We start from the raw sequence: 70,917 nt of genomic DNA, 5'->3' as shown, positions 1-70,917 counted from the left end.
TGCCTTCTGCCCCCCCGGGTCCAAATATGCCCAAGGGGAAGTCCTGTGGCATGCAGGGATGCCAGTTTCTATTCCCCAGCCCCCATCCAGTGCCTCTGCTGCTCAGCAAAATGAACTGCCCTTGGGGTGTCAAGATTTCCACCCTCCCGCGGTTGCACTCCAGGAGGTGCCAGGCCAGCCTGCCCTTTGAATTGAGGAGGGAGGGGCGGTAGCTCTTCCAAAGTGAATCCACATTGCTCCTAGATCAGGGTATCTGCTAGCAATGGGGGTGCTCAGTCTCCCTAAAGGGAGGGATGGGGAAGTGTGTAGCTTCTACCATGCAAGAGATCAATCCAGAGCCTGGACATAGGACAGCTGAGGTCCCCTTTGGAGCGTCTGCCCTCATCCGAGCCTGGCAAAGAACCAACAGTGATGAAAGTCTCGTCCCTCCCCAGAGGCAACCACAGCTGACAACAGAGGAGTGCCCCGCCCAAATGACCACTCCATACTGGGAGGGGGGTGGCTGAACTCTCTCACTCCCTATCAACTCGTGGGGTCAAGAAGTTCAGATGGCTCAGGGCTGCTGCAGAGAGAGCGAGGACTCTGTGCCCATTCACCCAAATACACTGGAGAGAGTCCTGGAGGGAAATTCAGCCCTGGCGGAGACCCAGCATGGGCAGATCCTCAGCTGGTACAAATCAGTATAGCACCGCGGACTCTAGAGGAGTTACGCTGCTTGCCACCGGCTGAGAATCTGGCCTACTGACTTCAGCACCAGGGCTGCACTTGGCCGGAAGTCTAGACCAACAGGTGACCATGCAGCACAATCCCAGTGAGATAGGTGCCTGGACAGTAGAAGAGGGTTTCAGCATTTTTGGTTTAGTTTGCGAACAACTGTATTATTATTATGATACTTCCTGCCATATAAACTTCCCTCTGAGGTTATCAAAGCAGCTCCCAAACATTAATGCATGAATTCTCATCGCCCACCCACCAAGTACAATTATCCCCATTTTACAGGTGGGCAAACTGAGGCAGAGATTTGCCCCCAGGTCACCCTGTGAATCAATGGGAGACCCAGGAATAGAACTCAGGATTCCTGATGCCCAATCCCCTGCTCTGACTGCTAGACCACACACCCTCTTTTCCCCACTGAAATACAACCACCTCTGGAGTGGAGCGATGCAGCAGTGCCTCACCTCAGTTTAGGACAAGGAGGATGCTGTTATCCTATTGGAACAGGGGGGTGGGAGGGTAGGGAAACAGAATAATGAAATCACTCAGATGGGAATAAAATCAGGGCAGGATAAAGGGTCATGGGATCTTTCACGGCCATAACCCATCAGGACCTTAGTTTTGGATCTCAACGGACAGAGGGCACATCCAGCAGCACAAGGTCTCCCTGTCCAGTGGTGACTCAGAAGGAACAGCACCCTCTGCTGAATCATCAGCACAACTTCCTGCACAAGCACACGCCGCATGGAGAACTCCCAAGGAGAAATCAACCAAGCCCAATGCTGCTGAGCTCACAGGCCCAGCGTTCAGGAGACTACTGTAGGGCCCCATGGCATGACCTGCTGAGGAGTTAGGGTTTGTGCAGGGTCTCTTTGCTCCTGATTAAAGGATCCCTGTTCAGCCATCCCCACTTCAGTACTGTCCTGATCTTGGTTATTACTGGCACTACGACAGCACCCAAAGGCCCTAACTGAGATCAGGACCTCATTGTGCAGGGTGCTATCCAAACAGAGAGAGATGAGAGAGCCACCCTTGCCCCCCAGGAGCGTATGGACTAAGTAGACAGGACAGACAGAGGGTGGGGAAACCTAAGTACAGAGCCCAAGTAACTTCCGCAAGGTCACATTACAAAGCTGGGAAGAGAATCCAGATCTCCGGACTCCCACACCAGCATTCTACCCACTAGACAACACAGCCTCTGATTTAACACTCCCCCATTTCTCTCTTCGGGGCGCAATCCTGCTCCTACTGAAATCAATGGGTAGTTTGGCAATAGGAGCAGGATTGAGAAGGTGATGTTTCCCCGTGCACTATCCAAGCCTCGCCTTTCCCTCTCCATCTGGGGTGGCCTGGAGCTGTCTTGTCTGCTCAGCCTATCTAGTCTCCGTCTGTCAGCCTGGGCAGGACACAAGCTCTGCCTGTTTACGTGCACCGTCTGGCAGGCTCAGAGCTCTCCCTAGTTCTGTCTCCTATAATGCCTACAGAACTGTCTCTGTCCTTCGCTCATCTTAGGAGAGCAGCTTGCTGCTGCCGCCACTGCCACAAGCAGCCTGGCAAGACTGACCACTGAAGTCAATGGGAGTTTTGCCACTGGCTTCCATGAAACCAGCATTTCCTCTCTTGTCTCTTGCTCCAGCCACTGGGAAAACCTCCCCCTCTAAGTGGGAGAGTTACCAAGTTCCTGAGAAATGATAAGAGAGAGCAGAGAGGAATGCTGAGGCCACAGGCTGGGTGTGAACAGAGATGCAGCCTGGGTGAAGGCTGGAACCACAAATAATAGGAAGGCTGAAAATTCAGAATCCCTCCTGATCTGGGTCAAATTAGCCACTCACGCCAGTGGCTGCATGAGGGGAGACATTCACACTGTGCAGAGGGCCAACACTAGGCCTAAGAGTGGGAATGAGGTGGTTGTGTTGGGCCTCTCCGATCTGGGGGTTAGAGTGGATCATTAATTGAGTCTGAGTCAACAACATGATGCAGCTGTGATGCGAAAAAGGCGAATATATTCTGGGGTGTATTAACAGGAGTGTTGTATGTAAGACACGGGAGGTCATTGTCCTGCTCTATTCAGCACCGGTGAGGCCTCAGCTGCAGTACTGTGTCCTCTGGGCCCCGCACTTTAAGAAAGATGTGGACAGACTGGACAGAGTCCAGAGGAGAGCAACAACAATGATCAAAGGGTTAGAAAACCTGACCTGTGAGGAAAGGGTAAAAAAACGGGGCATGTTTAATCTTGAGAAAAGACAACTGAGGACGGACCTGATAGTCTGCAAACTTGTTATAAAGAGATCAGTGATCAATTGTTCTCCATGTCCAGGAAAAGAAGCAATGGGCTTAATCTGCAGCAAGGGAGATTTAGGTTAGAACAGGTTGGACAAACCCCTGTCAGGGATGGTCTAGGTTTCCTTGGCCCTTTCTCAGTGCTGGGGGCTGGACCTGATGACTTCTCAAGGTTCCTTGCATTTTTCGGATTCTGTGTGTTTCCGTTTCACTGATGATGAATGACCTCTGCTCCCTTCTGTTCCTCTTACCCCCTTGCTGTCCAGGCTGACTCCAGTTTATCCCTGAGCTGGAATTCACTGCCTTTACCCCTCAGCGCAAGCCCTGGCACGTACCACAGCCCTGCCTCTTACTCCAGGTCCTGCCCTCTGCCCTGGTTGGGGTTTCCCTTGAAGAAGATGAGCTTGGAGACGGTCACCTCTGGTGAGGCCTCCAGGGGCTTATTCTCTGGGTTAGCATCTAATACCTAGCAGGACCTGAACCATCCCTGTCCAGATGGGAGCAGTCGCCTCTATTGAAGCAGGGAGACTCTTAGGCCTGATGTTGGATTCTCCTCTAAGTCAGCCTTACTGCTCTGCTTCCCCAGTCTCTCCCAGGTGTGGCGGTGTCTGCAGAAGGTGCTAGTCCTGACTATATTTTACAGGAAGCTTTGCCACCTATTAGCCAGCGTAGGGCACCAGGTTGGGATTCAAGAAACCTGAATGCGATTCCTGGTTCTGCCACCGATGTGCTGTGACACCTTGGGCAAGTCACGTTCCCTCCCACCCTGTGACTATCTTATCCATTCAGACTGTAAGCCTTTGGGGCAGAGTCTGTGTCTGCCCAGCACAATGGAGCCAGAATCTTAGGCAGAGCTTCTGGGTGCCACCATAAAGCACACAACATAATAATTAGCCAAACCAGGCCCTAAACTCAGCTCCATGGCGTTTCTCGATCTGCAGCGTGATGACTTTTGAACGCCGCAGCCTATCAATTCCAAAACACCAGGGAATGTCCTAAGCATCAGTGGGCAGAACCCAGATTTGGGTGAAAATCGGAACACCAGAGAAGCCTGATTTCCACTACTCAGGCCCACACAGGCTGCCCATTTGGCACTGCAGGGCAGGGGACCCTCTGTGATGCCTCCTGCCGCCGCCTATACATATCGCAGGCAGCAGCTTAGGCGGCTCTCACGGGGCATGCAGCTTGGCAGACATAAGCTCTTTGGGGCAGGGATTTTTTGGTGCCGAGCACAATGGGGGTGTGGTCCATGACTGGGGCTCCTAGGTGCTATGGTAATACAAATAACAAAGCAGCAGCAGCACTTCCCCCGTGATCTGGGTCATCGGTGGTGCCAGCAGCCAAGGGGTTAAAGCTCCATTAGTCATGTGCTGGGCAGGGTGATGCAGCAAAGCACCTCGAGGGAGCACAGCCAACAGTGGAGGCCTAGCGCCATCTAAAGGCCACATCCTGCCTTGGCTGCTCTCTGTGCTCAGGCAGGGACGGGCTTTTGGACTCCAGGGAGCGTTGCTGAGTTTACGCCATCTGAGTGAGCGCAGGAAAGGCCCATGACTCGCTGGGGCAGGCAGCCAAGCCAGGCAGAAGGACCCAGCTAACTGCGGAGGCTCTGCCTTCACCCGCAGCCACCGGAGGGGGCAGGGAGAGCGAGCCACCAGCAGCCTCTCCCTGCAGCAGAGCCCAGTGGGACTGGGTGGCACCTGGTTTGTTTGCAGCTGAAAAGCCTGAGACAGCGCGAAAGCCAGAGCAGAACTCTTAGAACAGCCTGCAGCTGGGTGCACATCAACAATCCCTTCCCAGAGAAGTACTGGGGTGTCAGGCACCTTCCCGCCACCTCACACACACATATAATGCTTTCACCACCAAGCTTCCAGACACTCTGCAATGCTGGGTCTCTGCTGGGTTCTGAGAGCAGAAAGCTTAAAGGGCTCAGATATTTGCCAAGAACCCAGCTCCGCCCTCTCCACCAAAAATCCCAATTTCTTTATTAATCCTGCCACAAACGAGGACTTGGTGGGGAAAAGGAATGGATGTGCTCAAAAGGACACTCCAATTATTGTGATAGCAGCTAGGCGCCCCAGCCATGGAACAGGCGCCCATGGTGCCAGGTGATGTGCAAACACAGAACAAAAGACAGTCCCTGCCCCCAAAGAGTTTAAAATATAATACCACCTGATTCTTACCGAGCTCTTTCCATGACTAAGGAGGTCAGTGTCATTATCCCCACTTTACAGATGGGGAAACTGTGGCACAGAGCAAAGTGACTTGCCCAAGGCCACCCAGCAGGCCAGTGGCTGAGCCAGGAATAGGACCCAGGGATCCTGAGTCTCAGACCCATGCTCCATCCACTAGGCATATACATAAACGTTCCAAAGCACCAACCAGGCAGTGATGTACATCCTCCAGAGCACACGTGTCAAACGCAGACACGTCTGCCCTAAAGGAGGCACACGCCCCAACACAGGGATAGCTGCCCTCAAAATGTCATGCTTGGCAAACATCCTCTTCCCCTGAACTTGGACACACAGCTGTTTTCACTTTAAAAAAGAACACAGTAAAAGCACACTTGTTTGCAGAGAGAGGGAAAGAGAAAGGAAGGCAGACTTTGCTCGCCCACACCCACAACAGCCAGTGGATTAACTTCCAAAGGACACTCAATCAGCAACTGTTCAGCAGATTTCCCTGAAGCTAGAGAGGAATCGCCCTCTGCCGGCTGCTGAGAGCAAAGCAGATCCAGCCGTAAAACGTCTTGGAGTGACATTTCAAAGAAGATTTCCAGGGTCTTTTGAGCACCTGCTTGTGGGCAGGTTAGACACCAAAACACATGTGAGCTGCCTGTTGAATTAGCCAAGACTAGCAAACCATATGATTGTACTGACAAAGACAGCAATGAGTGTATAAGACCCCAGACCTGGCTAGAGGCCGGGGCGGTGTGTGATCAAAGGGGACCTTACTGCAGGCTAAAGGTCTCCTGCCATTAGGTAAATGCTCAGTGTTGGATCTTTGCTCTCTAAACAACATTCAGAATATGATGAAACCACATGGAGACAGCTGGGCTTCACATAACTGTGTATACTTCCTATATTCCAGCATGCAAGGCCTAGCTACATAAACAAAGGATGCTGCTCTGTTGGGTTCTGGTGATTTCTGCAGTAAAAGAGAGGGAGGTCCACAAACTAGTTAAAGGGGTATTATCCAGTTCCTATACACTCCATTCAGGTAAAGCCAGAAGACTTGGGGAGCTAAATATTCCAAAGGGCACCCAGCAGCTCCCATTGTGACACTTAGAGACAGATTTTCCAAAGAGTGCCGAGCGCTTTAGAAAACCTGGCCACTTTATTTTCCAAGTGGCACAGAAAAGGAGCCAGTGTATCTCAAGATGCTCGTGATTAACAAATAGATAAACGCTTCCTGGACGCATCATGAGACAGCAACACAGCTTGCGTGGTACAGAGCCCAAGAAGGGAAGTCAGAAGTTAACAATCATTCATTATACGTAGTTGCTAAGGCTTAGATAACTTACATGGTGCTTTTCATCTTCAAAGCCCTGTACGGAATCAGCACATGAGGGATGCAGGAGACACATACCTGTCTCTGTTCTGCATGCTCTGATTTATGTTCAGGTCAGCCGCGCCCATCACAGGGGTGCAGCAGACCCTCATTCCAGGTGTAACGCAAATTCTATCCTGCCCCAAGTGTATCATCACAGTCCTGCCCATTTAGAAGTCCCTATTCCCCTGAGCACTGACACTGGAACTGGAACTGTGGGGACCACCCAGACCCAAGCTGATCCTGCTGTTTGCCTTAAGAAATCAATAAAAGCTGCTGCACAGATGCTAAAGCTGATGGGTCAGAGGGAAACACTTTCCATCCTGCAACAACAAAGGGACTCCTGGCAGCTTTCTGAGCTGTAGAAACCTATGAAGACAAGCCGGTATCCTACTGCTCATGGGAAGGATGCATTAAAGCTATGCCGCTGAAATACTACACTGCAGCTTGTATGTTAGCACTGTTTTATTCTGAAAACATTAAACCTGTGTGAACTATATTTGCTGGGCCAGATTCTGATCTCAGTTATGCCACTGCAAGTGTGGCGTAAGGACCAATTTCAGATCTTGGTAAGGCTGGCGTAAGTCCAGAGGAATTTCAGTGGAGTTACTCTGTATTTATCTTGGTGTCACTGAGGACAGACTGTCTCCTGGGTGGTAAAGTGGTTACAGCTCAAGATGCCAGTGCTCTCTCATCAGTGTTTCCTTTGATAAAGGCATTTCGCTGAAAGGAATCCATGGCTGGTTGCTGCATTTGAAACTACTCTTACGGCCCAAATCATGCCAAACGTAGGAGTCAAGCTGCGGCTCATCTTGATACACCTTGGCTGATTGCCACGACATGTTCCGCTTTCTTGCGGAAAGATATAGGCGCTGCCACTGCAAAAGAAAAACTCCTGCAGCCTGTATTCATGAATGCTCTGGAGCTGTGCCTGATCTCAGGGCAGTTTCACGCTGCTCTGAACTCTATTGACTTTGGTGGAATTGCCCCGGATCTATCTACCCCAAAATGGCTTTGTTTGGATTAGGAAAGGAGGTCATGGTAGCTCCCTCCAACTTCACCTGGGCCTTGTTTACTAACCTAGACAAATCCATTCTGACTTTCCACCGGTCTGGCCTGCGCCTCGTGGAGTCATTATCACCACTGCAAGTGAGAGCAAAGTGCTGCCATCCAACATTCTGCCCACACTTGGCACTGGTGTCGATGACTGCACATGGTGCAGGGCAATGAGTAACCTGGCCTGGCTTTGTCTTTGAAAAGTCCCCAACTTTAGCGTAGAGTTGGCTAAGTCCAACCTAACCTTGGTCTTTTCCCTAGTCTGGGAAGAGCCCCTGGGAACCTAATTAAAAGGAAAGCAAACCTGAGCCAGACACTAATCTGTTACCCATCTGGCTTTGAGCTGCACGTATTGAATGTATCTGTGGCAGCAAAGCAACGTGTGAAAGAGCCCTCATCAATAGCAGAAGCTCCCAGTGAGTGACCCTATACTCCAGTGTTCCTGCTATGTCTGGGCTATCACTGGGTCATACCATGATCAATCATTTATAATAGGGGTGGAGGGAATTCAGAAAAGGAACAATCTGGGGCGGGATTAAATTTTCCACCTTAGTCGCTAGGTTTTGTTTCTCTGTCCCAGGTGATTTCTGTGGTTCTCCGATGCAGCAGCGTTTGGAGGGTGGGGGTGGCAGGAAAGGAGGTCCAGAAAGCCATCCCCCATATACCTCCTCCCTCAAATGCCCCACCTGCTCCTTCCAGCCGTGCCTAGCAGAAGAGCGGGGCATCAGCTGGGAGGAGGATCCTGGAGAGGCAGCTCCATGAAAGGAAGGGGTGGGAAAGTCGAAGCATTTCACTCTGCATAGCAGTTTCCAACGTCCCTCTGGAGTTCAGAATATCGCTGGGGGCACAGACTTCCAGGGTTTGTGGGGATTCACTGGGCTGATCTGGTCCCGAGGCACCTATCATAAAACTAACGCCCGGGAGTGAGGCTGTGAGACTGCTCTAATGTCCTGGGTCCAGGCACATGGCATGAGTCAGGGGTACAGAAGGTTAACACCATTGTTAAGTGGCAGAGGTCAGTCTCCACTGACTTCCCCAATTGTTGAAATTACAGTCCCTTCTTCCCCACCACCCCATAGCCCTCTATGCTCTGGCATTACCCGTGCGTTAGCATCATCCTCTCTCTTGATCTCCCTCCACTCTTCTCTAATTTGTCATAGCTAGCCCTGGCCTGCTGAGAAAGGCTGGGATCCTCACTGCCTTTCCATCACCTGTCTCAAGGGACAGCATTAAGTGACAAAATGAGGCAGTTAAAGCAGCGGGTGATTTATTTCATCGGAAGGAGCAGCAACAGATCTGCTCAGCAGCCTCGCGGGGGGGACGGGGAGCGCAGCTGAGCCTCTTGCTCCGAAGCATCAGCTCATCAGACGCAGATGGAAGTTGCCACCTGATGTGCCCTGTACCTCTCTCTTTTTGCTGCAGGAGAGCAAGCAATAGATGCAGAAATGGCAGGCCAGAATAGAAGCTTCCTGTTTCCGCTGGCGTACCTGAGCTCGACTCAGAAAGGCCTGGGGAAGCACAGCTGCCCAAGCCAGCTTACAAGCCCATATATCTCCCTGCAGAAGATCCAGAGACACCCCTCTGTCTCACGGCACATGACCCATAGATACACATATCTCCCTACAGAAGGTCCCATAAGGTGTCGAGAAGGCCCACGGAGACCTTAATGACCTACCCTAGATAACAATGTACATCAATGGCAGAACTGGGAGTAGAACTCAAGAGTCCTGGGGTGAATTCCTGACCCCTTGAAGTCAGTGGGAGTTTTCCCAATGGCTTCAATGAAGGTGGGGTTTCACTCCGACTTGCCAGTTCATCGCTTTTGCCATAGCCAGACAGTGTCCCAGACACAGATTAACCTTGCGTTGACTCTTATACAGCAGTGTTAGTGAATGTACCAGCCATGCTCCTTTAGAAAGTTATGCTACCTAAAGTGTGAGCTGTGTCACGGAACGTGGGGTGAGGCATCACTAGCCAGGAGCTCCGGAGGACGGCCCAGCACTGATAGACACTGGCTTTTCTCAGTCCTTGCAAAATACGAACAGACTGAAAACAAACAGCCACAATTAAACCTTTCGTACTTGATAAGTGCAAAGTGATGGACATTGGAAGGATCGATTTGAACTGCTCATCCACACTGATGGGTTCTAAATTAACTTGCAATTGCTCATCAAAGCGGTCTAGGTGCTTATGAAGTCAGGTCCACAAAAACCTCAGTTCACTGAGACCTGATGGTAAGAAAGAAAGCAAACAAGACGGCTGGCTTACGAAAGGGGTAAGGAACAACACTTAAACACATCATGCTGAGATATACAGATGGCAGCGCATCAGCTTGAACTCAGTGGTCATCCCACCTCCTAAGGGGTATACCAGAAATTGAAGCAATCCAGACAAGGACAATGAAAATAGAGAGAGACCTGGACAAGTTTCCATGCAAGCGCAGAATATCTAACATTTTCAAAAGTGCCTAAGGCCCAGCTGCAGGAAGGTATTGAGGCACCTAATTCCCGCTCAACTCAATGAACTTAAATACCTTTCAGGGTCTGAGCCTAAGTGGCTTAAGAGCCTAACCCCCATTTTCAGAAGAGACACTTAGACTCCTAAGGCCCAAGTCCTCAAAGTTATGTAGGTACCTAACTCCTATTGATTTAGGAGCCTAAATCCTAGTGACTTTCAATGGCCTCTACATGCCTAAGTCAAGTTTGAAAATGGGACTTGGGCTCCTAAGTCACTTAGGCTCAGTCTATGCTTAAAAGTTTTGCTGGTATAGCTAGATTGGCAAAACCCTCCTAGCAGTAGACGGTGCAACAGTCCAACCTAGTAAGGCAATTGCTATGTAAGTAAATAGGTAACAAACGCCTCTGCCAGCCCCAAACTGTGCGGTAACAGACTGCAACCTTTCTAGCTGCGATAACGCGTACAATTCAAATCCACGCTTCCAGCCCAGTAGCAACAGCGAATGGAACTTTTCAAACTATGAGCAGACACATACAATACTGAGGGAATAACACAAATCATATCAAACCACTAGTGCACCAGTTCTGAATCCTGCAGCTGGTAACGGGCAATACCTGATGTTTCAGTGGAAAACAAAACATAAAGGCACAATATACCTAGGAAATTGCTCAATGCTGCCCACTTCAGAAATATTCCTTCCTGGTGACCCTTGCGTTATGCCTTGTTTCTATGCTCAGTGTGCAAGAAACACATGCTCGCTACACCACTGCAGACTGGGAACCTGCTGCTTCATTGGGGGGACACCCACTAATGATGACCATTTCACTACATCTCTCCCCTCTTAATTTACAGCCCAGATATATTCTTTTAAATAACCAGGGTCTCCCCTCTCTTTCATGGGTAGCATCTCCCCTGAGCAGCCAGGGGAGCCTCTGAAGGCAGAGAAACACTTACCCAGTCTCAGGCATTCCTGGCAAACAGGTGTCCTCTCCTGGCCGTGGCTCCTTAGGTGGTCATCACCCAAGGGCACAGGCTCTGGTGCTTGCATGTTACTCCACAAGCAGACAAGATCCTGATGTCACCTTATGACTCGACCGTCACTTAATTGGACTTCAAAAGACAAGGGTCCAGTTTGTCATAGGATAGCACCTTCTCCAGCGTGTATAGACATTCAGCATCACTTCTGTCTGCGACGAGGATATCGTCAGCCTTTCATACCTTTCAACACATTTTCCAGGGCTCTCCGGAAAAGCCAGCCATTGGCTGTGGACAATATTCCACATGGCGGTCTATTGTATAGTATAAGCCCTTGTGTTTATAGAGTCCACCTCCAGTCTTATATGCTGGTATGACTGCAATATGTCCAGCTTGCTATGTTTTTTACCACCACCTAGCACCACCAGCAGGTCCTCGTCCATGCAATGAGGTAGTTGTCTAACTTGGAGACTCTTGGCTGGTTTCACCAGCACATTAGGTGTTGGCCATTCAGAAAACTGCACTGATGAAATACTCCCTGCATTTTCCAGCCTAACTCAGTTTGTCTTTTCTCTGAGGGCATAAGGACCTGGTCTTGAGCTAAAGTATTTTGGCTTGACTCCATCCTGGATATAAATCCTCCATCCAAGGTCCCTAACTCTTTTTTGTAAATGGTTGGATAAGCATCCAGGACTTCCTTGAGTGCTGGTGTTTGCTAGGCTCAAATATGAAAATTTCCTTCCAATTCAGTTTTAGTTCCTACAACCAATCTCTGCCTTAACAGTTTTTTTGCTGTTGCCCCCAGATCACTAGGACTCATAGCTTTTCCTTCTGGCTTTTACATCTTAGAAGGATAAATGCAGAACCTACCACCTAGATGAGTTATCTGGCGTAGGTTTGCAGGGTAACTCCTGTATTTGCTAATAAGCCCAATCCTGCTTTGCATTGCTGACATGTATAGTCCTTGATCACAGCAGCTGAAACCCCATTAGTATTGACTGATTGTTTAATTACTGTTACTTCCTAAGGTTCCACTTTCTTCCCTTTTTAAGCAATACACAGTGTAAACCTCCCCTCATGTCTTCCTCCCACTCAAGGTAAAAAGTCATCTGCTTTGTCTTTTCTTCTAGTCTTTTAGCATCTACCCTCCTGGGCTTCCCATACTGTTTGAGAGTCACCTTTGCATTTTCTGGCTAGGTATCCAATCTCGAGGCATTTATGACACTGGGCCATTTTAAATTTATAAACTGATGCAAAATAAGTTCCTCCGTGCTGGAAATGAACCCCTGGGAGTCTGAGTCCCTTGCAGCTGGCTTTGGATTTTGTTTACTGAATCAGTTTAATTGTCCCTGCAGTTGAAAAGTGCAAATTTTGCACTGCTGCTTCCATTGAGGTTGCTAAATTCTGCTACTTTGGGCCAGGTTAAGTTCCTGTCTGCCAGCAATCATCTTTGAAATGTCTCATTATTAACAAATTTACATTTTTTATTAAAGCTAATGTTAAAAAATTATATAATACACACATTTTAGGGGGAAGGGATAGCTCAGTGGTTTGCGCATTGGCCTGCTAAACCCAGGGCTGTGAGTTCAATCCTTGGGGGGGGCTACTTAGGGATCTGGGGCAAAAATTGGTCCTGCTAGTGAAGGCAGGGGGCTGGACTTAATGACCTTTCAAGGTCCCTTCCAGTTCTAGGAAGAGGTATATCTCCAATTATTATTTTTATTTATTATAGGTTGCAAAAAGAGTCTCTGTACATCTGGTTATAGTGCTTAGATTAGCCACAAATACAAAGTTTGTTTTAGAAGTCATAAGATACATATAGTGCAATAACCCAAATTAAGGTGAATAAATTTAGCAATACAGTTTGGATATTAGCATCCAAGTATTTGGGTATATCACTCATGAAAAGTTATAGAGAGTTGGTTTGTGGAAAACAAATATATTAATGAATGAAGATTGTCAGTAAAGGAGAATTTAGGTTAGGTTGTCCTTTAGAAAATACAGTCCATCAGTATTTCAGTTACTTTCCCGACCGCGCTTCTCTTCAGCACCTACACACCTATCTGTCCTGCAGCAAATCCTCTAGGACATTTCCAAATGAGCATTTATCTTTGCCACATACACAGCTCCGGTCTTCCTTGCTTCCTCATACGGCTAAGGGTATGTCTACACTGGCAGAGTGACAGCACTGGCAGTTACAGCGTCGCTCAGAGAGCATTGAAGGGAAACCACTGTTGTGTATTCACACGGTCAGTTGCCTGCGCAATAGCGTGTTCACACTTGCAGCAGTATTCGGAATGGTGCACTCTGGGCAGCTATCCCACAGAGCATCTCTTTCTCTTCTGCCACTAAGAGCTGTGAGAAGGCAGAGGGGGTCGCAGGGCACCCTGGGTCCTGTCCCAGTGCCCCGTGATACATTGCTTCGCATCCCAGCAGTCCCTGTGCTTCCGTCTGCTCCGACGAGGCATGCGGTGGGAGACAAGCCTGCTTTCTGCAACCTTCTTGCCCCCAACAACTCACTTCAGCCATTCCCAAAATCAAATCCATTACCAGGGGCCTCCTCTCCTGTTTGCGCTTTGCCAGCATCTGACAGCTGTGACTGGTTAGCCTCCTCTGGGGTAGAAAAGAGCTCCTGGTAGCATCCATCTCTGACCTCTGAGTCATCCTCTGCCTCTGGGTCCCCCTTCCCCCTGCCCCTCCAAGATTTCCTCCTGGTTCGGTCTACTTTCAACTGGCACACGAGTCACCAAAGTATCCACAGTGTTCTTCACAGTGGAGGTGGGGTTGCTGCCGAGTATTGCGTCCAGATCTTTGTAGAACCAGCAGCTCATGGGCGCAGCACCGGAGCAGTGGTTTACCTCCAATGCCTTGTGGTAGGCGTTCTGCAGCTCCTTCTCTTTGACACTGCACTGCAGTGTGTCCCGGTCATGGCCCTTTTCTGTCATGCATCGTTAAATCTGTCTGTATCATAATTCCTACGGCTGGAGCGCAGCTGGGACTGGACAAATGCTGATGAGATCCAGCATCTCAGCATTGTTCCAAGTGGGGGATCGCCTGGTGCGTGGAGCAGGCATGACCACTTAGAAAGATGAGCTGAGACCACTGCACGCATCACCGAGCAAACAGGAAGGGGACTTTCAAAATTCCAAGGAATTTACATGGTTGGTCACCTGAGGGCAGGGCAGTAGAGTTCAAACCGAAGATCAGAAAGGCAAGAACAGGCATTGTGGGACACATCCCGGAGGCCAATCGCAGCACTGTAATCGACCACGGTGTCTACACTGGCACCGCGGTGCTGTAGCCCCGGTGCAGAAAGCTCTACGCCTCTTGTTGGGGTGGCTTTTTTAAAGCGCTACCACTGCGCAGTTTCTGCGCACTAAGTGGCTTGGCAGCGTGTACACCTTGGGAGTTACAGCACAGAAAGCTGCTTACTGCACAGAAACTTGCCAGTGTAGACAGGGCCTTCCATCCTTGTATTTTCCTCATCCCCCAGTTTTGTAAAGGGGCTGCTCAGTGCACAAGAAACATACTCAATTTACAGGACTGCAGGCTGGGAACTTGCTGCTTAATTCACAATCACTACATATCAAACAGACCGGGTCCAAGAGGGAAACACCCGTTAACTAAACAGAAAGTAGGAGAGGGGTGGAATGTGGCTCCAACCAATAATCCTCTGAGCCAGTTAACAATTTGATTACCATTGTCCTACACCCTGAATCTTATCTTACCATGTTCAGTGCTTGATGTTTTTGTGGGATGTGTGGTTTAAATACTGGAGCAGCAATCATGAAGGACTGACACTGAGTTAGTGGCGAAGACACCAGCTTAGGAGTCGGAGGGCGTGTGTCTCATCCTTGCTGTGCCAGTGACCTGCCAGACAGAAGAAGGATGTCCTAGTGGTTAGGACACTAGCTTACGTGACACAAAAGTCTAAGTCCTGTTGATTTTCAATGTGACTTAGGCTCCCAAGTCATTTGGAACAAGGGACCACACTCCTAAGTCACCTAGGTACTTTTGAAAATTACACCCTTAGGTTCCAAAGGCCCAGATTCTCAAAGGCATTTAGGCGCCTCACTCCCATTGATTTCAATGGGCCCTAAGTCACCTAGGCACTTTTGGAAATGTGACCTCATGTCTACAAATCACTCCAAACATGAAAACCTATTGGCATGATATTAATGATCATACGTTTATCTGGAATTCTGCCTCCCTCTGCTTCTGTAGGTTACATAACAATTCCTTGTTCCCAGCCTCTCCTGGGCTCTGTAAAGATTCTTGTTCTATGGTTGTTATGAGCAATCAAAGGTTTCCTGGACAAATAATAAAACTCAGAGGAAAATTACAGCCTCTCTACTGCAAGACCTAGCATCTGATGCATCTCTCCCTTGGGGCAGTGTTGCGGTCAAGTTCTCCATGTCATTTAAGAGGCTGGAAGCAACATGCAATCCATCAAAAATGATTAAAAGGCATCCAACCCTGTAGGTGTTGATCAGGAGCCTTCTTCTACTCCTCAGCCGAGCGGGCTTTACAGCAAGGGAAGAGAATATCCTTTCAATGGGCAAGTGCTGGTGTCAGCTGAATAAATCATCCCATTTGGCGCTGGGGCTTTGCGTTTCTGTGTCTAATTCCAACATGAAAATGCTTTCAGCCGAGCAGCATCAAGGTGACTTTGCTTCACATGTAAGAGACTCTGTTTGAGTCTGGGCACTGGAAAGAAATAGACAAAGTGGAGTGGGTTCAGAGAAGGGCAAGTGTAACCCACTGGTGAGTGTGTGTTGCAGGTCCCCCGTCTGTGCCGATCCACAGAGACTATGAGTTGTCATGGCTCTTTGCCAGGGACCTGGGCTCTTCACCTGGAACAGATCAATCTTTTCACTCTAGCAGTCCCCAGTTCAGGCCCTGTTGTATTGGCAAAGATGGCAGCCATCACACAAGGAACATGATTTGAGACTGGAAGTGTTGATTGATGACTAGAGAATTAAAGAGTTAAATGTATCTAGGTTGGCTAAGCAGCAACCAGAACAGGACTATGTTATGCCGTATTGTTCATAAGTTAGTGGGTACAATAAAGCTGTTGTTGTCATGCCCTGCAAATGGCCTTCCTGAATAAGCAAAGTCTCACAGTTTTATCAGAGTCTCATGATATCTGATGTTCTTCTTAAAGCCCCAGCTCCCGGAGTCAGGTGATGGCATGAAACTCTCAGCTTTCGTTAAAGACATTTCTAGCCCTCATGGTCGCAGAAAACAGCTTGAAAGTATGTGACCCAAGTGCACTCTAGATGCTCTGGAATCAGAAGTCAAACAAAAAGAACACTAAATATATTATTTTTTTCTAAATCTCATGATTTTAAGCCAGTCTCATGATTTTTGGGGCCTGACACAATTTTTGAATACCTGGAATTGGCAACACTGCAAGGAACTCTTAATAAGGGAATGAAATGCAGAAATGGCAAATTTAGGCTGAGTAATAAACAAAACTACCTGGCATGAAATCTGCTAAACTCTGGACCAGTCTCTCATCGCTTGGGACACCACGAACTAGAGACAGCACTGTTGACTATGCTGTAGCGAACAACTGTGCCTGATGCTGTAATAGTTTAGCATTTTTTCTGTTCCATATGCCACTTAGTAAAATCCTCATGGATGAAGGAAGAAACCTGCATCAGGCGAGAGCGTTCTCCATCCCCATGGCCTGATATTCTCATTTTCTTCCCCCTGAGCTTGTGAATTCACATTGGCCCTCAGCTACGGTCATCCCAGAACCTCTGCTTTAGGGTGATGTGCTACTGTGGCAGATTCCCCCAGGAGCCCTCTAGCTCCCTGTGCTGGTCACAATACACTGGTGACTGACACGCTGGACCCAGCTGAGATCAGGATGGTTCTTGCCCAAACTTGAATACTTCTTTTGAAAGAGATCCCAGGGCTCATCGGGATGCACTGAGCATCTCGCAGACAATGGCACTGTTTCCTCCTTCGCTTTAGCTTGAAGCCTGTTCTCTCTCTCTTCCTCTGGCTCATTACAAGACAGAGGGACAAGCCATAGGTTTCTAAAGGACGGCCTGATACAGCCCATTAGGCTGGTCAGTGAAAGCCTTCCCAGTGTGGTATGAATCTCTAACCTGCTGCTAGGAGGAGAGCAGCAGCAGGAGAGATGTGGGGGATGAGGTTAATTAGCTGTGAAGGAATCAAGGACTCTACCTGCAGCGTTAATAAGCCAAGAGAGATCTGTAAGTACAACAATCACCCACGCTAGCAATACCAGCAGAGGATGCAGAGCTTTTGTTTCGCTGAAGGGCTTATGGTCCCAGAGGAGAGGCCACAGCTTGTCAGGATTTAGGGCCCACTGAAGTCAATGGAAAGTCAGTGGCCCTTGGGTTTTGCTCTGAGCTGGAATCTGCCCCCACCCTTAATCCCTGAATTGGCTGTGGGGTGCAGTGATGGGCCAGTCAGTTAATCTAGTGTGGAGAGCTGCAAAAACTGATCTGAAGAGATGTTTCCCTCCCATTCACGTGCTGCAATCAATCATATCCTGGAGCATGGAGCCAGGGAGGGATTGGCACTCAGCATTACAGCGACAAATCTCTTCCCTGGCCTGTAGCCTCCAGACAAGCGAGAGCTCCCATTGACTTCAGTGGATTTGCCATCTTGCTCCTCTGTTGATGTTTACTGAACATACAATAGCTGTGTTAAATCTAAATCAAGGGGGCAAACGTAACCCCCACTCTCTCCTGTGTGTGTCTAGAGGGCCCTGAGCTGGTTCCCAGGAATCCACGGAACACAGATCTACAGGGGTTCTCCCGGGTTCTAACATACATGGGGCAGGCGGGGATGAGCCAATGGATCTGCCGTTCCAGCTCCCACGGAGTGGACAGCACTGGGGCAACAGCCATGGAGCAGCTCCAGTGGTGTGGGAGGAATCCCTGTGCTTCACGCACACCCCTGCCCCTCTTTCAGTTCTACCCTGTGTGCAGCCTGTCACTATGGCTGCGTACGGGGACTAGGATCGCCCCTCGCCCCCTGGTGCGAGTCACCCCTGTGCAGAGGGGCCAGCACAAAGTCTAGGCACCGCTGAAACCTTGAGAGGGCTTCAGTGGAGGTTCAGGACTAGGCCTCATGCTGGCCCTCTGCCCAGGGAGGACTGTCACCCCCAGTGCAACCTTAGAGACACTGTCAAGGATTTGTAGGCTCCAATTTGAGGCTGAGGAGCTGACTCTGGCCCCTGTCCCAATATGCCTCTCTGGCAGCCGTAGGGGCTGCTGAGAAGCTGACAGGGACCATGGGAGAATCCTGCCCCCCACGTAAGTGGCTGTCTGCTGTCCTACTCACAGCCCCAAGGGTAGCGCGTGTGCCGGGGTGACTAGCTACCTTAAGGCAGAGCAGCCCCGTGACTCTGCAGCTCCCCTGCCCTACTCTGCAGCAACCCCATAGCAGGAAAAAGCCAGGCTTAAAGGCAGCTTTGCTTCTCTCCCTTCCCCTGTGCTGCCTCCCTCAGAAGATGCAGCAAGCGGCCTTGGAGCGTTTCTTTAAAACGTTAATACAAACATTCTCACGATGTTTCCTTTCAATAGAACCTGGAGCGAGGGGTGAGTGTCTTCTGCGTTGGTTAAACAATCCCCTGCCCCAACAGAACTGCCACGTGCTCCCCCAGCAGCTTGGTATTTGTGTGTTCGCAAGCCAGGGAAGGGAAGAGCCCTGGGCAGTGTCCCCTCTCCAAGCAGCATGCAGAGCAAGAGGCAAAGAGAAAGGCAATGCCACCACAACTCAGTTCTGTTCAAACCAAGCCATTGTAAACATCTCAGGTGGTTTTAGTAGCACATTGAGGGACACTCAGATATAGGGGCTGATTCTCCACTGCCTGACTCTTCCTTAGGGAGGCAAGGAGACCCATTCATTAGGGGCATTAGCCTGGACATGAGAAGATACATGTTCAGTTCCCTACTCCGCTACAGGCTTCTTGGCCATTCACTAGTCTCTCTGTGCCTCAGTTTCCCCACTGATGCAACATGTGGTTTGTCCTCTCCAAAGTAGGGTTGCCAATTTTGATTGGACGTACTCCTGGAGGTTTCATCACATGACATAATCATTAGTTCCTGGAGACTCCTGGCCGGGCTGGCAACCCTACTTCAAAGGGCTAGCTAGTGCATGTATGAATCTCCTACTGCTAGCAGCTAGCAGAATAACTCCTCTGGCTCCAGAAGCAAAGGCCTGTCCTTTTACTCCTGAGTTCAGATCCCACTGATGAGATGACACACGGGGGAAGATTACTGTTGCTTTAGCACCTTGAATAGCCATTCACACCTGTGCGAAGCGGACACTAATCAGAATTAGGGCCCACTTCATATTCTGTGTGCACAGGTGTTAATGGTGAACCATGGAGCCAGGCAGAATTCGGCTCATGATTCTTAACAGCATTCCTTAAATTCTCTTTCTTTTCAGCTCCTCTGCTCTCATCCCAGATTCGGGCTGGGTGTTTTCTTGTGGTGCGTGGGCAGGAGCACAGGATGGGGGTGGGAGGGGGAAGCAGATTTAATTATAGGGGACGCTTTTAAAAATAGAACTGAGTTTGCCCTCCCCTGTTTGAGCTGGTGGGAGATGCGGCTGTTCTCGTTCTTTCCATGGTATCGGAATAACACGGAGGAGGGATGGAGTCACTGGCAGATGGACTGTCCTACGTGGGTTAAAACTGAGCTCTGCCTTAAACTGCAATCACAATAGAAATGACCAAAATAATGTCACTTATTTAGCTTTCCTTCCTTCCTGCTTCTCGCTCCCTCCCTCCCTTTTTCCTCTCCCATGCTTGATCGGAATATTAGCCACCTCGCAGAGCCTCACGTGCGGATGCATCATCACCACATCCTGCCCCCCACGATTACATCCAAAAAGCAAAGCCAGCAGGAATTTCAGTGCTCAGTGGGAGAAAAGAAACGGCAGCAGCAGCAGCCAAGGGCTGGATGGATTCCTGGGTCTGCCTGCTGAGGAGTGTGTGGCTGAAAAAAAAGGAACATAAGAGCGGCCACACTGGGCGAGACCAAAGGTCCATCTAGCTCAGTATCCTGTCTTCTGACTGTGGCCAATGCCAGGTGCTTCAGAGGGAATGAACAGAACAGGAAATCAAGTGATCCATCCCATCGCCCCTTCCCAGTTCCTGGCAAACAGAGGCTAGGGACATTTCAGAGTTTGGTTTTGCATCCCTGCCTGTCCTGGCTAATAGCTATTGATGGACTTATCTTCCGTTAATATATTTAGTTCTTTTTTTAACCCTGTTATAGTCTTGGCCTTCCCAACATCCTCTGGCAAGGAGTTCCACAAGTTGACTGTGTGTTGTGTGACGAAATACTCCCCTATATTTGTTTCAAACCTGCTGCCTATTAATTTTATTGGGTGCCCCCTAGTTCTTGTGTTATGAGGAGTAAATAATATTTCCTTTTTTACTTTCTCCACACCAGTCATGATTTTATAGACCTCTATCAAAGACCCGCCCCCCCTTAGTTGTATTTTGCTGTGCAAAATATACCAATCCAGGTGCTCCAACTCTGTGGGTGCTCTGGGGCTGGAACACCCACGGGGAAAAAATGGTGGGTGCTGAACACCCACCAGGAGCATCCCCATCAGCTTCCCCACCCGCTCAGTGCCTGGGCTCAGCACAGTGACAGGCCCGGCCAATCAGTGCCTCCCAGCGCCTCCTGCCTGCCATCAGTTGTTTCACAGTGTGCAGGAGGCGCTGGGGGGGAAGGGGAGGAGCGAAGGAGCGGTGCGCTCAGGGGAGGGGATGGAGCAAGGCGAGAAGAGGCAGGGTAGGTGTGGAGCAAGGGCAGGAAAAGGCGGTGTGGGGCAGAAAGAAGTGGGGAGGGAGTGGGGCCTGGCGCAGAGCCAGGGATCAAGCACCCCCCGGCCCATTGGAAAGTCAACACCTGTGTACCAAACTGCTCCACTTCTGGTGAGACACAAACTCTGAGTGTGCAACTATTATAGGGGGTCCAGAATAGATGAGAACCAGGAGGCCTGGGGCAGTAGTGGTATTTCAAAATGATACTGGGGAAAGAAAGAAAGAAAGAAAGAAAGAAAGAAAGAAAGAAAGAAAGAAAGAAAGAAAGAAAGAAAGAAAGAAAAGAACAACCTTAGACATGGTCCATTCTCTCCAGTTCAAGATGGCACCAACACTTTCTGACCTTAGGACACAGCCCTTCAAGGTGCTCAGCACTCCTCCATCCCCACTGGCTTCAGTGGGAGAGGAGGGTGCAGCACATTGCAGAATCAGGCCCTTACCTGGCTTGCTGCTGATCCACCCTTAACCCCCATGTGCCCAGTGCTATGGCTGTCAGCTGGAAGGGCTGCTCTCTCTGTCTGCTGCCCTCGCAAACCCCACTGTTATCCCCTAAACAGCCCAGGGGCCGTATTACAAACAAAGTTATTGTTGTGGTTCTGATGATGATGAAAGTGCCAGTTGGAAGCTACAAAGGGAATGGTGCTTCCCCGCCTGTTTACTCGCCCACATTGAGCTGAGCAGCCATCTGGCATGGAGCATGGTTGCTACCCAGTGTTTTGTCCCTTGCGTTCCCCACATATGCTCCCCTGGCCTCCTCATTAACCTTCCCTCAAGAGTCAAGTGTCTCCATTGTTTCTGGCCTGCTCCCCCTGAGAGCAAGCGGGGCTGGATTTGCATGACAAGGCTGAAGCACCCAGCTGTCCTGTGGGATTTCATGATCACTGCTTCCAGCAGCACCTGCCATCTCATTACCACCCCATTGATCCATGCCCCACTCGCATCAGGACTGCACCCGGTTCACTGTGCTCTGGGGATGGGATAGGCTGTGTTTTGGAATGGCCATGTCTCAGAGTGGAGGATCTCTGGGGATGTCTTCACTGCAGTTGGAGGTGTGATCTGCAGCTCAGGTAGACATACTCACATTAGCTTTAATCTAGCTAGCACGGCTAAAAATAGCAGTGGAGACATGGCGGCCCAGACCCTAGTGCAGGCTAGCAACATGAATAAGTACAGTCCACGCTGCTGCATCTTCTCTGCTATTTTTCGCTGCACTAACTAGATTAAAGCTAACGCGAGAGTGCCTACCTAAGCTGCAATCACACCTCCCATTGCAGTGTAGACATGTCTTCTGGGCTCGGGAAACTCTGCTTGCCAGGCCATTCCATCCCCCTCTAAATCTTAGGCTACTTAAATGGACAGTCCATTCCCAAATAACTGAACTACTCCTATATCCTCGCATTCAATTGTCATTCTGCACCTGCTGAGCCAGTAGCTGAATCTTTCCTGGGTGCTGCCAAGATGTCTGATGTACAGCTTCATGAGCCAGGGGAGCAAAGGATCCCCTAGGATCACTATTGGCATTTTAATATCGCTGCTGGTAATCTGCCGGTCGGGAAAGAAATTCCCTGCTCATAGCCTTCTGTGTACAGTCCTGTTTTCTTATAGATATGAGGGTCATGCACCTTCCCTGAGCAGCCAACACTGATGACAGTGAAGTGTCCCCAGTGATCCACCAATGCTTGCATAGCCACAGAAACGTAGCCCTTTCTGTTGATGTGCTCTGTAGCAAGGTAGTCTGGTGCCAAAACAGGAATATGCACACCATCTACCATCCCACTGCAGTTCAGGAACCCCATTGCTGCAAATCCATCCACTATGTCCTGCACATTGCCCAGAGTCACAGTCCTGCACAGCAAGAGACAATCAATGGCCCTGCACACTTGTGTGACATTGGCCTCTGCAATGGGGTTTCCAACCCCAAAATGATTTCCCCCTGACCAGTTGCAACCTGGCGTTGCAAGTTTCCACAGTGTGGTTACCACTCACTTCTCCGCTGTTGATGCAGGTTTCATTTTGGTGTCCTTGCACTGGAGGGCTGGGGCAAGCTTGGCACACAGATCTAGAAATGTGGCCTCACGTATCTGAAAGATCTGCAGCCACTGCTTGTCCTCCAAAGCCTGCATTACAGTGCGCTCCTACCTGTCAGTGCTCGTTTCTTGGGCCAGAAGTGGCGCTCCACCACCTGCAGCTGCTCCGCATACACCTTGAATTGGTTCTTGCTGTGTCCCACAGCAATCTGACCTGAAGAAGAGCTCAAAAGCTTCTCTCCAACAGAAGTTGGTCCAATAAAAGATATTACCTGACCCCCTTGTCGCTCTAATATCCTGGGACCAACAGGGCTTCAACAACACTGCATAGTCCAAGAAATCATCACGTTCCCGCTGATTCGGTTCTTCTTACGGCTTTGCAAATATCGGAGGATCACGTGTCCTGCCCTTGCAATGCTTATGTCAATAGTGCAGAGCTGTGCAGGCTCAATGCTTCTGTCAGAGATGGCAGACAGTGAGGAGGGCCATGAGGGTTTGTGGGATACAGATGGTGACATTATGGGGTGGAGACAGTTGCACGCTGGGCAACCGACCCTTTGCTCTCAGTTAATTCTGTGTGAGTCATTGCCAAAACTTCCCAAAAGAGAGTGTGCTGGATGGTGGCGGGTTGCACTCTGGGATACCAATCTATGGTGCACCATACTGTGCACTGACACAAGCACTCCTGGTGAGTACATACAGCGCCAATGCAAGGAACCGAGTATGCAGGCACACATGCAATATACGAACTGCAGCGGCTTTAGGGCAACATAAATTGTGTCTACAGAAGTTTGTCATTTAGACATGGCTTTGCTGTGAATTGCCCCCCTCAGGAAGAAACTATTCCAGGGATACAGACTTGGGAAAGATTCCAGAAATATCTTCTTTTTATTATTTGTATTTTAGTAGTGACTGGGTCTTCCAGTGCTGAACCAGGACACCCATGGGGCTAGGTGCAAGCACAGAACAAAAGATGGTCCCTGTCCCAAAGAGGTTCTAATGTAAGTATAAGAGAAAAGACAACTGGTGGAGACAGACAGACAGATGTGGGAGAAGAAAGAAATAAAGAGTGCATACTTGTCAGCATGATGGGCAGCACGGCCATTCCAAAACACAGCCTACCCCATCCCCAGAGCACAGTGAAACGGGTGCAGTCCTGATGCGAGTGGGGCATGGATCAATGAGGTGGTAATGAGATGGCAGGTGCTGCTGGAAGCAGTGATCATGAAATCCCACAGCACACCAGCTGCCTTGTGGTTGTTAATTTTTTTGTAGGCATCATGGCAAAGGAGAGCTTTTAAAAAGGGATCCCTTCATCTCTCCCAAAAAAGCCCTCTTTAAAATCTTTCCTCCTCTGTTCCTTTTTCTAGGAGGACCTTAACTTTTCATTTCCTAATTTATTTAGTGTTTAAATTCATAACCTTGATTTTGTATTATCTAATCTAATCTAACCTACTTTAACCTATTTTCACCATACACACCCCAATCTCTCTTTGCCCACACACATAATCATCATTTATCTCCACAAATAAGCATCTATTTAATCTGCCTAAACACATCAGGCTAAATTCTTATCTCATTACACCAGTGTGATATCGGAGTAAGCAGGGTTACTTTGGATTTGCACCAGGGTCATTAAAATCAGAGTCTGTACTACCGCCACAAAAATATTCATTGCATCAGAATGACTGGGAATAGAGTCACACGCTGCCCTGTAATAGTGGGATTGCCCCTGCCACTAAGGGAAAGGGAGAATGTACGTTACATGCTGATCTGTTAAGCACTATATAGCCACGCTAGGGGAAAATGTAGATGACTCCCCTAAGCATTCCTGATGGGATTAACTCCCCCCCCGGCCTGTATGATGCCCAGATTTCTTTTTCCTTCTGGGGAATTAGGCCCAATGTGGAGGTCCCTGACATTTTTTCCTTTGAGATTCCCAAACTACTAGTACTCTGATTTTCCACAAACATCTTTGCATTCATATACCAGAATCCTTTGCAATTTACGCCACTGCAATAATCATCATCAATCATCATCTTTTTCTCTAGAGGTTACAGCACAGGGCTCGAAGCCAAGACTTCCGATGTCAATTTTGCTCTGCCACTGGGTTGCTATGTGAACTTGGGTAATTCACGTCATCTCTCTGTGCCTCAGTTTCCCCATCTGCAAAATGGGGGTTAATAATATGTAACCTACGTACCTGTGAGGTTTAATTCAAGCTACTAGAGAAATACAAAGGATGGTTACGGAGTGCGGCAGCAGGGTATCTTGATTCCAGTGACCTATGCAGAGTTTAGCGACCCTACTTCACAAATCCCCACCTGCACCGGGACCCAGCAGCACTGACTCATTGAGGCACGATGGTTCATTACGGAGCACTCTACGAGAATCATAGAATATCAGGGTTGGAAGGGACCTCAGGAGGTCATCTAGTCCAACCCCCTGCTCAAAGCAGGACCAATCCCGCGGATGAAGAATAAAGTCAGAACTAAAAGCACAACATCCTATGTCAGGGAACAGAATCAAAGCCAGCTCTCTCCTCAGTTCCAAGCCCCTGTAGACCTGACAGGACCTGGCATGAATAAATTAGGCTCTGGCTAGTCTGATCATTGACTAAGGCTGGATCTCAGAGGCACAGACAGGGAGGTAATTATATGAAGCTGCTTTCTGTGCAATGCTGGAGTTAACGGCCTGTCCTCATGTCTATTTGAAATCTCTTTTTTCAAGGTTTTCAGCTGTGAAAACTTACCCTGGGCCGAAGCGCAGCCAGAATGCTCTCTGTCCAGGAACAGCATTTATTTCCTTCCATTTTTTACTAAATTCAGGGGGGGGAAATTAATTCAATCGTGTCCAAGTTCAAAGGGGCAAAATAATTGGCATTTGCCAGTCTGAGATTTGCTTTAAAAATCCTGGGTATGATTCTTAGTTACACTCTGGCAAAAAGTGGCCTTAAAGTGGGTGGAAAGTGCTCCATGAGAATGCCCCGTCTACTGTAAAGTCTCTAAATCCACCCTGCTCCCAGCCTCTGGGGTTGGGAACATATTGGGGGTGTGGCTGGAATACTGCGTGCTGTGACTATCCTCTGTTTCCCTGGGCCAATGGAGGCCATGGGAAGCAGGGCATATGCTAGAGCAGCCACAAGGCTGCTCTGACATACATGGGGGCTGAACAGGGCCCTGCATGGCTCCAGAATACAGGGAGCCCAAACATGGCCTAACGCCCTCTTTGCCCCCAAGTCCATCCCCATTGCTGCCCCAAACAGTATAAAAAAGCATTTCCTTTGATCAGTTTTGAATTTGCCACCTTTTAATTTAATCAGATGTCCTCTATGCTCATGTTATGAGACAGACAGAACAGACGTTCCAGTCTACCTTCTCTAGACCATTCATTATTTTACATAATTTTATCAGGTCCCCTCTTATTCATCTCCTTTCTAAAAGGTAAATTACGCCCATTTTTTCACTCTCTTCATGTGAGTTTTTCCATATCCCTCTGCCTGTGAGAAGATTAAATATCTAATGCCGGGCGGAATCTGTGTTGCCTTTAATCGCTAATACATGCTAAAGGCTGCAATTTCAATATTAATAATACTTTGAACTTCTCTAGCATCTTTCATCTGAGGGCTTGTCTACATGGGAAAGTTTTACCAGTAATACTGGTATAATAATACTGGTATAGTTACGCCAATATAACTCCCCATATGCACATTCTTATTACAGGGACTTTTTTTGGTTAAGCTTAAACTGCTTTCCAAGTAACATAAGCTAAACTGAAAAAAAGGCCCCCTTATACCAGAACATAGATGCAGGGAGCTCTACTGGTATAAGTACACTGCTTTAAATTTGCCCCTTAGCTTATATTGGTAAAACTTGCTCATGTAGACAAGTCCTGAGAATCTCAAAGATCTCTATAAGCAGTCATTAATTAAGCCTGTTTTTCAGATGGGCAAACTGAGGTACCATGAATTGTCTAAGGTTACACAGCAAAGCGGTGAATCAAACCCAGGAGTCCTGGCTTTCAGATCCTCAACTAGACAGGCTCTTTTCTGCAGTAGAGGAGCTCTGCTAGAGTGTTTTACACAACAGGTCACCAAGCGAAGTTGTGAGGAAGAAGAAATTTTAACTGAATATCAATCTAATTTTTCCTAATCTAAACTTCATTTCAAAGTGTCATTATTTCAAATGAGGGTTTAAAAAAATCCCTCCTACACAGTGTAAGAAGTCAGTCAAGGAGAATGCTGGGTAAAGATCTGGCTTCTGCTGGCAAGGTATTTAGCAGCAGCGGGAGTATACAGCTAGCAAGGCAGAAGGATTGTGATGAGATTCCTGCAAACTAGAGTAAGATGGGGACGTTTTTATGAAGTCCTTGTTCCATTAGTAACTGTCTGTTCTAGGGTTTAACTATGACAAGATGCTCTCAGAGTGGGTGCACAGAATGTACAGGCTGAGTCAGACTCAGATGAAATGTAGAAGTTATTCAATGGGTGAAAATGTACTGTTGATGTCGTAGACAGAACATGCACAGTCAAATAAACTGATAAGGAAATACAGGATGAAAAGAAGTGGATCAGAAAAGAGGTCCACTTCGTCCACTTCCCTGCCTTCAGCAGTGGCCAGTGCCTGATGCTTCAGCGGAAGCTGAATCCTTTCCCCCAGCATACACACATTTGCCTGGCCAGATATGTAATGCTGTATATGGGGTGGATGAGTATTCCTTTTGGAGCCCTTCAGCAATCAGCTCATGTCTGCTTGGTTACCCCTGTATTTGTGAGCAGCTTTGAAAAAGCTTGTTGGGTTATGTTTTTAGAGGTGGTATAGCTGGAAGATCAATACTGTGTTATGGAGGTGAGGGAAGAGGGAGGAAATTACTGGCTGGAAACGATGTTTGACAGGTTCAATTGGATGCTTCTTTGCAGTTGAGCTGTGGAGTCAAATTGACTCTCAACACTGTGGCTGATTGTGTTGTGTGTGATTTCAGAGCAGTGAGACCCAACGTATCATTTCCTGGCTCAAAGGAGGGAGCTGTCCCTTCTGATGAGCATGAAATGGATGGCAGAAAGAGGGATAAAATGACACTTGGCAGTGGAAGATGAAGCCCAAAACTTCTGACTTCCTCAGGGTCAGAGGATCTGGCAGCCCCCCTGAGCAGAGCACTCATTGGAATGAGTGTGTGTTTTTGTGTGCAAAAGGAATGCTGCAAACATCGGGGAAAAGGAGAGCACCCCTCGGAATAAGTGTGTGTGTGTTATCAGAAGCCTTTACAAAGGCATACACAGTCAACCTGCCTTGGGGTTTGAGTGATGGAGAGAGGGAATAAATGACAGGAGGACAGGGGAGCACAGAGCATCCCTCCCTCTCCTGTACAGAGCCCACCTCCTCAGAGATTACCCTAGAATCATTGGGTACTTCTTTAGGTCATAAGAGTAGCTGCTCATTGATTGGACTGGGGAAGGTAAATTCCTTTGAGAAATCTGGATAAATAGAGGCAACAGAGCTCAGATTTGCAGACAGGTAAAAGGCGACTCTAGGACTTTGACAAGACAGAGGAAGAATAGAAAGAAACAGGCATTGAATTCGGGAATTGATGTCTTATTAAACTGATGTGCATAGCTCTGGCTCTTACCAACTTACAGTGCAGCTGTAAGACAGAAATAAACAAAAACGAGAAAGGGAAAAAAACCAAGATCTCGCTTCTAAACTCCTTCAGCAGAACGTGAAAGAGCCCCAACCTTCTCACTGAGGTCTTTAAAACCCAACTATTTCAACATTTGCCAGTAGAGGTTTAGACGAGGATCTTTGTCAAGAGCTATGGAGAGCTTTAGAGTTTTTTTCCTGCTGATTTTTCTTTGTTCACAGGTTTTCTGTTTTGAAGAAGATGTGCCCAGTTTGGAGGAAGACCCTTGGATGGCCCCATCTCTGAAGGTAAATGGCTTATTCTTCCTTTCTTTGTGGATTTTTGAAGGCTGGGAGGGTGTTTTGAAGCCATTTATGGCTTGGGGAATTTATTCTCTCAGTATCTTAGCACAGTCTGATTTAACTGCAAAGGAGGACCACTAAGAGCTAGTAGTGATGCTTTGCACTGATGTAGGACTTGCTCTCTTCAAAGTCCTTTCCAAACAACAATACTCACAACACCCCAGGAAGGTGTGGTGGGTAGGGAGGTATTTATTATCTCCACTTTACAAATCAGAAAACTGAGACCTAGACAGGTTAAGTGACTTCACCTCAAGCTTCTCTGGTTAAAAAGGAAAAGTGTGTAACATATTTTTAAAGGAATGATTTCTAAGAAGTGAAAAACATCCATCAGTAATCTCACTGGTGCTAGACACCACAGCAATGGGTGCATTAGAAATAAGGTACTTTGAAGGGTTACTACATATGGTACGTTTCTAGACAGCGTTATCTGCTTTGAAGTGCAGTTGCATACAGAAAAGGGGCTACGTTAAATATAGCACCTTCTTCAAGTCCTATCTGCTCAGATCTCTATCACTAGTAAGTGTTAGCCAATGCAGCTAAGGGACAGGAAGCTAAAATATATTCTGCCCCATGTATCAGCAGCTAAATTGTCATGCAAGCTTCCACTGAGTACTGTAATCTTTTCTACTGGCAATAAAGGGAAAAAATAACAACCATACTTAGCTTGTACACAGTGCTTTTCATTTGTAGTTCTCAAAGCACTTTATAGAAGAAGGTAATGATATTCATCCCTACTTTACATGTGGGGAAACTGAGTCACAGAGCGAGGCCATGATGTGCCCCAGGTCATATAGCGAGTCAGTGGCAGAGCTGAGAACAGAATGCAGGAATCCTGACTCTCAGTCTAATGCCCTTGCCACTGGACCACACTACTGTCCCAGTATGGCTTGGAGTTTCAGATCTCATAGTGAGTTGGCAGGCCTGGTAGTCTGAAAACTCCTCTTATGATTTGTAAGCTACAAGCAAAGTTGCCTGGAAAATTGCTGAAAGCAAAAGGTGGAACCCTATAATGTCTTAATGATACATAGGAAGGGCCAGACTGGATCAGATAAGTTTGCTGTCCTGTCCCTGACAGTGGCCAGTACCAGCTGCTTCAGAGGAAAATGCAAGAACCCTACAGCAGGTAGTTATGGGATAACCTGTCCATCAGAAAATTTTCCTTCTGACTCCCATCCATTAGAGGTTGGCTCATGCCCTGAAGCAGGAAGGCTCATGGATCTTCAAAAATTCTGTGATTTTTCAATTTGAAACATTCTTTTTACTAACAGCAGGGTATATTAAACAGGAACTAACTCCTACCCTTTATAAGAGTTCCAGCCTTCCAGGACATGAGGTTAGAGTTAAAAAAATCCACATTCGTGACATATATTAATGCATCTGAGAATCTCTACATTACAAGTGGCAGAAATCACTTATAGGCTATATCTCAGTAATAAGGAACAAAAGAAAAAGTGGAATTGTGAGTTTGTTTAAAACCAAACACTGAAACACACTCGTCCCCCACAGCGCACACAATGAGCCCAATTCTCTATTGCAATGGAGAGCTGGGCCCACACACACTGGGGTTTGTTTTACCTCTTCATTTGCAAAGTAAATACAGCAAGGCTCCTGCTTTGCCTCCTGAGGCTTTACGAGAGCCATGATGAAAATCACTCTTTGCCATTGCATGTTGTATTATCATTAATGTTCAGTAGTGGTTAAAATTATCTGAGCTCTGAGTGGAAATTTCATAGCCTGGACTATCTAGCTACAGGGATTGGATCTCCCAGAGTCATTTCAGTGGAGGGATGACCTGAGGCAATGGCCCAAGCTAAGTAGCACTATGGCAATTAATGTCAAGCTGTGTTATTGAAGTCCTATCAACTCTCTGTAGATATCAGTATCTGCATGTGTAGGAAGCTAACGCAGTAGCATGACCAATTTGGCATCTCTTAACTATTTCACCCTCAAGGCTCCAAGCTGCTGCTTGAAGGGAAGTTTTCGCTCCCAGACTCTCAGCTCCTTGTTCGTTACTAACAACGGGGATGGGATTTCAGCTTCTGTCCTTGGCTCTCCCTTTTGCTTTCTAGGATGAGGGCTTGCAGAGCGGCTCACTCCAGCGCTTTGCACAGCTGGTGAAAAGGGGGAAATTCCAGCAGTTCTACAGCCTGATGGGAAAACGGGCTAGTGGTAAGTTCAGTGCTTATCAGAAATGAAAGCAACAAGCGTCCACCCTTGCTTAGTCCATCAGACCAGTGCATGCAAATTGCCACTGAATGCAAGGACCCAGTACTTTCCCTTGTTCAACAAGAGAACTGTTGGGCTTTTCTTTTGGTGAAGGGAAGGTCAGCTGCTTTCACACTGCAGCCCTAACGGCCTTCTATTTTCCCCTCACTTCTGTGATCCTTTGTGACAACCACTATTGTTCTGCCTGAAGAGATTTCATTCAGAATTTATCCGTGGCACCCTGATAATCAAAGGGTCGATATTTTCACAACAATACCACTTATCAGAGGAGCCAAAGGTTACCAACATTATCTCCATTTTAGAGATGGGGAAACTGAGGCTCAGAGAGGCAAAGTGACTTGACTAAGGTCACAGAGTGAGTTAGTAGCAGAGCTAGGAGCAGAACTTAAGTCACTCTTCTCCCACTCCCTTGCTCAAATTGGCCTCTCTGAGGAACAAGCCCTCCCTTGGCTCAGAGTGCTTCCTGCACAGCAAAACTGGTCCTTGCTCGTCTCCACTGCACAAGAATGAGACTAGATCTGAGCACCTGGCAACACAGTCTTAATCCGCCACCTCTTCTTCGCCTACATTAAATATCCACCCAAGAGGGAATCCCATTGCAATTATAGCACGTGACCTTGTACATCTCTCTAGAATGTGGGCAGTGTAATAAGCAAAATGCATATCTGACGTTACACAGATCACTTGGGAGAGATTCAGGGGAAAAGAACGAGGTGTTCACGCCCAACCTTCATTTCTCTCTTTCTTTTTAAAAAGGGGTGCCACATACTTCACCAGTGGAGCATAAGAGTGAGTGTTTCTTTTACCCTCATCTTTCTGTTTGTAAAGCTAGTGATGCAGGTTCACCCCTACCCACAGCCCAGAGAGGCAGACACAATAATTTTGCTTTGTCACCTGCCTCTGTGTCCCTAAAAATGACAGATGAGCTTTTTCCACCACCAAATCCTAACGAGAGCCTAAGTGGTACCTTGATCTGTTGCTAAGGGGAGGAAAAATGTTACTAATGAGATTGCTGTAACATGCTGATGTGCTCCAATCTGTATGAAAGGAGAGATGAGCACAAAAACAATCTTGAAACATACTCATGCTGCTTACCCCCCCCCCCCCCGCCCTCCGTAAAGGCAGATAAATACCATTCCTATTTTACAGCTACAGAAACTAAGGCAGGAGGTGAAGTGACTTGTCGATGGCCACTGGAGGAGTCAGTGGGATTAGGAGTTGGGTGGCCCTGGGTCTCAGTCTCATACTCACACCCTCAGAATACACCTCTCTTTCCAAACAATGAGGGGCAGTGGAAAGCGTCAATCCTCCATCCTGCCCTCAAAGGATTCTTATTTGCACAGGTCAACACTTAACACCTAGTTCCGGGCTTTCCTGGGGTCAGGTCGATCCAGACAGACTAACTTTGTCCGAGCTTTTTTTTCTTCCTAGCTTTAAACCACAAAATTTTTTTGAACCAAAGTCCCTTCTTAGGAACAATACTGTCCTCCCTGCTCAGCTCCGGAGTAGCTCTGGGCCTGCAGCAGAGGAAGAGACACAAGGCTCTTCACACTTCTAGAGTATGGCCGTTCGGCAATGGACAGTGGCTCACAGTAATATTGCAGGGGAATCTGTGACAAAGCCAGAGTAAGGGCTTGTCTACACCCTGTCTGTGTATTGCTTTAGCTAATATCTGTTTGAAATCCATATAGTTAAAGCTGTACAACCCTCCCCTAGTGTGGATGCAATAATGCCAGCATAAAGCTGCCTTATTTCAGTAAACTGCAGCCAGACTATGCTTGAAACTATTTTGGTAGAAAAATAGTTTTACTGGTACAAAAACTGTGTAAACCAGGCCTAAGGGAGGCCAAAATGACCAATTCTCATGTCCACTGTTGACATACTATAGGTATGGGTCCCCCTCTAGTTTTCCTGCCTGTAATAGGCTGCATTTCACTTTTATACGTCTCCTTGCCAACCTCTGCCTCTCTTTTCCGTGCTAGGGCACCAAGGAGAGACGTTCATTGGACTCATGGGACGAAGATCCTCCAGTGGAGGTGGGTGAGCTCCCATGCCTGATGCTCCTTAGATCAGTCTCTCTCCCCTGTCAGCTATTCTGACGGAGCTCTCAGCTCATTATTCACCTGTCCTCCTCCTCCGCCCACTTATTTATAGGAATCCTCTATAGCTGCTGGAGTTTGCAAGAACTTTGCTTGATGCAGACAGACCCTCATTGGTTCAAGTCTCTCTGGTGGCATTTGTGTGTGTACAGTTGCGTCTTAGTCATGCAGCACAGGGTTTTTATCACCACCTCCCCCAATCCCTTTCAATAAGGAACTGCCCTCTTGGCAATTTACCATCATATATACTAGATGCTGCTGATTTACTATTCCAGCTCCAACTCTTGAGAAGCAGCTGGTATTAACTAATTGGGAATCGACAACTTTCCTACCCAAATTAGTTCGAGCACAATTTAAAAAGAAAGATACTGATTCCCAAATATTGGGGTGTGAGGATAGGGCATTTCTCACCTTTAAGTCCACACGAGAGCACAGCCTAAAAGCTAGGCATAACTACTGCACACGATAGCATGACTTTATCCCTTCTGTGCAAAGTTTTTCCAAGTTGTCATTTTTCTCTTCCATAGAATATTTTGTAGCTGCAGTTTATATGATTTTGAAGGAAGCTAAAACTTAGTGGAATGCAAGTCTCTTCTTACACCCGCCCCCACTTGCATATATTTTCTGCTCCAGAATTATTATTTGTATTAGGGTAGCACCTAGAGGCCCCAATCAAGATCTGGGCCCCAGTGTGCTAGGTTCTGTGCGGACACATAGTATGAAACATTCCTTGACCCGAAGAGCTTACATTTTCAACAGGCAAGATCAACAAGGGCAGGGAGAAATGATCCCCAGTTTGCAGGTGGGAAACTGAGCCCCAGAGAGATTGAGTGACTTGCCCAAGGTCACACGGGAACTCTGTGGCAGAGCCAAGAAAAGAAATCTGGGTTCAGAAGTCCCAGCCTTGTGCCTTAACCATAAGACTACCCCTCCTATCAGGACTGAAGGTCTTCTCCACTGCAGAAACTGGATCTCAGACCTGGTCCATATTAAAAAGTTAGGTGGACCCAGCTATGTGAAAAACCCACCCCCCTGGGCGACACAGTTAAGCCAACCTAACACCTGGTGTAGACAGCACTAGGTTGACAGAATAATTTTTCTGTTGACCTAGCTACTGGCTCTGAGGGAGGTGGATTACTTACACCAATGGGAGAACCCCCTCACATTGGCACTGGTAGCATCTACATACACTGAAGTGCTTCAGCGGTGCAGCTGCAGCGCTACAACTGTGCTGCTGTAGCGTTTCAAGTGTAGACAAGCCCTTGATACTATAGAAACCAATCCAAATAGACTTCCCTCATGCAGATATTTTTCTCTCCTCCTACAGAGTCAACACAGGACTGGGACAACAGCCAGGCACTTCCTGCATGGGAGCCATAGCACGACACTCCATCAGTGACCAACGTCTGCTCCTTTCCTTCACAAGCACTAGATTACGATAGCTATGTCGTCTGCTCATCTATTCACACCCCATGAACGGAGTAACACAGTGCTTTCTCGTACCAGATAAGCACTTAAGGATCTTTTCTTTTACTACTGTCTCCTTTTGTCAAACTGCTATCATGTATAAATGTATTGCTGTTGCAGGGAAGAGCTGGTGCTTTCTTTACATCACATTCGATGAGCAGGGCACAGGGTTAGTACATCCCATCCTTACTCCTGTAGCCAGACAGATACACACTGTGGTTTCCTTATTGCATTATTTCTGCTGAGGTGATAAAGCCTGAAATGTAAGTTCTTAAAAATCAAAAGAGGAAGGAAATGCTTATCTAGTATCTTTTCTTCAGTTTTTTTTAAAGTTAATAACCTAACTGCAGGGAGCTACTGGGGACATAAAAGTTGTGTAACTAAAGTACACAACGTATATGGCAAGAAAGCTTTATTTTCTCTCCTTCAGCTCCCATTTCAATTCAATAAGCACCCATTGTGGGGCAAGCACAAAAAATAGCACCTGAAAAGCTTTCAGGCATCTCGTTGTGGGCGGGAATGGAGATTTGTTTTGTTCTGTATTTGTACCCAGAACAATTGCTCAGCAGTGTTATAATGGGGTGCATCGCTCTGGTAGGTTAGGCCACAGTGCTCTGTAATCTAAGGTGCAGAGTGTAATTAGGAGGCTACTGCATTCAGTAAACTTTTAGCCATTAAGAGTATGAAGAATTTCCTAGTAATCAATGGCAGCCTCAGCTAAAAGAGAATACAGTGTCTCTCAGCACCATCTTCCTCTTGAGAGATACATACAGCTGCTGGCTGAGAGCGACGCTCCCCTCTACATCCCCACAAACACTGTGTGATCCTCACAGAAACCTTGAGCATCACATTAATATTTCCTCTTGTCCCTGTAGTCTAATAAATGGGGCAGTGATCTACTGGTACAGCTACCAAGATCAATGGTTCTCTGTCAAATTCTCCACGAGTTGTTTTCTACGGCAAGAGTATCAGACTTCACCAGGGTGAGACATTCCCTTATTTCTAATGTCCAACCCTTCTGCTATAGGAGAAGGGTGGGGGAATGATGCCAGCAGAGCTATTTGGCAATGTTCTCCTCATCAAGGTTTCATATATTCTCCTTGCTGATCAAAGGCTCTTCCTCTTCATGGAGGAACAGAAGCAGATGGCAACACAGGGTAGGTGCACGGATGCTCATCCCAAGCAGAGAGTAAGAGAGGAGAGCAGAAAAAAGGGGAACCCAGGATGATTTGCTTCCCACAGTGAATCTCTGGAGAGAGATGGAACCAGAGCAGTTTGATTAGCTTCCAATTTAAATCAGACATTGTAGCAAAGGCTCAAAATCTTTGAGGTCTGCCTTGAACTTCAAACTTTTGATCTTCAAAAGACAGAGACTTAGCTCTTCAAAATTCTCCTGGAGGGGGGGAAGAAATAGGTCTCATTTCAAAGAGTTTAAGGCCAGAAGGGACTATTAGATCACCCAATCTTACCTCTATAGCACAGCCCATTAATTATCAGCCAGATACCCCTCTATTAAGCCTGAAGACTTCCATTTGACTAAAGCATTTCAGTCCTCAGGAGACTAAACTGTGTGCCACAGGCAGAGAACAGGAGACTAAAAGGTGCCATGGTCATGGAAGAACAGCCAGGGTAAACAACTAGGACCATCAGTCCTAGGAAGCTCCTCCCTTCTTACAACAACTTTGGGTGGCCACTACAGTCAGCTTGGTATGAAGTATGGACGTTGGAGGTATGTTCTTAGGGCTATTGTACCTGCGAGAGTTACACATTCCCAACAGCACCATCCACCGCAGAGAGTCATTTTTAAACAAAGCTAATACAGGATCTAGGACATTTTTAACGCAGCCAACCTGAAGGCTGCTTCAGTCACTCTCCCCATTACAATGACAGCATAAAGGCAGGTTCAAAATTAAAGTATCTTACACGTTAGGAACAGAAAAGCAGTTTCACTCGACAGAAGAGCCACCTTAAATCCCCACTGCTCAGGAAAACTAAAAGGAAAGAATTGACGACTTGAGCAGAGAACATGCTTTATTGAGAAGTAGATACAGGAATAGCACATTCTACCACATCAGGGGAACAGGGGTTTAGCTTGTGTACATGACTGGCCTTCTTCCCCACTCCCCAGAGTTCCACCCTGCCAGATGTCTTCAGCTACAACGTACGATCCAAGGGCACTTGACAGCAATCCTCAGTAATGCCCACAAGGATATAAATCCTGTGCCGAGATCTATTTATTTAGGGAGGCAAAGAAAAAGGCACAGCCCACCACGAAAGGGCCCGTAGAGAACTTCTCCACACTGGGAATGGTCCGTGATTAACAAGAAATGGCCCTTACTTACCAGCACAGGGTAAGAGCTTCATTTCAGACACCACACAAGAAGAGATCATCGGAAGGGTCTAAATGCAGCTATCACTCACCTCACACCTGTCCCTCGCAGGAGACAGATAGGAAACACATGGCACAAGGACAGTGGTTATACTTGAAAGCCATTTTACGGAGGTTTCTTTTGGTGGTGCGGAGGGGTGGGTGTGTGTGTGTGGGGGGGTGTCACTGTTGTTCTATAAGAACAGACAGGATGCACTGTCAACAGAAAAGCAACCATCCACACAGCTAGCCAGAGCCGCTGTTGATGCACAGAATGTATGCTTTAGACAATCCAACAACTGAGGATATTGCTTTGTAGACTTTCTGTGGCTGTTTGGACAAGGTTATCAACAATTCACCTGAAATTAATATTGTATTCCTTTAATATAGAGTCTTTTCAAAAAGCTACAATTCAAAGACTGTTTTAGGAGAACGACTAAGTTGAAATACACTAAACTTGTTTCTATACGTGTAAAGGAAACCACCAACTCCAGCAACAGGAAATCAGTGATATCTGACCTAAGAGGCCTGTACTGCCACGATACTGTACTGCCATGATACTGTACTAACCTCAGGAGAGCCTGCCACACCCAAAAGGGCTACTCTGTAACAGTATGGCACATCACAGTGCTTTCACACTATTAAACTGGACTCTTCCAGGGTAACACCAATGATCACACCACTCACTGACAGGTGCAAGTTGTGCAAGCTTCAGAGTGTACAATATTAGCAGTCAGTTTTTGTTACACGAAGACCTGGTATATTATGTGGGGAAGCTCTCTTTAAAGAGGTGTCATGCTGTCTTAATGAAACTAATTGATACATGGGGTAAGGAAGTTCATCAGACAGGGTTAGTTGTAACAATGCTAAAGTCAGTAAACTGGCAACATGTTGGGAACCTGCTTGGATGCAGATTTACAACCCCTTTTCCCAAACAAAACGTTGATAGAATAATTTGGAGAACAGATTTGTAGACCTTGTTCAAAGGCCACAGAAGCTGTCCTGTCCATTACTTAGAAAGCAGAGTGCCTGCAGGAAGGAACACAAACAGATTATAGGACACGACACAACCTCATTGGAATAAGAACATGAGGGTAGGACCAGTGACTGGACAGGTACAGTACCAGATATCAGAACTCCTTGGGCCAGTGCTTGGGTCCTATACAGATCCAATCCTTGCAACCTCATTGAGGCCGAAACATAAAAGTTCCTCAGAACCAGCGTCTGTGGTGTGCACAAAAGATCTGGGCCAGAACAGTACCAAGGGGAACTGATCTTCCTGGAGGGTACTGTACCAGCCAATCACAACAGCAACAGATACAACAGAGATCCCTAGGGTACTTCCTACTGCTGGGGTTCTTCACTGGCTTCTGGAGTGATGGCCAGTTAAGTTCCCTTGGGAGGGGTCCATTTCAAACAACTGGGATCCATTGTCTTATTGGTGTTTGATCTTTTTGCCTCTTTGGCTATCCATTCGTCAATCAGATCCTGAGAAAGAGAGCATGAAAGGGCAGGTTAAACCAAAGAGAATAATCAATGTGAATTATCCATTGGACAATCCACATGTGAGTCCAACACTTTGGAGATGACCTGCGCTCCATCTGCTTGGTACCACAGAGATGACACATTGTGAATGGAGCAGCCCATATTACTTTTTAGGAACTCCACTAACAACATAGGTCAGGCTGCCTTCACCTACAGGTAAGAGCCCCAGGACGGGGAAATTAAAAAAAACAGTGAAGAGGGGAGCTGTGTTTGAGGATTTACTTGCTTAAGACTAGCAGTGGAATTTCCCTATGTCAAAAAACAGCACAGAAGGTGGTTAAAAAGTAGAGGATTTCTAAACTAGTGGGGGAGGAGGGAAAAATCAGACTGGGGACCCACCTGAAACTTTATCAGATATTTTGTTTTGCGTTAAGATTAAAAAGTTCCCTCACCAGAATCAAAGCTCAAGAAAACCCAACACAATGCACAGGGAATGTAGATTAAGATAGGATATTATCCTATGGCCCTAACACACAAAGCTGAACTGTAAGCAACGAAAAGTGCAGGCACAGCCACCGGAAGTCTCACCTGTCTCTTTAACACCAGGTGTTTTCCTTTCCAGTACTTGAGCATCTGAAGTGCCTGCAGAGTACTAACGATGTCAACAGGGTTCACTGCAGTCTCCTGGCTGATTTCTGAAAAACAAGGTCACAGTCCACAAGACGATAGGAGGCAGCAGGCCAGACCACCAAAGAATTCCCTCAAGACTGCAGCTGTCGTACTTGTTTAGTTCTCAAATACAACTTCATGTTCTGCTGTACCCACCCTTCATAATTACATCTACAAGATGCCTTGCGAATACTGAGATCTTTTAAGTTTAATGCCAATACTCATTCCTCTGCTTCAGCTTGGTCAATGATTAGGGAAGCAGTGTTATCTAGTGGTCAGAGCCCACAGTTCATTCCCAGTTGTTTCACTGACTTGCTATGTGATCATAAGCAAGTCATCACCTCTGTGCTTCACTTTCCTCACCTGCGAAATGGGAATAATTGTTATCGCCCAAGGGGTGACTGTGAGGCTTAATTGTTTGTAAAGAACTTTGGAGAACCTTAGATTCTATACAAATTGCTAGTAATGAAGTCTACGTATCTATCACTGCATAGATTCGAAGTATTTTTAGAAATTTTCGGAAATCTCTCTTTAGCCAAAGAGGTTTTCCTTTTTGAAATTAATATTCTAAATTAGCAATGCATTTCGTCCTCTAAAGAAAGCCACAACACAAATCATCCTCCACCTCCTGGTACTCTCTGTAGCCAGTCGGGATATGCAGGGACTGAATGCCATTTATTCAGACCTCACTAGTGACCTCTGTGGAGAAAAAACTATAAAGATTTACTGGATTGTCACACAACTGTCAATTCATACAAAGACAAGAAGAAGAGAGGCAAAATGGCCCCATATTCTCCTCATATGAAAGGAAAGTAACACTGCAGGTCAAATATTTCAGCCAGCTGGCCACCAACACCAAACCTCAGAAGAAAACAATTTGGATCTATTGGGAACGAGCGAGAGAATACTCACCACCTACATTGGGTAATGCAGCAATGAAAAGGGTTGATTTTTGAAAGCATAGACATGAGCTAAGCAGCAGTCCACGTGCCTGCTGTGTTCCTATTAACTAGATCTGCATAGCATCAGAGGTGTAAAACATTACTCATTTGTATCTAGTTATTCAGTCTTGCTTTTCTGGAGAGTGAGCTGTGCAGGGGAGCTGCTCAGAATGATGCTGACTTTCAAGCTGCTGTTTAGATCCCTATCGCTCACTGTTTTTCTTTTTATAAATAAACAATTAATTAAGGGCATAAACGGGGGTGCGCTGAGAGTCTTCAAAACCCAGCAACCTAGCTTAATTTTAAAAATAGTGGGGTAAGACAGCCAGACAAAAACCCATCTAATTACAGTCTAGAGGAGCCACGCCACTTTAAGAACCCCAGTAAGAGAAAGCAACTCACCCATGAGGGTAAAATGGACCAAACGTCAGTCACCGCAGGTTTGGGGGAAAGGGGTGAAGAACAAAGAGCACAGAAACGTTCCTGAACAAATTCGCTACGAGCTCATTTAGCACTAGAACCCACCTTTGATAGAGATCTCTTTGCCTTGGAAATTATGCAGATAACGGAGAAGAACTTCCTTCCAGTAACTACGGTAGCTGATAAGGCCCAAGTCAGACAGCGGGCGTTCTGGAGAGCCAACCTTTTCTTCCACTTTGGAAAGTAAATAACCTGTGAGCAAGAGAAAACATTTACTCACAGTATACCAAGCTCTCTCCTGACCGTCAACTAGCTACAGTTAACTGCAGGGATTTGTCATCACGGATGCCCCAAAAGCAACGTGTGTGTTGCACAAGTTCACCAAGAAATAGTTAATCTGAGGCAGCCAATGCCTCCTGAATACCACTTTATGTGTAGCACTGGAAAAGCAGCTCAGAAGTCTTTTTCCATACAGACAGACCAACTATAGCCTGCTAAGTGGTGAATGATTATAATTCAGTCCAGGAAATACTGCTGACTTGCATCATTATCAGGATGATCTGAGACACATTTGGAAAGAACCACAAGAGGCAACTGTGCAGATTTTGTTAGCATAAGTTTCCCTGCAAGGGAGTAACAGTACCTGGATATGAACCATGCTAAAGGCTCTTCTTTTGATTGGCCACTTCTGCGCCCACATATCTGTTACAACCCTGCCCTGAATGGCCCCACTGGCACACACATGCAAAAGCATGTGCTCAACAGCTCTTCTGGGAGTCAAGGGCACGGATACATTATGTGCAAGCTTGGTTTGAAGAAACCTTATCTGACTCAGCTGTGCATTTCTCTGCTTCTCAAAGGTCAGTGCAGGAATACAGTACAGAGACAAAAGCTGAACTCTTGAAGATAGAGGGTTTGCCTCATTTCACAGACATTGCTGAAAGATTTTGTCATAACTTTTCCATATACTTACTGAAGTCAATGAGCATTTTGCCATAACCCTGCCTCATGTACTGGGGCATCGTCAGAATACAAGACACATTGTAGTTGAGGAAAGAATTCTTCTCCTGAAAGCAAGAAGAGGGAGGAACTAGATCAGCAGGTCTCAATCTGCACAAACAGCAAGTACATCACTATTGCAGCAGGCCAAACAAGGCAGCACAACTGATGCAATACAAGTTGAGTGAAACAGCAATGTGATAGCCAGCCTGACAACTAACTTTCAATGTGAGCTTCCTCCACCCACCAAGCTGACTTAGAGTTTATTACTGTATTAACCATTAAACTGGGCATCCACTCTCATGATTGCTAGGAGTAGGGTGGAAGGCAAATAGAGCCCTGTCATGAGAGATTGTTGATTTAACCAGGACATTAGGGTAGTGCTGGCACAGCAATCTCTGTTCTGAATCCAACAACCTTCTTAATTGCATATGCAACATACAGTCAACACTGCATTAGAATGATATACATACTGCACTAGCAAAAAGTTTAATGAGGGAAGAGACCCATTAGGACAATGTTATCTGCAGGCCAAGGCAGGATATTTCTTTATGTTTGTTTAGTGCTTTATCCAGTCATAATTTAGGTGGCTTAAGAGACAGAGCTTCCAACACTCTCCTTGGGAGACTATTCTACTGTCTAATGGCTTTCATTTGCTGCATTTTTTACTCTCTCAGGACAACTGCACCACAGAAACTGCATTTAAGTAAAGACAGCTAGGAAGTGTACTTCACGAAGATGTACTAGGCATTAAGGAAAAAGTCCAGAGACACTTCTGTCTATTAAGGAGGCACAATGGGTGAGTAGACAAGGCACAGAAATATGAGCCAGGAGACCTGGCTTTTACCCTAACTTCTGCTACTGACATGTGGTGTGGCCTTGAGCAATTCACTTCACCTTTGTTCCTCAGTTCCCCTATCTATAAAATGGATATGATATTTTCCCATCTCAAAGTGCTTTATAAAGCTCTAGGGATAAAAAGCATTAGAAGTGCTAATTACACCTCTACCTCAATATAACGCTGTCCTCGGGAGCCAAAAAATCTTCGTCATGCATCCGACGAGCTGGGTATTCACCCACAAAAGCTCATGCTCCAAAATGTCTGTTAGTCTATAAGGTGCCACAGGACTCTTTGCTGTTTTAAAAAAAATCTTACCGCGTTATAGGTGCAACTGAGTTATATTGAACTTGCTTTGATCCACCAGAGTGTGCAGCCCCGCCCCGCCAGAGCACCGCTTTACCGCGTTATATCCGAATTCGTGTTATATCGGGCCATGTTACATCGAGGTAGAGGTGTATTATTAGAAAATGAATCTAATTTTATCACAAAGGAATTCATCTCCATTTGAGACAGCGAGATCCTAGCTAACTTGTATACAAGTGATTACGAATTACTGTTTAATATAACAATGTCTCTTTGCAAAGTTTGATTTTAGTAGCAATTAGGAAAGCTAAATAGCAAAGCTTCTGAAAAGCTTTTGTAGTTTAGCTTTGAAATTTTAGCTCTGCCTGGACACTTGGATGTTGGGACTTGTAGAAAACTGAGGAGTGAGGGTTTGCACAGATGACCTCTGTCTTAAGCTACAGCATTAATACAGGTTTACATATATCGGTGGTTGATTTCTACTGACCTTGGAGAAATACCCTATCAGGTGGCAGCCAGTGTTGTCAGCTTCTGTCATGACATAGAAGAGGAAGGGTTCAACGTCATAATACAGAGTCTTATGATCCAAGAAAAGCTTCGCCAGCAGGCACAGGTTTTGGCAGTAGATCTGGAAGCAGAAGGAGAATCTGACACACCTGTTTGTCATGGTGCAGCATCTCTGAAAGAGAACCCCTTCCACTTTTGAAAGGATGGGAACTGTAACAAAATACAGATTAGAGTAGATCTGTTCTTCCACCAAATGCGTGTCTTCTCAAAACAGCTTCATTCCTAGCCATGGCAACAAACCCCCTCAATGTCCAGTTTCTAGCAGGGCTTAGACGGGTCTTCCACTATAGCAATGGCTCTAGCCATTTGGAGGCAACTGTACCACTTCACTAGACTAAGCCCTCAGTTGTACCTGCCAGTACACACTACATGCTAGTCAACTGTGAATGCTCTAACCAGCAATGGAGCTGGGTTGCTCCGCTGCAGTTTATAGCACTCGTAACGAATGGGAGACAGGCAGTGGTGGCATGAGTCCAGGAACTGAGGGTCCTCATTAAGGTTCAGAAGGGGAACTGAACATACAATTGACAGCAGCTCTTGCACAAGTACTTGTATGTGAACAAGCCGATGGAACCATGGACCTGCAGGAGGGCTGAACAACAGCCACAAGGACGATGCAGATAGACATTGTTCAGGTGCACTGTTGCAAGAACCAACCAGTGCATTAAGATAACTACTAGCATTGCGAGAAGGGGCAGTGTAGGCACTAACACTCCTTCTGGAATCAAAGGGAAAGAGGCCATGATCTCCTGCTTCTCTGTAGTGTAAGGCAGGCGACACATAAAGTGCATTAGAAAGGTGAACACCAGAAGAAAGACTGTGCCACCATTGCAATTCCAGTTACCTTGTTCTTTTTCCCATCCACTTCAAACACCGAAATGGAGCCTTTGCGGTAAATTTCGTCCCCTGGTGGATGTTTCCAGACACATTTTGCCTACAAGAAAATGACAATCAAAGTTAGGGTAACAATACTGCTCTAGCAGCTGCTTTGAAAGCAGAAAGAGCCTCTTGGATACAGAATAAGTGTTCCCAACAGGGAAACATTCATTCCTGTTCAGCTACAATGAGAAACTGGATTCCCAGCCCCCACTCCTACTCCACTGCGGTCCATCCAGTTGGCCCAGGGATTAAGACAATCTGAGAAAACCTGTCTTCCTTTCAAAGCTGTGCAGAGCACTTAGCATTCAGGCAGGCAGGCAGGCTCCCAAAGGGACTATTAGAGCCCAAAACAGCTACTTTGTTTTAATGTGTTTTCATTATACTTCCAATCTCTAAACCTAAGGAGCTGGGCAACAATCACCAAGGATTTACCATGTGTCTGCGTAGTATTGTCTGACTCTTCATGTATTTGAGACAGAACTCGCACATGTAGAGGCGTCCCAACCGAGCATACTCTTCTGGATAGGGAGAATGATACCAGGTGTCCAGCTCATAGCGGCCAAAGGCAATTGTTTTAATCATGTTGCTGCCTTCTGTGATCTGACCCTGAAGCCGCAACTTCTCCTATCAGCGGAAGGAATAGAGGAAATGTAATAAAAAAGGAAAGGAAAAAACAAACATTTATTTCCCTTCTGTGAGCCTCTTCCAGAGCCATCTTACAAAACGCAAATCCCCAAGGAGCCCTCCATGCTAGCCTGACACGTTAACAAGTTTCTTGTCATGCCAGTATGGCCTGTGATCTCCAGGACCTCACATCACTCAACCTTACCTTAGATTGTTAACTTAAAAGCAAATTTACCCTCTATGCCACTTTGTATTTTCTCCCTCCCACAAGGGGAAAAGGGCCACTGACCATTCTGGTCGAGGTGGCCCCAAGCTACCACCAGAGACCATCAAAACTGCTTCTGGATCAGCTTTGGGGGTGGGAAACGGCATCTCAAGAAGCCCTTATCAGTCTAGCTTAAGACACAGTTCCGAACTCCAGGATGGCAGCGCACTGATAGGCTGGCCTCCTGCAGAGCATTTTAACCTCTCAACTCAATCAATACTCAGCTATTGTTTCAATGTGTGAAGCTGTTGCCCATTCTGCCCAGGAACACATTGATCTTCTCTCACAGGAGGAAAGCTGCAAATGAGCACTTGAGAAATGGGACCGAATCACTCTCTTGGCTCAGAGCTCTCGCAGTGTTCAAGACTGGAAATGCACAGCTCCAGCTGTACCGTGGGCAAATTCATTGTCGTCAGACACCTCTAGACTCCTTATATTTTTAAGACCTAAATACAGGAAGACAGTCAGCCCTGGTGTAACTCCACTGACTTGGCTCTTATTTTGAACATGTTTCACTCTGCATTCTATTGCCATTTACACTTTGCATAGTTCAGAGGTGGTTCTTCTCACACACTCTCACTTATCAGCACAAACATTGCAGACTATGGGGCCGTTCAGCTCTTGGAAAAGCAAAGGCCGCTGCTAGCAGACGTGTTAAGGATTAAGAGTCTCACCAGGTCTTCAGAGGCCCGTGCTTGTGCTCTTCGGAAAAGCTCTAGGTCATACTCGCTCGTCAGGTTTTCCAAGAGGGGTTCTCTGGTGTTGCCATAGGTTTGTCTGTGTTCCTGAAACAATTAAATATTAAGAGCTTTAAACCTCTGAATGATCTATGCCAACCCTGGGCTACTGAATGCCACAGCTTTGTTAGCCCAGCATTCTGCAGGATGAGTGGAAAGCAAAATCTCCATATGCTTGTTGCATACTATAGAAAGGAACTAAAGTAAATTTTGCTGTCATACCATGTACTTTTCTTTCTGCTCCTTGGTTAGTCCCGCATTCCTTTTCTTCCTCAGCTCTGCTACTTTCTCTTTGTACCGCAGCTGTCTCTCTGTTGGTGCCTGAAAGAGAGAAGCTAGGAATAGTCAATGAACTTAGCTTACTTCAGACATTGCCCATATCCTTTCAGTTCTAAAGGACTCAACATTCCATGCGTTCCCCCTTTCAGCAAGTCTTTCTCCCCTGAAGGATACGTTCAGTTGACTACTCGTCACCAATAGCTAGGAAGGGCAACATGAAATCACAAGGCAACATAAAGGAATATACAATATTCCATTAAAAAAAGTGTTTAAATGAGTTTTATGAATTTCAAAGCTCATGAGAGAGCACAGATTAGAGTCAAGCAGAGCGCAGACATGGAAAAGACAGAGTCCTCTTTTTTCCCCAGGCCTGCTAGTACGCCTCAATCCCAGTGCACAGAACCATGCTCTGTCTATTTGGGATTTTATCATGTGGACAAATATTCCTTGGAAACAGACTCAGGTCAAACTTGTTACAAAGATAAACTCATCTAGATTTGAACCCAAGTGTCCAAAATTTGAGAAGCATGAACCACTGAAGGCCTTCTCTTTGGTTTAGCAGAAGGTATACTGACCAATGCGTTTCTATAGAAACACATATGCTCTGCATTTCAAAAGGCATGAACAGAGAATAATCTCTCAGAACAGCCACAGCCTATTTTGTGTAACTATAATAGATTGCTATAGGAAACATCAAAATCCAGCAATCAGGGACAGCCACATCCCGTGTTCTCACCAGCAACCAGGGTTTGGGCTGCTCCAAACCCTCATCTCATGATTACAATGGAGAGGATAATGGTGCACGAGGGTCCAGCACAAAAGCCCATCTCAAAGATAAATCAGGAAGAGGAATGCAAGAGTTCCAGTCACAAAAGCTTGAAGGCCCAAACTGAGGTTTCGCACCTGGAATTGGGACACTGCTTATGCATTGAATGCATACCTGATGTCTGGTGGCATGCCTGTTGTTGTCATCCTGTCTGTGGGACAGCATCCTCTCCTCGATCTGTTTATCTCGGCTCTGCGCTCTCACCTGGAAATCAGAACAAAGCCCTCAAAGCACGTGAGGACTCTTTTTCCAGTTCCCCTTTGAATTCCAGTATACAGAATGCACTCCGTGCCATAAATATGCACTGCTGTTTCATGTCTGAAGTGAGACTACACTTCGAGCATAATAACCATCCGTTTAACCCAGGGCTATTAATGACAGGCCTTGACATCTCGTACTGTAAAAGCAGAATGAAAACAGAAGAGGAGAGAAAGTTACCTTGCACTCATCTGCTGAGAGATTATGATATAGTGGGCATCCTGATATGGAAAAGTGTCTCTCATGCTTCCCTGTTAGGTGTCCTGTGGAGAACCAGAGAAAAAACCTTACAGCCAGTAAGTAAAAAAGCCAATAATTAAAGCATCTTTAGATCAGGTGGTTAGACACTGTGACTGGGTTTCAAAGAAGGGCTTAATAAGTTTATTACCCGTAAAACAGGACGAACAAATCTCATGATTCACAAGATAAGCTGTAGGGGCCAAAAAGGAAACCCAAATATACACACTACACCACATTATGAGGTTAGATCTTCTTCCTTCCAAGTATCCTGCTTCTGGCAGTAAAAGGGTCTTACCTCAAGGACCCTATATTTTCCCCAAGCCTTTCTGAAAAATCACTTTCCTGTCACATCACATCCATTCCCCTTGTACTCTTCACCCCTCCACTGCAGGGTGCAAGGATTCCGAAAGGATTTACTAGGATTGGAACCAACAAATTTCAACGATGTTCCATCCAGAATACCGCAAGATATCAATGTAAAGAGGGTTTTTTCATTTTGTTTCAAAGTGAATTTAGCGCGGATTGCATTTGTCCACAGAACCGGTAAAGTTCAGACAGCAGCAGGGCAAGCTTCCTCCACACTATCCTGTCAACAGCACTGACACGCATTGACCACCTCAAGTGAGAAAGGGTATTTCAAACTCCATGGCTCATTCGGTTGCTCTCTTTGCTGAGAAACTATTAAAAAAGGGGCAACTGAAGTTTGTGTAAGCGGAAACTGAAGCAAGATCAAAACTATTTCCACCTATGCCAAAGAGCCAGCAGGTGGCACAGCATCTAGTCACTACTAACAGACTGGATCTCAACTACTGACCTAGAAGAATATTCCATTGACCTTCCAGGCCCAACGCTGCAGAGAATTTTGCAGTAAACTCACAGCTTTTTGTAGAAGTGATAAGGCATCTTGAGAACTCCACTGATCTTGGTGCAGATAGAGAAACTTGGAAAAATCAGCACCGTAACCATCCATTCTCAGGCTTTTCTTCTCCTCACCACCCTCAACTATTTCTGGCCAAAAGACACCGCTGAAATGTACGTATTGCTGGCGTGTTCCAGTCCCCACAAGAGGTTTTCTATTTCAACCATCCAACAAATACCCTGATCCCAATAAAATGCATGCTGCTGAGACATGCAACTCCACCCAGTGGGGGTTCTCAACCCTGTGAAACGTGGGCTACTGAGCTCAATGTCAGAAATGGAAGGGAGAGGAACTAATCTTGGAGCTGGCTTTACCTAGGGAGTTGCAACCAGGCGTGGGACACTTCATGTTGAAGTTGTAGCTTTCGTGGAAGCGGCGGCGCTTGGGGCGGTGAGACAGGTCACTTCCAGAATCCTTCATGGACATGTCCTTGGCAATGCTCTCATCATGGGACACATTTGGACTGGAAATATCTATGTCAGACTCTGAAGAGGGGGCATTCCCAGTTGGGGTGCGCGGTGGAGACTCGTCATGATCCACTGCATTTTTGGTATCTGAATGAGAGTAGAGACGTTATAGATTTGCATGAAGGGAAGCTTACAAAGAAATTAATTACGTGACTTCACACAACACACAGCCACCTGCTGCAAACCCTCATCCTTAGGGCCCTGCATTAAACCCTCAGTCTCATAGGGCTGGTCTCAGAGAGAAAGCACACCACTTAGCTGACATCGTCCTGCAAGCACTCAAAGCCACACCTCACTCCCGTACCTCTATCGGAAAAGTCAACCACTTGCTCTGTTTCCGATCCAGATGAGCGGGTCTGTCGGAGTGGGTATTTTTTTGGAGTCACAGGGGTGGGTTGTTGTTGACTGCGAGTCACCCTCCTAGTAGAATAGGCAGGCTCCTCTGTGCCAAAGGATGGCGGATTACGAACTGGGCTGGAGTCTAATTTAATAAAAAAAATAACAAAAAAAAAAACCAACACCAATTTAATTGAGGGCAACCACTACTAATCACTAACCTGCCTCCCCGCCTGATCCCAAAACCAGAGTCAAATTACCTCTGGTTCTGCACCTATCAACAATCCAAACTACAAGTTCAACATCATCTGACTGCTTGACCCCAACAGCAAGGTATCTCTTTCAACACCATTGATACATCTACTAGCATCAAGATCTGTTCATCTAAGCTGCCCTCTTTCACAATTTTACAGACACTATGAGCCACCAACAATCTGAGGAATGAGGCACAAAGTCAACTTGCTCTGTACTCCATCATTTATCCAATGGTTACAAACCATCTCCCACTGAGAAAGAGAAAAAGCTGCCTGTGAAGATGAGAATCATTACTAGTTAGATCAGCCCTCTGTATACCACAGCTGCTTTTGGTGCAAGGCAGTAAAGTTGGGACCCTGCATGTAACCTTCCAGCGTTACCACCCTTAATAAAGATTCTCATGCAGCAAATTCTCCAGCAAAAATTTTTTTTTCCTTTTAATTACTGTCAGACAAGATCAGCAGTCCTCAAACCAACTATGAGAAAGTGGAGAAGTAAAACATACCCTCACAGTCTAGATACCAAAATGTAGAAACTTGCAAAATATACCCCACTGACACAATATATTGATTACACTCCATTATACAACAGGCTTTCAACTAATCTGAAAATACACTCCTCCTCACAGCACAGAGCCTCAACTTCCATTTCTGAGCACCTCCAAGCAGCCTGAAGTCTCCAAATACCAACTTCCCTCTTTCTGTCTAGTTATTTATATGCTGTTCTCATCACCATGATATTACTAAGCTAAAATTCAGGAGAAAAACCCCCGAGGTCCAGTTTCAGGGACGTGGTTACAATGAAGCCATAACAGAACAGCGAATTCCAGGTGTGCCAGGCCTTTATGCAAAGGCATGTTTTGAACATTTCTTTTGATTACAATACAAACAGCTGTTCCTTAAAATAACTCAAGCAACTTAGAAATTTTGGGAACATTCATTCATGTGAATGATACTTAACACTTCTATATAACTGCCTTTAACTATGAGACAACACTACCTTTCAGATCAGGGAATAGATAGGAGGTCAGACATCCGACCCCCTATTTAATCATTAGATTGAACAGCCTCATTTATGCAATGCATCCTTGCGATGCCTTTGTTCCTTTCCCTGGCACACCTGTATTCAATGAGAAAAAATAATGAATGGGATTAACTAATGTGAAGGTATAGATTCACTGAAATTCCTTTAAGTATTACCAAGCCAAGAATACTGTGACTGCCCAGCCAGCTGCATCTGGTGGGGCTAGGAAGAAAGGCATTTTACCTTGAGAGCTCTGACTGAGCCTGGCTGAGGAACGGGTCACGCGGGCAGATCTTCGCGACGTGCCATCGCTTTCAGAGCTGTCCGTGTGCTCAGGATCTGTAGAGAAATCGGAGTCTTCGGTTCCATCTGAACTACTGCCTGCATTCCTCTGTAACACCACAGACCCAGACATTAGCACAGGAGCACTTCTACTTGTATACTTGTATTAATACTAGAAATAAGAGAATATTTGATGCCAGAAAGATCATTTCAATACACAACAAAAACAAACGAATGGCATCCGGGTAGTTTGCTCTGGAGGAAAAACTCGCTTTAGTACAATAAAGATGAGCTATCTGACAGTACCATCCATAATACAGGATTTTTGCAAACAGATCAGGTCCATAACACTGCAGATGACACTAATTTCATTTTAGAAGAACATACTTGAAGTTTCAAGCAATTCAGACATTAGCTCCCTAATTTAACACAAAAGGTTCCAGACTGACTGCTCTCTTTCCAGGGCTCTCACTACGCCACCTCGCATAAGCAGCAGTGCTTCCCCTTTATCCTCTGAAAGCATGCTCTTCCAAGAAAGTAAGACAGCAGAGCCAAGGCCCAGAGCACCCTAGTGATGTGCAAGCACCGGGAGAGTTAGCAGTGGGAAAGGCGGGAACCAAGACTCCATGTTCTGACCAAATTACCATTCCACTTGCCCCACTGGGGCAGGGTTTGGGGTCCGGAGTGGGAGTGATGTGAAAGAAAGCCCAGGACTGAGTGAACATGCAGGATTTCATGCCATGGCAAGTTGATGAATGCAGGGGCATCATCCTGAGTCTTCTGGATGCTCCTATATACAGGGAGTCCCAGCTACACAACCCTGGGATTTGGGAAGGAGGAAGGTGAAGGAGCCCAGGGGAATCTGAGGGGGTAAAGAGGGGAGTATAAAGGGTAGCTGATGAAGTCCATCGAGGGTGAGCTTTAGCAGTGCACAATGGTGTGGTGTAGAGAGGGTATGGGGGAGGGGCGAGATAAAAGCAGTCCTGTGGGAGTGGGAATAGCTAAAGCAGCCCATGGTGGGGGTGCATTTATGGCATAGAGGGAAATATGGGGGAAGAAATAAGGCCAAGTGCAGGAGGGTGGCACAGAGAGAAGCATGGGGAGAGCTAAGACAGTCTGGGTGGTAGCACAGGAGAGCGCATGGGGGGAATTAATGCAGCCCAATGCAAAAGTCTTCCCTGAGGTCCATTAACTCGGCCAGATATTTGCCTAGTTTTACAACAGGCTACATAAAAAGCACTAGCGAAGTCAGTACCAACTAAAATGTCACACAATGCTTTGTTTATACGGCTCTATGTACTAACAAAGGAAGAGTGCACACTGGTACACTCTTTGTGTCCCAACGGATTTATTTGAGAATTATATGGTAAAAATGAGCAAGGCAGGAGGCAGCAACTTTCCAGTCCTAGTGAGGCTGTGACACTCTGGTGGGTTTAGGTCTGATTTTGGAAGCAAGTAGTTTGTAAGTGAGGTGGAACCTGGCCGGGGGGGGGGGGGGCGCAAGCCCAATGAGACTCCTGAAAGGGGTCCAGTCGCGTGGACCGGTGCAGAGCCCCCGCTCTAGAGCGTGAGGCGACCCTAGGGTGGGGATGCTCTGGCGGGGAGTAACAATCCCGGCCGGGGGGTGCCCTAGAGGGGGGATGGGACAGGGCAAGGCAATCTGGGGGGGTAACGGAGACTAAGCCAAGCGCTACACCCCTGGCCCTGGCTTGGGAGTGGGGCGCCCCTGCACAGCCGCTTTGTTTTGCCCCCGCGGCGTTACCGCTCACTCGCGCGCTCCCCCGGCCTGGTCCAACCAATCACGGGGGAAGAGGGGCGGGGCGGGTAGGAATCCTCTCCAATAGAAACGGCCATGAGAAAAGGCGCGGCCCCAGGGCGTGACTGACGGGAAATTCCGGCCTATCCGCGTGCATTTCGCTGCCACAGAACCAGCCACTCAGGGAGGACAGATTGAATGGGAGGGAAGGGAGAGCGAACGGGAGAAACAAGGCACGCGTGGGGAGGTGACGGTAGGGGGTGGAGAAGGGCAGCAATGACGTCCAATCAGCGTCGAGCTGAGCCGTAAGGAGGAGCCAATCAACGACCAGGTCTCCAAGTAGGTGTCCAATCAGAAAAGCAAGAAGGCGGAACGTGCTCCGAGAGGGGGAAGGGGAAAAGATGACCGTTGGGGCGATGAGTGATAGCAGCGGTGACCAATCAGTACTCAGCAGGCCCTACTGGAGAGCCATTCAGGTTGCAAGATGGGCGGGTGCAGGGGGCTGAAGGCCGCTATTTTCGCTCAGTTTTCATGGCTGTAGGGGGCTGTTCGGTGGGGGGCAAACGGGGGCAAACAGGGTCTAACCGCCTTTTCCCTCCCCAGGGCCTTTCCAGCCTGCTCGGCCCTGTACTCACCTTCCTGCGCGGCATCCTTGGTGGGGGCGGGGGCAGCGAAGGCGGTTGGTCTCCGGTGCCCCCGGCCCGGGAAGCGGCGGTAGCCGCCGCGTTAGCACCGGTGGGCTCCGTGGTGACAGCCGTGTCTCTCGTTCTATCTCGCTGACGGTCACTCCGCGCCAGGCCGCTCCTCCGCCGCCAACAGCCCCTGTTTCCAGCTAGGTCCCTCACGCTTCCGCCGGGACACGGTCCACACCCCCGTCACGTGACTCAGATCTACCCTCACGCCAGCGGCCGCCGCCATCTTGGATTCGGACAGGTAGAGTCAGGCTCTGTTGACAATGAAGCTGGTGGCAGCCATTTTGGATGTGGGCACTGACATTTCCAGGCGGGGGGGCTGCCCGCCATCTTGGTTTAGGGCATTAAGAAGGATTCGACCCTATTGACGCTCAAAGTTTGAAGGGCCGTTTGGGATTCGGACACGATGTTTTCCAAGGAGCCTGATGTCTGCGACCGATTAGGGCAGGCCCCGACTGCCTCTGAGGCCATGATCGGCCATCTTGGATGCTGTCACCAGAGCCCCTTGCTGGTTTCATTGATCGATTCAGTGTGAGTAGGTCGGTGAGTATCGATGATTTTCCTTTGCGAGGTGGGAGAGTCACGTATTGTGGTCTCGGTGCTGCACCTTGCCTTTCTCTCTTCCTGACCACCGGGGACTTATGGGACTTCATCCCTGGGCTCTGTCTCCTCCAGATTCAGTCGGATATCCGCCGCTGAGGCGGGGTACGACAGGGGGTATCAGGGGACTGGGAAACCGAGTTCTTTTTTTACCCAGCTTGAGGTGGCAGCGTGAGTTGGTGGGTGGATCAGCTCCTTAGGAGACCAGTGCTCATTGTAGGATTGAGGTCTTAGGGTACCTTTCACATCAGAACTCACAAATTATAGCTCTTTCGTATTTCAGTGAGCCAACACAAAAAAAAGTCAAATTTCAGGGGCTTAAAAAGTGGCCCACAATTATATAGGCTACTATATAAAATCACTTAGGCACTTCTGAAAATTTTGCCCATAGTGATGATTGGGATGAAAATTTGCAAAAAGAAACTAAGAACCCCAGTTTCCCCCCCCCCTTATTATTTTCACATGCTGCTGTTCCTTAATCTGGCATTGAGATGCTGTGTGATTAAGTCACTTTACCTTTCAATGTCTCAGTTTCCCCATCTTTCAAATAAGGATAATACTTCCTATGTGGATTGTAGGCATAACTGAGTAACTTTTGCAATATGCCTAATGGAATGAGTAAGTAAAATCTATATTAATAACTTTATTTATTTATTTTGTTATAGTCTGCTGTTACAAACCTGAGAAGGAGAGAACTCTATCAAATGGAAAGTTTGTGCCAGTCACAAATAATGAAAAAGATTAAAAGAAATGGGGGGGAAATGTTATTAGATTTTTTAAATGGCAATTCCCACTAAGTTAAGCAGACTTCTTATTGGTATGGGTTAAAAAAAATGGAGATATACCTATCTCCTAGAATAGGAAGGGACCCTGAAGGGTCATTGAGTCCAGCCTCCTGCCTTTACTGGCAGGACCAAGTACTGATTTTGGCCCAGATCCCTAAGTGGCTCCCTCAAGGATTGAGCTCACAGCCCTGGGTTTAGCAGGCCAATGCTCAAACCACTGAGCTATCCCTCCCCCCCCAGTAAACAGTTAATGAGCTAAACATTCATTGCAAGGTTTGTTTATTGCTATAATAATACTTGATAATGTGTTTTATATTTCATTAGCACCATATGGCTGTACGAAGATCTCAGAGTACTTTAAAAATAATAATAATCTCACAACAGTCTTATGGGGTATTGTAGATAAGGCCAGACCCGCCCTAGAAACTTTTGCCATTATGGCATTTTACACCAGCAAAAAGCCTTAGTGTAGACACAGTTATGTTGGCAAAAATGTCATATTGCTTGTATAACTCATTTTGTTGGGGAAGCTGGGTATGAGCTTTACATTGCACTTCTACTGCAGGAAGAGGGGGGCCTTGCTGGTATAGTTATACCAGAAAATCCTTTCTAGCATAGACAAGGCCTAAATGTTATCCCTATTTCTATTGATGATGAGTGACCTATCTCCTCCAAATCCTAAACCTTACAAAAACTGAGGTTGTTTCCTTCCACCCCAAACAAATCATGATGTTTGAAGGGCTTAAAAATTCTAAGGTTCTTTAGCTAGATGTTCTTCTATAATCTTGATATTTGATGTATTTGAAGACAGGCTATGGAATCTAAAAGAAAGGTCTTGATCATCTGTGGTCATTTAAGAACGGCACCTTTTCATTTTTGCCAAAGTGTGAACTCTGGGGTTTTGGCCCAGTTCTAATGTGAGCAGTTATATTCTGCCTCACTTAAATCCTCTTTCAGATTCAATTGGATAAAGAAGCCTTTGCTAGTGTTCCTGCACATTATTAAACAGTGCTGGGGTGGGATGTGGCAGTTGCTGTATTTCAGTGTTGGGTGAAGGATTTGTCTGTGCAGCTTGTACATCAGTTATAATTTGTAAAGTGTTTTGAGATGAGTCTGGCTGAAAAGTTCTGTAGAACTGAAGTTCTATTAAGTGTGCATCATACACCTGTGACTTATGATTTTTGTGGAACGTTGCTTAAATTAACTTCTTGCAAATGTGCACATCCTGTCAAGTTACAGACTTCTCTGGAAGTGTCAGTGCTGACAAGAAAACTATTGGCTAAATGGGACAGACAATCCTGCTGTGACAAGACTTGATTCAAATTTCTTTGCAGAAGTTAATAAGCAGTGAAGCTAAACAGCATTTTGCAAATTGCTTAGAAAATTGCTGCATGATCCTGATATAATAATTGTCTGCTGCTCCCAAGGGACAAGAACTGTAGAATTGAGAACAAAGGGCATTTTGTGGCCTATGAGACATTAATTTCTATATTTAACATGGCCAGGGCTTTATTGTAGTTATAGCTGCATCTTGTTGTTATGGCAGCAGAGCTCTCTAAGCAACATGCAGTATATAACCATGTTTAGAGCTGGTTTATTAGGCTGTTCCTGCTCTGTATCTCCAGAGTCAATATTCACTTAGAAGTAAGAGTCAGGATCCCGTGACTGCCTGTGCTCTCAGTGAATGGAAAGTCTGTTTCTGAGAGTCTTTATTTCCAGTGCTCCAATGTGTAATATTCTGCACTTAGCCATAACGTTTCAGTTGGTAATCTCAAAGCATTGCATAAAAGTGGGTAAGTATTTGACTATGTTTATACAGATGATGAAACTGAGACACTGAAGTTCAGCGATCGGCTCAAATATTACGGCACTTGGAATCTAGGCCTCCAATCTCCTATGCTTCTAATAGTAACACTGGCTCACTTTCATAGTTCTTAAAATAGTTACTCCTAGGGGAATTCTGTGCCAAAACATTCTGTACACGATATTTTCAAATTCTGCATATTTTATTCGTCAAAATAACACAATATAATCATGCCAGTTTCAATTGTTTTGGTAATTTATTTCAAAAAACCTGTCAACAAATATGTCTATAACAAAATAGACAACAAAAAGATTCAGGAAATGGTTTTTTGACAAATAGATTCCTTACTAGGCATATTAATACAGAACTTTGAGTAATAATTTATTTAAAATACAATACAGAAAAGTATTTCCTGCACCCATCAGAAGCCGTGCAAAGGCGTGGGGGAATCAGGGGTAATGAGGGAGAGGGAAGTAATTGCTGGGAAGGAGCCTGGGAATGAATTTGAAAGGTTGTTGGGTTTGGGTGGGAGAAGTTTTTTGGGAGGGGGATTGTTAGGGGGTTGGGGAGCCTCCCCCTTGCAGACCCTGTCTGACCCCTAGCCTCTCCCATTGATTCAGGCACATCTGTCCCTATTCCTGTGTGTCCCACCACCCCTCCTCCCCCATCCCCATGTATTCATGCACCTCCTGCCCGCCCCCCCAGCAGTAAATAGTATGAGGATGATTGACAATACCCTTATTTTTACAAAGTATGCGTGAATGGAAAAAATACATTTTCCTCCTGTAAATAGGTTCTGTTCAGATGCCTGATGAGAAAGGAAGATAGATGCCTTCAATGCTGAGTTTTTTCCATCCTCCTTCCCATCCTCTGTTGGAAGGAGGAAAGGACCAGGTAATGACTATTATGCTGCAGCTTGCCAGAACTTTTCTCACGCAGACAAATCTATGATGGAGCTAATTTTAGGGACTGGGTGGCTCAGGGGATTGCTAATGGGATACAGAGGCTTTTGCGGTGTGTCTGCTAGTTCAAAATCCAGTTCAAGTTGGGAATGTCTGGGAAATGGTAAAATCTGATGGCTATTCAGTGACTTGCGTGTGGAGTATGTTCAAGGTCCCTGTCCAGCTCCTCTCGAAAATTCCACTATCACTAGTTCTGATTAGTGCAGTTGTATGTACTGGGGAAAATTATGTAGTAAAAGTTTGTGCCTGCCCAGGATATGCTTGGTTCAAACCCTAGTACAATCATTCTCTTTCACTAGCACACATTGATTGACCTTTTAAAGATATATTAGGGAGAGGGTATGGGGAGGACATTTGTCTATTTCTTTTTTGGCTATTGTGTTAAAATAAATTCCCTTGCATGCAGAGCAGTGGGCTGTGTCAGGAATGAGGATCCTTCTTTCTGTCTGGGTTTTCAAGCATCCCCTTCATCGCCTGAGTTTGGAATAAGGCATTTAAAGTGTCATTTCTACGCTGACTTAACATTACCACTAGATGTCACTGTATTAAGCGACTTATTCACCCTTCTAGATCTAAAACTTCACAAGTTCTTAAGTTAAAGGGCTGAATATGACTCCACTACATGCAATAATCAAATTAACTTTTATCTATGAAGAAAAAAAAACATTTCTGGCTCCCTGTGGTCCCTTAACCAGGACTGAAAATCTTCCAAGGAAGACCCAGAATGAAGAATTTTCTGGAGTCACTTTGGGTTAAATTTTCAAAAGCACCTAAATAGTTTAAGAGCCTAACTTCCATTTTCAAAAGTGACTGAAGTCTCATTGCAAGTAATTGAGATGCATTGTCCAAATCTTAGCAGTACCAGCAACTATAGGAGTTGAAAGGAAAAGCATTCCTGAAGAAGGGTGTGGCTCTTCTGATAAGTAAAAGCAGTCTTCCTAATATCTAGTGAGGCAATGGTATGTAATGGTTAGGACAGAAGACTGAGAGTTGAGAGACTGGAGTTCTGTACCTGGCCCTGTTACAGGCTTGCCAAATCAGTTAACACTGTTTTAGGTTACCCACCCATAAAATGGGGATAATACAAATCTACCTTAACAGGGATGTCATGAGGCTTAGTACATGTTTGTGAAGTACTTCACGATCCTCAGTTGAAAAGTGCTGTATAAGAAGTGCTCTATTATACATTATTAATTGCTAGGTTTGGGGGGTTATTTTTTGTGAGACATTAAGAGATCACTTTACCTGCAGCAGCACAGTTAGGTGAAGTGGGGACAAATAACATATGAGTAAAACACGACACGGGAGATATCTGAAACATTGGCTTTTCTTTGCATGATTGCACATATCCATTCCATTTCAGGTGTGTGTGCGTGCCCAGGGTATCAGAATCACAGATTTTTCCCTTAGCAGTGGCTGTTGGGGCAGTACATGGACCCTTCATTACCTTGTGCTGCTGCACGTTTGGCATAAAGATCATAGTTGCCCCAGACCCTTCTCAGTTCCTTCCTACCATTGTGACTGGTAGTCGGAACGCATCAACTTGCTACTGCAAGTTTCTCCCTTGACAGGAAAATTGTTTTTCATTCTGTGAATAGTAAGTGTATTTGTTAGTGTTAGATTAGTATAGGTTTTCTTTGTTGTTTTTCTTGGAGCCTGGGTTCCTTTTTTTCCCACTGGGTACCAATGCCTGGTACTGGAATATGCCTTAGTCTCTGGATTTTAAGCCTTGTGCAGGCTACAAGAAATCTATGCCAGTGACCGACCCTCATTACACCTGCCTGAAGTGCCTCAAGAAGGTCGCATTCAAGACTGCTGCCAGATTTGCAGGACTTTAAACCCCGGACAAAAAAGAATAGAGAGGTGAGGCTGTGTCACGTCCTCTTGGAGGCAGCCCTGCGTATCCCTTCTGAACCTTCCCGCTTTGGGCACACACTGAGTACTCTGCATCAATGCAGATTGCTCTCTGGACATCACTTCTGAATGTTGGCACTGATCCCTTACCCTGGCGCCAAGAAAGAAGCACAGAAGATCAGATTCGTTAAAGGAGCAGAGGCGTGGCTCCACTAGAGTAGTGGTTCTTAAACTGTGGATTGGAACCCCAAAGTGGATTACGATCCCGTTTTAATGGGGTTGCCAGGGCTGGCTTAGACTTGCAGTGGCCAGGGGTCGAAGCCAAAGCCTGAGTCCCACTGTCTGGGGCTGAAGCCTGAGGGCTTCTGCCTTGGGGGTGAATGGGGCTGAGTGAGGCTTTGGCTTTGCTCACCCCCTATCTGGGGTGGCAGGGATCAGGCGGGATCAGGCTTCGGTCTCCCTTCTGGGTTGGGTAGTAACTTTTTTTTTTTTTGTCAGAAGTGGGTCGTGGTGCAATGAAGCTTGAGAACCCCTGCACTAGAGGATTGAGGTCCCTGCTACAATCCACCAGTAAAGAATCAAGAGGACAGGGTAGAGCATCCTCTGGGAAGAGATGCTTTCACGTACCAGTCTCTTCTCATCAGGGGTTGTTCAGGTGTCAGTAGAGCTGCATCAGAAAAGCGTCTCATTCCCAAGCATATAATGCTAGGACAATTCCCATGCTCACCTATACTGTCCCTGGAGAGATCTTCAAGGTGTACATGACAAATTGTCACTGTTTTTCACAAAAACATCTCTCTTTCAGGGCTGATGGTGTCTTTGTGCTGCCAACTGCACGCACTGGCTAGGAATCTTGGGCCTGATTCTTTACTGTCTTGAACCTTGTGTAGTTATTTATACCTGTGCAAATAGGGTGTAAAATGCTGACATTCTGATTTGGTAGTTCTTACACTCTTTTCGCATGTGTACAGAGATGATACAAGGTGCAAAGCTGTAGTGAATTTAGTCTGGATTAAAGAGCAGATGCAATTTCACAGCAGTAAGCCTGGCTCTGCAGCTGTTGAGCCACCACTTCCGTTGGAGTTGAGGCTGCCCAGCACTTCTCAAGAGGCCCTTCGTACTTTTCAGGGTTAGGCCCAGTCTGAGTGAACTTGTGTATAGCCCAGACTGTAGCAGTCATGAAGATAGTCTAGGATACTGGATTCATTTTCATGTTGGCACAGTGTACTTATTCATGGATTTACCAATTAAAATATTCATCAGCTGTTGCATGCAAAGGGGACTCTAGTTTTGAGCGTATGTGCCTACAGTCCTTTCAGCAAACAGCTGGCTGAGATGGACCGATGCCTCTTCTTCATTCCCTTTCTGCTCTGATTTCCCATGAAGCAGAGGGCAGCTCAGAATCCTGGTAACCCCAAGTTCCTTTTCCAAGCCAGTTTGAATGTAGCCAGGATATGGATTGTACTGTAAACAATAACTACAGAAATCTTCACTATCAAGAGACAGTCTTGGCCACCTACCATTTATTGAGTTGGAAGTTTTGCTGGGCACAGTTAGCTTTAGGTAGACAAAGGTACTACAGGGAACTCCAACAGAACCCTTGCAATTACTTTTTCTGCTGGCATCGCAGGCAGTTCTCTGGAGCCAGCATTTTCTGGCATCCAAGAACAAGGTCTAGGCCAGTTTGGGCCAGCTGACTTTTAGTGTAACAGAAAGCAGTCCAGTTTGAGCTTTACTGAAAGCGAAAAAGTTTTCACTCAGCTATAGCTGCAGATTTCCTGGTTCTTTCCCCTGGCCCCAATGCTATAATTGAATTTATTGAATAGGTCCATAATAAAAGTAATTTTTGCTAAGCAGGGTCAAAACACCTCATGATGGGCCAAATGTTTTATGCCTTCCCTGCCCCACCCAGCTTGGGTGTTTTGTATCCTCTTGGCTGCTTTTGAATTCATGACCTGCTCCTTTAATACATTCCTTCCAGTCTAAGCAGTGCTCTCCAACTGCCTGGCACTGATGTTAATGTCTTGCTTCCTGATCAATCAAGTCCTTTGCACACTTCCTTAAAGGAAAACTCTACTCATTTTATTCAGCCCACTGGTGCAAACATTCCCAGGGGTAAGAAACATTTATCACTAGGACTAAAACTTTGACACACGTGGGAAGGGAGATTAAAATGTTTATCCCACTTGGCATTTCTGACCTTATCCCGTGGGCAGTCATTTTCCCCTAAAATTGACCCAAGCAATGTGGATAATGAGTAGCAGAGACTATGTAATTTCCTGAATAGTGGTTTGACTGTAATAAAGAGAGAAGGGGGGGGCGGGGAAGCTGTAAGCACAGACTATGCCCTTGGATACAGATGGTCAATTTCCCTGGAGTAAGTGGGTGTACTGGGGATAGAATCTGGTTTGCAGTGTTTCAGTGTTTAAACAGTGGCCCCAATTCCCCATTGTCCTGTGCCTTTTGTAGTCACACCAATATTTATAAAATGTTATCAGATCAGACTGCTAGCATTTTATACCCACTTTACCCTGGATTACATGAGTGCAGTGGTGAGTTGGGTCAGTAACGTGTCCTTTTTTCTAATGAGTGTCAAACTATTATCAAAGCATATGGGGAAACAAGATGACTGCTCTTTCCAGTAGGTTTGCACTCTGCCAGAATCACTCTTCAACAAGATGGCTGCCCAGGAGAAGGTTCAGAAATGCCAGCTGGAATTGAAAGTTTATTTGAAAACTCCTGTTTTCAGTTTATTCATGGTAAAACAAAACCCACCCCAATCTTCTTTCCTTTGGAACTTCTAGACTGTTATGTTGAGCCAAATGGGTTGTTTTCCTTCAGTATCTGCTTTTTCTTCCTCTATTCTGCCAGTTACTAAACAGCTCTCTATGTAACCTATTTCCTAATTCATGGGGTCTTCAGCTTTTTCAAAACGAGAAAACCATCTTAGTAGAAAAGTTGTCATTGGATTCACCTTGCCTCTGTGACAGAATAACATTCCTGTGCCAAATATAGCAGTTTACATGGAAAAGTAACATCAGGAAAATATTTAATGCATGTTTAACTTATTCTAATGCAATTTAGTAGCTGGAAACAAAGCAATCCAACACCAAGTGACCAGCCAGCTGCCTGCAGGCCACCAGCTAATGCTCTGTGGATCACAACTGGTCCATAGATAAGAGTTCTAATTACAGAGGGTCTCATACACTAGTTCAGAAGCCATGTTTTCCCCCCACCCCAGGAATGTAATGCTTCTGCTGTTTTATAATTCATTCTCTTAAGCAAGCCATTATTCTGTGACTATTAACACTTTGCATTTAATGTAGCCCCTCTTCTCAAGGGGATCTCAAAGCATTTTAACAAACATTAGTTAAGTCTCTGAGGTAGGGTAACCTTTTATACCCATTTTTTTGTGGTACAGTGACTTTTTTTTTCTCTGTGTGAGTCAGTGGCAGAGTTGAGAACAGAACATATGAGTGGGGATTTTTAGTGTCTCATTCTATCCACGGGACAGCATTCCCACACTGTTCCCTAACCAGACCCTTTATCTTCTGAATCCATGCATTATCTGGCATTGATTCTGCAGTGATTGACTGGTTTCCTCTCACTGGTGCTATTCTTTATTCATTTACATGCTCCCTTACTGAACTGGCAATGTTTTGACATCAGTGATTCCTCTTACGTGAATGTTACTTTCTGCTGTATAATATACATAACTTAGTGCAAATTGTCTGTTTCATAATATCTCATCTTACTTTTATTAGGAGTTAATGGCAAAGGTCCCACTTAATTCAGTGTGAGACAGATCAGACTCTGAAGTAGCTTAGATGTGTAGTGAATAATTTGTCAAAGCCTCTAATTAAAAAAAAAAAAATCAGTTATGCTGTTTTACATCAAACCATGTGAATGTACAAACTGCCCACTAGTGAAAAGCAGCCATCTTTGGGGGATGGGGATAGAAGGCAGGTAGCCATTTTATGTAACAGTTTAGAGTGAGTGAGAAGAATTTTGTTCAAGGACACTGAGGGAAAGCCTGGTTCATACAAAAACATACCCTTTGAAGTTTCACTCAAAGATCAAGACCTTAAAAGTAAGCTTTGTCTCCTTCCCACCCATAGTAAACAGCAAGGAATTTACTTAATCTCATTCAGAACTTGTCTGATAGACCAGAATGGTGATACTGTAGCTGGATCTGTTCATTTTGAGAGAGTTCCATTTTGCTTGTCAGTCCCTCCAGTGAAGCTGATAGACTCAGCGCCAAGGAGGGGGAGATGAAGTTGTGTGGTTTTTTTTTTTTTTTTTTTTAGGTGTGACTCAGGGCAATGAGAGGAGGAAAACCTGTTACACACAAATAGATGCTCCTACGCATACAGACTATAAATACTGAGCATACTTCTGTACAGACTGTGCTTTTTAAAAAGGCTACTTTTTGGGAGAGTATTGACTAGATCAGCACTTTGCTTCAGATACTATGGGACAGTTTTGATAGATTCGGAAGCTCTGCTGCAGCATTTGCTCTTCCTGATGAGGTAGCTGGCATTCTGGGGTTCTGCAAAGAGAGAGATGGGTGAGAATGGTATTGGCTGGCTGCAGTAGATCTCTGCAGTAGATTAGTTCTTCTTGACTGTTCAAGATTGGAAGGTTACAGAAATTACAACAGAAGATTCATAGAAACCAGCAGATAAAATACAATAAACAAAACTTGGGCCCTTTAGCACCAGTAAGACTACATCACTTTTTCTGCTGTTTTACAGCACAGCATTGAGGAACCTCTGTTCTGAGGAGATGACTACATTGTTCAGCTATATTTGAGCGCAGCATCCAGGATCCAGCACATCAAAAAAGTAATTGGTTTACCTCCGCCATTCTCAGAGCTGTGGCAGTGACTTCTGGAAGTGCAGCAGCTATTGAAGAGGTCCAGAATGCACTGCATGTAGACATTTTCTTCTGTCACAGTAGACACAAACCTTCCATCCTGGGCTGATTTGATGAGATTGAGGTGAGATTTTAAAATAGCTGTAGCCCTCTGGATGGATAAAAATTAGTTGTTTTCCCATTGTGGAATAATTTAAAACTAACTGTTTTTAGCAGGATGCCAAATACTGCAGCTGTCAGCCTTGCTAATTATCAACTCATCCCACTCCTAACCATCTTCCTTCCTTACAGTTCTTTTCTCCTCTTCTTGGGAAGCTCTGCCTAAAAGTCTTAGAGGTAGTAAGCTTAGAGGCATTGGCCGAACGAAATAAATCATTGCCCCAGGAAACCCTATAGGTAACGTACTGTAGCTATATCACTGTAATATCATAGTGTTGATGCTTTCTACAGTGACGGAAGGTTTTTTCCATCACTGCAGGAACTCCATCTCCCTGAGCAACAGTAGCTAGGTCAAAGGAAACCGTCTTTGGTCAACCTAGTTGCATCTACAGCAGGGATTAGCTCATCATAGCTACAGTACTCAAGGGTGTGGATTTTTCACATCCCTGAGTGCTGTAGCAGTGTCAGCCTAACTTTTAAGTAAAGACTAAGCCTAAGAATCTGGGGGAGGAAGAAACAACGTGGTGGGGAAGACTGGATCAGATTCGGAAGATGATCTGGGGTAGTGCTTCTCCTCAAAGTAGCAAAGCTAAGCTGCATCCCTTTGCAACCTGCAAACATCCCAGCTGTATTTATAACACATGGTTAACTCAGGCACTGGAACACATTTGTTTTACCTCTCTTATGCCAGAGTGAAACAACAGCATGGAAACACCATTGCTGAGGTGGCATGAGGCGTGATAATTTTCTATCTGTGTCCAGTTGTAGAAATTGTTTGAAAGGTGAGTTTGAACTTTCACAAGGTGTGGACCAATTAAATGATCAGGGATTAATAGAAGGGTGAAGCTACCAGTCAAAAGCTGTGACGAAAGAATGTAGTCACAGTTGCCTCTATTCAGCATTGCTAATTCCATTCTTCAGTCTTATGATGGAGCTGTTCTCTTACCCATGTGCCCTCGTCAGTTCCTGCTCCATTCTTCTTTCTTGTATCTTGGCTTTCCCAGCTGACTTACGTGCATCTCCTGTTCCTTTGACACTATTCCATGTGGACCTTGATAGTTAAGTGTAGTTATTTCCAGGGCCAGTGGTTTGCTATTGAAAAGGCTTTGTGTACAAAAAGGCAGAAACAGCCTAGAAGAGACTGTCTCTAACAGATAAATTTTACTCTTAATTTCATACACAAATTTTGAAGGGGTAGGGGAGATTCTATGTGGTCAGCCAGGAGAACAGGCTCAGGGACTCTCTAACAGGAAGTTAAGGTACTAGTTTGAGGTCTTAGGTGAATTGAGGAGAACCTGCAGAAATGGCATCCAGCAGAAAAGCCATCTGGGAATATGTAGTATAATTTTTCCCCTGCCTTCAAGAGAGTGGTGCTGTGAATGTCAATAGTGTGTCCTTCTGGGAGAGGCTGGGACTAGAGTAGTATTTATTTATTTATTATTTTCATTATTTATGAATTCCTGTAGCACCTAGGAACCCCAGTCATGGACCAGAACCCCATGGTAGTGCTGTAGGTGTTTTACAAACACAACAAAAAGATGGCAGGTTTGAACTTCTGCACATGGAGATCCTAAATCTTTCCTGCCCATGATGGGATAGGATTGGAGTAGATGTGAGCTCCCATACAATTGGTGCTCCTACACAATTTTTTACAGTCCCATGAGCTAGGAGAGGGTAGGCCAGTAGTATCTGTGAGCTCCCAAACAGGGACTGATTGTACAGTACCAGTAGTTAGGAGTGATTGGACTAGGAGATTTTATGGGGATGACAGCAGGTGGGTATTTTTTTCTTTTAAAAAATGTTAGTAACAAAATTGTAGCTTATATTTCATCTGTGCTTCAATTACAAGATTAATTCTATGCATCTGTCATTCCTTCATTAACTGAAGTATTGCAGCATACACATGCATACCCTCTGTAAGAGAGTTCTTCTTGAAATAAGAAGATGATTGCGCTCAATGCAAGAGTTATGTCCTGAGTGTTCCCCATGCAAATTGAAGCAGCAAGCCTTGTGAGAAGGAGGATAGAGGAAGACAATGAAGAGCACTGCTCTGATCTCCACTAAAGGAGGTCAGCTGCTCACGCCTGTCACATAACGTTTTCTTGTCTCCAGAAAAGTTGGAGTGGAGCTGAGGCTGCTTTGCCACCTCACTCCTTTTCCCCTCTCTCTTATCTAGTTAAACCACAGCGTCCCAGGCTCTGCTGCGTCTGCATGAGATATGCATACCACACCCGTCTCGCTGCACACCAGCCATCCCCTCCTGAAGACACCCATGGGGAAGCAGAAAAGTGATGTCTGAAACCATTAGACAGAATCTGATCCCAGGGTGAGCCAGGATAGGATTACAATAGCCACTGTAAGTTTTTATAACAATGTCTCTTGGCCTGAAGTTTGATCACCTCCCTTTCAGTTCGGACTAGGACATAAAACTATGTGTTGTGTAATAGCTTGCATACAAAATGTGTGAAATAGAACTACAAAGCTCCAATGAAAGCAAGAGCAGGAAAGATGATCCCAAACGATATTTGAGAATTAGGGGGACGGTGGGGGGGTGATGGAGTAAGAGACAAAGTGGTAGTGAAAGGCTCTTCCAGGCAGTGGGAGATGCAGGGGAGAAGGTCCTTGCACCTGAAGGAATGGAGAAGTAGATTTAGTTCTAGGAGTCACATTTTCAAAATATCTCAGGACCAGGTTTTCAGCACCCAACAGCTCACATTGTGACACTTTTTTGTGAACAGATTTGCAAGAGAACTCTGCACCCAAAATCCAGAGCAATGGTGAAAATTTGGCTCTGACTGTGGGTACTGAGCTCTCTTTAAAACCCTGGCCTACCTGAGTGGAAGGGGTAGGGAGGGGAATAGAAGTGAATGAATCCTGTGAGGAAATACAATACAATTCTAAATATCAGTTCTGCAGTCAGAGGTGTGCTACATGTGAGCTTAGGAGGTCTGTCTGCCTTCATGGATCTGATTTGCAGGATTGGGTCTTAGAGTATTTTCAAAGAAAATGAGTTAGCTAATTCCAGCTATCAGACAGTAAATGGTGTAAATTGCAGAAAGCTGGTGCGAAGGCGTTGTTTTAAACGTATTCACTATACAATAAGTGAGGCCAATAGCAGAGGAAGAAGCTATCCAATATGATTAATAAGAAGTTTATACTGATGTGCTATGTCTCTCAAATAATTCCTTATTTTAGAACATTCAGGGTCCTACTTAAACTCTCCAAATCCAGGTGAAACCACGCTGCAGCTGCCATGCCAACACTTAAACTCTGTGTACTGCGAGCCACCATCATGTCAGAGAAGATGCACCAAGCACAAGACCAAGAGTACATGTGAGTCTTGCATACCTGTCTGTGACATTATAGAGTAGCTACCCTGCTTTGTTGTCCCTCTGTTGTGGTACCCATGGTGTGTTGGTTTGTCCACTGCCTAGAGGCTCTAGCAGTACCCCCCGTACAAGATAGTTTAAGGGTGGGGGCATCTGCATCTTCTGGCTTTTTTTTGAGGTTCATCCAGTTCATTAATGCTGTTTGAACATATTTTAAATGTAGCTTAATTTCCGGTGTGTATTTGTTTCTATCTTTTCCTTAGAGGATCCAAAGAGAGTAAGCTGGGAGTATTAAAGCAGAATGGAACCAAATTCATCCACTGCAGTTGATGGTTACACTAGGGTCTGAATTTGGCCCAGTGCATTTAACCACGTTCACCATGTTCCTGTGATACAAGATCCAAATCATATAAAATATTTTAAAACTGTATGATTTTAAACGTGTAGATTTTGAGGTGCCTGGAATGCTGTGGCAGGTAGGTGATATCAAAATAAAATATATTAATAATATGGGGCCTAACTTTGAGGTCTGTTTTTTATTCATTCCGTAGGATTTGACCTATGTGTATTATCATGTATTCACATGATGGACTAACAAACTGGATCATCTTGAATTTTCTCTTATTCTCTACAGGTGGCCCAATGATCCTGTTTTCCCCCCACACCTTTAACCCTTCCATTATTATTAAAGCCCTACACTACAGTGATCTCGTTTCAGGCAGGGGGTGGGGCACTGGATGGGACAATTTTTGGAAGCTACAAGTGCTGCTCCTAAAGTAGTTTCTTAGCTTTTTATTTTTTTATTTTTTTTTCTGTCCCTTCTCATTCACCCACCACATTTTTTAAAATGATATTATTTGAGGGGGGAGGTATGCTGAGATAGAACTCTTAGATTTCACCTGAAAGAAGGAAGAAGCTATGATCCATCTAGTAGTAAATAGTACTAGTGAAACTGCTGTTAGGAGAAAAACTTAAGGAGAGTTTTTTAGTTTAAAGACAAACAATGAACATTTCACTGACTTCAGTGTGGGCAGAGTTAGGCTAAAACTGAGTGCTTTTGCAAATCTCAGCCACTAAGGGACCATGGACCAAACATGAGGTCAGACATTAGGAATCCTGAGTTCTAATCCTTGCTAACTTGATGCATGGCTATAAGCAGGTTTAAACCTCCTCCTGCCTCAAATTTCCCCAACTGCAAAAGAGGGCTAATACTTAAAAGCCTCTCTCACAGGGATATTGGAAGTATAAATATTTGTACACAGCGTTGAAACTAATAATTACTAAGTATTTTCATTAGGGACTTGTTCATAAACACGCTTTGTAGTCACTGAGGATCCTGCATTCTTCATGCAAATTACATCACCTCAAAGAAAATACTGTAAGCAATTGTTAGAAATGGCTAAGTTATTTGAGGTGGATGATGGCATAAGTGTGTAATTAATGGACTGTTTAGTCAAAAACTGTAATAGTACCCTAAGTGGATACAAAGATACCATCTTCTAAAGAGATGGGTTCATGCAATTATGAAATGTTGTAGCAATATTTTTGTCTTCTCCTCTTTTCTGTGCTACCAATTATTAGGGCAGTCAGAATTACTTGTGAGGTAAAGACTGAAAGGGTGTCCTTTGATTTCTGTTCTTGCAAAATATATTTTCCATAGGTAATATCTTTTAAATTGAGCAACCCATCCCCTACTGGGAGGTGACAGCCTAAAAATTTAAAATATTTTCCTTAGCTGACAATTAAGCTATCTGAGCAAATATGATTTCCCCCCCCCCCCCCCCCCAACCATGATAGCTTTTATTCTAAAATTTCAGAGGTTGGGACAACTCTTTTCATATTTTGTGTCTGATAATTATCAGGACCACCTACCAGTACATTTTTCTCTTTCGCTCTGACACATATAGCTAGAAGAGCATCATGATATCACAGTACTGGCAGTAAGAAAACATGCTCTCCTTGAAGAAGCATACTCTCTGTGAAGTATAATATGGATGATGCTGCAAATGCATCATATGGCGCATTGTGTCAAGAACAATGGATTTAGTTACTTCTAATTGTCCTGTAAAATTATAATTTCATTTTTTTTAAAAGGTCTCTAAGAATGAGTGCTAAAACCTGAACCTGTTAAGCTACCTCATTTTCTTCTTTTCCTCCTTTTTGCATGTAGATAAATCAGTAGCTGGAGGTCTAAATGATTTGGAGGATTCCTGGAAGAGGTGAAAACCTAAGTTACAGTGTTCAAATCTGACCCAGCAATGACTGAAAGTTGGTACTTTCTGACAGCTAGTCAGTAAGGCTTACAGGCCGGGAAGTGAATGGAGGATGCTTGCTGTAACTTTAATGTGAATAAAGGACTTCAGTTTCCTGATCTGACATCTCCTGCGAACACTCAAATTGATAAAGATGAAATTAAGTATACTTGTGTGAACACTTATTTCTTATGGTCTCATTGCTGTCATTTACCTTGTCATCCTCAGACTTCTCATTGACATCAACTGGAGTAGTGCAACAGAACTATTATTCCATGTAACAAAAAAATTAAATTCAAGCTTTTTAGTTCTGATAGCTAATGGTGCATTTCAGCTAAAATTGTTTATCATCATATATCAGAGGGGTAGCCGTGTTAGTCTGGATCTGTAAAAGCAGCAAAGCGTTTTGTGGCACTTTATAGACTAACAGACGTTTTGGAGCATGAGCTTTCGTGGGTGAATACCCACTTCATCGGATGCATCCCACGAAGTGGGTATTCACCCACGAAAGCTCATGCTCCAAAGTGTCTTTTAGTCTATAAGGTGCCACAAGACGCTTTGCTGCTTTATCATCATGGTTATTTCATATGGTATTAGGAAATAGTCTGTATACTTATCATTTAAATGATCAGGCACCTATTAGAGGCTAATTCCTGAATCCAGAGGAGTCTTAACTATTTTTTCTATGCTCCTTTTATTCCAGGTCATACCATAATCTGTATTAAATAATTATTTAACTGCAAACCAGTGGGACTTATAGTGAAATGTTTTCCTCACAAAAGAGGTTCAGTGTAAGTAAAGGTTTTGCTTCACTAGAAATAGAGGTTCAGTACACCCAAGTTCTGAATAAGATGGTGTTCCTGTTCAATATTTGGAGAAGATAGTCCTGTATGCTCATATGTCATCAACTGTGCTCAAACCCTTTATCAATGCATCACTTTGGAGACAGAGAAAAGAGACCAAGTTTCCTGTTAAGTGTGCAGTTTAGCAGAACTGTTGCTTTGTCCTGCTAGTAAAGTAGTAGTGAATTAAACCTCTGCTCCCCTGGTCTAAGAAGCTCCCCCAAGAGCGAGCTTGATGTTCACTTCATCATTTTTAAGGTGCTGCTTTTACAGATCCAGACTAACACGGCTACCCCTCTGATTTTTAAGGTGGTAATACTTCAGGTGATGGGGTTTAGTAACTCCTGTTAGACAATATTCACACTCTAGCAAC

The 70,917-nt window shown here is 45.7% G+C and overlaps 2 protein-coding genes and 1 long non-coding RNA gene across 11 annotated transcripts; 2 read left to right on the top strand and 1 right to left on the bottom strand.

Moving 5' to 3' along the window:
* The first annotated feature begins 28,029 nt into the window (after positions 1–28,029).
* LOC123356249 (protachykinin-1-like) lies at positions 28,030–34,644 on the top strand. Of its 3 annotated transcripts, XM_044999312.1 has the most exons (6): positions 28,030–28,117; positions 28,740–28,805; positions 30,929–31,028; positions 31,842–31,874; positions 33,068–33,121; positions 34,512–34,644. In XM_044999312.1, exons 2-6 carry the CDS (start codon positions 28,788–28,790, stop codon positions 34,562–34,564), a joined length of 258 nt encoding a protein of 85 aa, XP_044855247.1. In that variant the 5' UTR covers positions 28,030–28,117; positions 28,740–28,787; the 3' UTR covers positions 34,565–34,644. The 3 variants fall into 3 exon arrangements, with proteins under 3 accessions (XP_044855247.1, XP_044855245.1, XP_044855246.1); XM_044999310.1 differs by lacking the exon at positions 28,030–28,117 and having other exon boundaries at positions 28,684–28,805; XM_044999311.1 differs by lacking the exons at positions 28,030–28,117; positions 31,842–31,874 and having other exon boundaries at positions 28,684–28,805.
* Positions 34,645–36,672: 2,028 nt separating this feature from the next.
* On the bottom strand, positions 36,673–53,158 carry KAT7 (lysine acetyltransferase 7). Its single transcript, XM_044999523.1, has 15 exons — positions 53,026–53,158; positions 50,596–50,743; positions 49,043–49,219; positions 48,586–48,825; positions 47,293–47,375; positions 46,969–47,058; positions 45,972–46,070; positions 45,687–45,797; positions 44,556–44,747; positions 44,089–44,178; positions 43,165–43,305; positions 41,508–41,601; positions 40,640–40,786; positions 39,093–39,199; positions 36,673–38,507 (listed from the first exon to the last, which is right to left on the bottom strand). Exons 1-15 carry the CDS (start codon positions 53,038–53,040, stop codon positions 38,406–38,408), a joined length of 1,836 nt encoding a protein of 611 aa, XP_044855458.1. The 5' UTR covers positions 53,041–53,158; the 3' UTR covers positions 36,673–38,405.
* Positions 53,159–53,290: 132 nt separating this feature from the next.
* On the top strand, positions 53,291–69,996 carry LOC123356338. 7 transcript variants are annotated; one of them, XR_006575325.1, is made up of 6 exons: positions 53,457–53,625; positions 57,065–57,165; positions 63,842–64,086; positions 66,298–66,477; positions 67,353–67,454; positions 68,085–69,996. It is a non-coding gene; the product is annotated as an uncharacterized LOC123356338 (long non-coding RNA). The 7 variants fall into 7 exon arrangements; XR_006575320.1 differs by having other exon boundaries at positions 67,714–69,996; XR_006575321.1 differs by having other exon boundaries at positions 67,353–67,926.
* Positions 69,997–70,917: the final 921 nt, after the last annotated feature.

The sequence above is a fragment of the Mauremys mutica genome, chromosome 25, assembly GCF_020497125.1.
Source record: "Mauremys mutica isolate MM-2020 ecotype Southern chromosome 25, ASM2049712v1, whole genome shotgun sequence".
NCBI classification, from domain to species: domain Eukaryota; kingdom Metazoa; phylum Chordata; order Testudines; family Geoemydidae; genus Mauremys; species Mauremys mutica.
This window is presented reverse-complemented; position numbering and strand designations above follow the sequence as displayed.

What these genes read in the sequence shown, in the direction of transcription:
- LOC123356249 (XM_044999310.1), top strand. Translation starts at nt 28,692, where the DNA reads ATGGAGAGCTTTAGAGTTTTTTTCCTGCTGATTTTTCTTTGTTCACAG. An exon ending in TTCACCAGTGGAGCATAAGA is followed by an intron (nt 31,875 to 33,067) that starts GTGAGTGTTTCT and finishes TTTCCGTGCTAG; the next exon opens with GGCACCAAGGAGAGACGTTC. An exon ending in ACGAAGATCCTCCAGTGGAG is followed by an intron (nt 33,122 to 34,511) that starts GTGGGTGAGCTC and finishes CTCCTCCTACAG; the next exon opens with AGTCAACACAGGACTGGGAC.
- KAT7 (XM_044999523.1), bottom strand. An exon ending in TCTCAGCAGATGAGTGCAAG is followed by an intron (nt 47,059 to 47,292) that starts GTAACTTTCTCT and finishes TCTGATTTCCAG; the next exon opens with GTGAGAGCGCAGAGCCGAGA. An exon ending in AGCAGAAAGAAAAGTACATG is followed by an intron (nt 45,798 to 45,971) that starts GTATGACAGCAA and finishes TAATTGTTTCAG; the next exon opens with GAACACAGACAAACCTATGG.